Below are 72,089 nucleotides of genomic sequence, written 5' to 3'. Positions count from 1 at the left end.
ATGCCATAAAATATTCTAATGTAGATACACTACTGGCCATTGAAATTGCTACACCACGAACATGACGTGCTACAGAAGCGAAATTTAACACACAGGAAGAAGATGCTGTGATATGCAAATGATTAGCTTTTCAGAACATTCACACAAGGTTGGCGCCGGTGGCGACACCTACAACGTGCTGACATGAGGAAAGTTTCCAACCGATTTCTTATACACAAACAGCAGTTGACCGGCGTTGCCTGGTGAATCGTTGTTGTGATGTCTCGTGTAAGGAGGAGAAATGCGTACCATCACGTTTCCGACTTTGATAAAGGTCGGATTGTACCCAACGCGATTGCGGTTTATCGTATGGTGACATTGCCGCTCTCGTTGTTCGAGATCCAATGACTGTTAGCAGAATATGCAATCGGTGGGTTCAGGAGGGTAATACGGAACGCCGTGCTGGATCCCAAAGGCCTCGTATCACTAGCAGTCGAGATGACAGGCATCTTATCCGCATGGCTGTAACGGATCGTGCACCCACGTCTCGATGTCTGAGTCAACAGATGGGGGCGTTTGAAAAACAACAACCATCTGCACGAAAAGCTCGACGACGACTGCAGCAGCATGGACTATCAGCTCGGAGACCATGCCTGCGGTTACCCTTGACGCTGCAACACAGACAGGAGAGCCTGCGGTGGTGTACTCAACGATGAACCTGGGTGCAAGAGTGACAAAACGTCATTATTCCGGATGCATTTAGGTTCGGTTTACAGCATCATGATGGTCGCATCCGTGTTTGGTGACATCGCGGTGAACGCACATTGGAAGCGTGTATTCGTCATCGCCATACTGGTGTATCACCCGGGGTGATGTTATGGTTACACGTCTCGGTCACCTCTTGATCGCGTTGACGGCACTTTCAACAGTGGACGTTACTTTTCAGATGTGTTACGACCCATGGCTCTACCCTTCATTCGATCCTTTCGAAATCCTAAGATTCAGCAGGATAATGCACGACCGCATGTTGCAGTTCTGTACGGGCCTTTCTGGATACAAAAAATGTTCGACTGCTGCCGTGGCCAGCACATTCCCCAGATATCTCACCAACTGAAAACGTCTGATGAATGTTGGCCGAACAACTGGCTCGTCCCAATACGCCAGTCACTACTCTTGGTGAACTGTGGTATCGTGTTGAAGCTGCATGTGCAGCTGTACCTGTACGCGCCATCGAAGCTCTGTTTGACTCAATGTCCAGGCGTATCAAGGCCGTTATCACGGCCAGAGGTGGTTGTTCTGGGTACTGATTTCTCAGGATCTATGCACTTAAATTGCGTGAAAATGTAATCACATGTCAGTTCTAGTAAAATATATTTGTCGAATGAATACCCGTTTATCATCTGCATTTCTTCTTGATGTAGCATTTTTAATGGCCAGTAGTGTATCTGAACACGTTGAAATGAAGCCTCATCCATGAACAGTGCATTTTTACTAAATCGAGGGTTGAAATACTGTTGAATGAACTGTTCGCATACGTGTGTATCTGTGCTGGAAAATCTGCTGCTGCTAGTACCTGCGCATGTTGCAGATTGTACGGATACAGCAGGTTCTCATGTAGCACTCTTCAGAGAATTATGCGGTCAGCTTGTCTTGTTGCAGTTAATTCCCATACGCTCACACTGAGGATGTCGTCAACTGCATGAAGAAGTTCTTCCTCCAGTTGAGATTTCCTCCTCCTTCTCGACCCTCCCCCTCCCCCTCCCCCCACTCGCGAGCAGTAGGTCTACACAAGTTATGCTCCATAAGATGACGATCAGTTGTTTCAGACGTGCTCCTGTCTATCCCGATGCGAGCGTTGAGCTGCCAATGCACATTGCAAATGGTCATCGCCGACTCCGCATTTAAGTATACTTTCACTACACTGTACCGGAAGCCAAGTGCGTGATGAACGCTAAAGAGCTGACCCTGCGTGCTTAATGCTAGTACAGCAATTATGTTAGTCGCATGTGAATAAGACAAATGAAGTGAGTCACCTCACGTAAGTTCGTCGTCATCTACAGCATGTGATTTGGAATAAAACAAAAAAAAAAAAAAATTGAGATACTCCTGCCAACATTACCTACGCCAACAAACACAACAAACACTGGAACATACGAATTACAAGTTTCTGTACATTCTAAGCAAAAGTTAGCAAGGGCAGCTTGGAATGTTTGACGTAAGAAAACGTTTCATTCTTAGAAACGAAGTCCTGACCTTACAAACGGAGGGCTGAACCGCTGTACGTGACTTGAGGTGCGTATGTGGAATGATCTATCCCGCCGAATTTTTTGGGCGAGTGTTTCCACTGGTTTCTGGAAGTTCGAGGAAGAAGTTACGATTTCTTTCTAGAAAATTTGTCAGTTAAAACGGACGACCAAGGCATCCGTAGTGAATGTTTTTTGATGCGAGCCGGTCGGGCGTTTGTGTTGCGCCCGGAAGCTTGGCCGGAAAGGGCGCGAAAAAAAAGCATTCTCTCGTGCATCAGAGGAGCGAACGGTGTGTACTTGGAGAAGGCAAGCTGCCGTCTGGACACACTGGAGGTGCTGTAGGGTGCTGGGGACACGCTGTGCAACTGTACCACGAGGCAATGAGCTGTTGACAACCTCATAGTTTGTTAGTAGTCCCCGGTCATCGTACAAAACTCTTTCCGAATCGCTGGAATCTTTGCAACGAGTATCATAAGATAGATTCTTTAAACCACTCTGTTTTACTTTATTTTACAGGTCCGTCTTGATCACACAAACTTTTACACTTCACTATTACCGGTTTCGACTACTGCCATCTTCAGATCTATTACAAACAAAAACAGTGGTGTACCAACTGCTAAACCTATGACAGACCTGGTGATACAGAAGAAAATTAAAAATTATTTACATGATTAACGACCATGCATATCAGCCATACATGTCATAAAATATTCTAATGTAGATACACTACTGGCCATTTAAATTGCTACACCACGAACATGACGTGCTACAGACGCTAAATTTAACAGGCAGGAAGAAAATGCTGTGATATGCAAATGATTAGTTTTTCAGAACATTCACACAAGGTTGGCGCCGGTGGCGAAACCTACAACGTGCTCACATGAGGAAAGTTTCCAACCGATTTCTCATACACAAACAGCAGTTGACCGGCGTTGCCTGGTGAATCATTGTTGTGATGTCTCGTGTAAGGAGGAGAAATGCGTACCATCACGTTTCCGACTTTGATAAAGGTCGGATTGTACCCAACGCGATTGCGGTTTATCGTATGGTGACATTGTCGCTCTCGTTGTTCGAGATCCAATGACTGTTAGCAGAGTATGGAATCAGTAGGTTCAGGAGGGTAATACGGAACGCCGTGCTGGATCCCAAATGCCTCGTATCACTAGCAGTCGAGATTACAGGCATCTTATCCGCATGGCTGTAACGGATTGTGCACACACGTCTCGACCTCTGAGTCAACAGATGGGGGCGTTTGAAAAACAACAACCATCTGCACGAAAAGCTCGACGACGACTGCAGCAGCATGGACTATCAGGTCGGAGACCATGGCTGCGGTTACCCTTGACGCTGCAACACAGACACGAGCGCCTGCGATGGTGTACTCAACGACGAACCTGGGTGCAAGAGTGACAAAACGTCATTATTCCGGATGAATTCAGGTTCGGTTTACAGCATCATGATGGTCGCATCCGTGTTTGGTGACATCGCGTTGAACGCACATTGGAAGCGTGTATTCGTCATCGCGATACTGGTGTATCACCCGGCGTGATGGTATGAGGGGCGCCACTGGTTACACGTCTCGGTCACCTCTTGTTCGCGTTGACGGCACTTTGAACAGTGTACGTTACTTTTCAGATGTGTTACGACCCGTGGCTCTACCCTTCATTCGATCCTTTCGAAATCCTAAGATTCAGCGGGATAATGCACGACCGCATGTTGCAGGTCCTGTACGGGCCTTTCTGGATACAAAAAAAGGTTCGACTGCTGCCCTGGCCAGCACATTCCCCAGATATCTCACCAACTGAAAACGTCTGATGAATGGTGCCCGAGCAACTGGCTCGTCACAATACGCCAGTCACTACTCTTGATGAACTGTGGTATCGTGTTGATGCTGCATGTGCAGCTGTACCTGTACGCGCCATCGAAGCTCTGTTTGACTCAATGCCCAGGCGTATCAAGGCCGTTATCACGGCCAGAGGTGCTTGTTCTGGGTACTGATTTCTCAGGATCTATGCACTCAAATTGCGTGAAAATGTAATCGCATGTCAGTTCTAGTAAAATATATTTGTCGAATGAATACCCGTTTATCATCTGCATTTCTTCTTGGTGTAGCAATTTTAATGGCCAGTAGTGTATCTGAACACGTGGAAATGACGCCTCATCCATGAACAGTGCATTTGTACTAAATCGAGGGATGACATACTGTTGAATGAACTGTTCGCATACGTGTGTATCTGTGCTGGAAAATCAGCTGCTGCTAGTACCTGCGCATGTTGCAGATTGTGCGGATACAGCAGGTTCTCATGTAGCGCTCTCCAGAGAATTATGCGGTCAGCTTGTCTTGTTGCAGTTAATTCCCTTACGCTCACACTGATAATGTCGTCAACAGCATGAAGAAGTTCTTCCTCCAGTTGAGATTTCCTCCTCCTTCTCGCCCCTCACCCCCCCCCCCCTCCCCCCAGTCGCGATCAGTAGGCTTACACAAGTTATGCTCCATAAGATGACGATCAGTTGTTTCAGACGTGCTCCTGTCTATCCCGATGCGAACGTTGAGCTGCCAATGCACATTGCAAATGGTCATCCGCCAACTCCGCATTTATGTATACTTTCACTACACTGTACCGGAAGCCAAGTGCGTGATGAACGCTAAACAGCTGACCCTGCGTGCTTAATGCTAGTACAGCAATTATGTTAGTCGCTTGTGAATAAGACAAATGAAGTGAGTCACCTCACGTAAGTTCGTCGTCATCTACAGCATGTGATTTGGAATAAAACAAAAAAACAAAAAAATTTAGAAACTCATGCCAACATTACCTACGCCAACAAACACAACAAACACTGGAACATACGAATTAAAAGTTTCTGTACATTCTAAGCAAAAGTTAGCAAGGGCAGTTTGGAATGTTTGACGTAGGAGAACGTTTCATTCTTAGAAACGAAGTCCTGACCTTACAAACGGAGGGCTGAACCGCTGTTCGTGATTTGAGGTGCGTATGTGGAATGATCTATCCCGCCGAATTTTTTGGACGACTGTTTCCACAGGTTTCTGGAAGTTCGAGGATGAAGTTACGATTTCTCTCTAGAAAATTTGTCGGTAAAAACGGACGAACAAGGCATCCGTAGGGAATGTTTTTTGACGCGAGCCGGTCGGGCGTTTGTGTTGCGCCCGGAAACTTGGCCGGAATGCGCGCGAAGAAAGTGCATCCTATCGCGGATGTAGAGGAGCGAACGGTGTGTACTTGGAGAAGGCAAGGTACCGGCGGGACACACTGGAGGTGCTGTGGGCTGCTGGGGACACGCTGTGCAACTGTACCACGAGGCAATGACAGCGCAGCAGGCTGTTGGCATACCGTTAGATGACAAACTGCCTGTTGGCTTCTGTCTCGGGTTCTTAGGCCGACGTTCATCTAATGATTTTTCTGACGTTTCGCCAGCACGAGTGGCTGGCATTGTCAAAGCTTCACCCTCCGTTGCCGGTGGTGAACTGGAGCCGAGCTCGCGGCAGCAGCCTATATGTACCTGGCGCGCCAACGTCCGAGGGCTTCTCCGCGGTCATTTCCGGTGCGGTTCTCCTCTTGCTACCTGCGACGGTCGTTCGCTGCAGTACGGGAAGCCAGGACCCGTTTACCTTAAGGCTTTCCTCTTTCTTGTTGAAACTGTTCGCGTGTTTTTGTATTTCTACAGCTTCTCTGAACAAGCGCGTGTGATAGTGCTTCTCTACAGCTAGAACTTCCGTGTCGGCGAATTTTATTACGTGGTCGGTCTCATTCAGTGCGAGCTCTGCCACGGCCGATTTCTCCACCTGCCCCAACCTGCAATGTCACTTATGCTCTTTGATCCTGGTGTTAATTGATCGTCCAGTCATTCCGACATAAACTTTTCCGCATGTGCATGGTATACGGTATAGTCCCGACGTTGCAAGTGGGTCTCTTTTCTCCTTCGCCGATCTGAGACACTCTTTGATCTTCCTTGTCGGTTTGAAAATCGTCTTCACGCCATGTTTGCGCAATATACGGCCGATTCTGTCCGTCACTCTGGGAATGTATGGCAGAAAGACCGTACCCGACATTTCTTTTTCTGGTTCCTTACTTCGCCGAGTGTTTGGCTCTGTTACACTTCTAATGTAATTTGTAGAGTACCCACTGCTCCTCAGAACAGTTTCCAGGTGTTGCATTTCCCGTTTGAGATGTTGCGGCTCACATATTCGTGCTGCTCTCGTTACGAGCGTACTAATCATGTCTCTTTTCTGGCTCGGGTGGTGGTTTGACAGTTTGTTAAGGTATTGGTCCGTGTGTGTCGGTTTTCGATACACGCTGTGTCCCAGGTTTTCGCCTTCCCTTGTGACCAGCACATCTAGAAATGGCAGTTTCTTGTCCTCTTCTACTTCCATGGTAAATGTTATGTTGGCATGGAGGCTATTCAAGTGTCTTAGGAAGTCACTGAGCTGTTCTTCACCATGGCTCCACATCACGAAAGTATCATCGACGTACCTGTACCACACCTTAGGTTTGCAAGTCGCCGAGTCCAGTGCCTGTGCTTCGAATTGTTCCATGAAGTAGTTGGCCACCACTGGACTGAGAGGACTACCCATGGCGACGCCTTCCAGTTGTTCGTAGAAATCGCGCAAACATGGCGTGAAGACGACTTTCAAAGCGACAAGGAAGATCAAAGGATGTCTTAGATCGGCGCAGGAGAAAAGATACCCACTTGCAACGTCGGGAATATACCGTATACCATGCACATGCGGAAAAGTTTATGTCGGAATGACTGGACGATCAATTAACACCAGGATCAAAGAGCATAAGCGACATTGGAGGTTGGGGCAGGTGGAGAAATCGGCCGTGGCAGAGCACGCACTGAATGAGACCGACCACGTAATAAAATTCGCCAACACGGAAGTTCTAGCTGTAGAGAAGCACTATCACACGCGCTTGTTCAGAGAAGCTGTAGAAATACAAAAACATGCGAACAGTTTCAACAAGAAAGAGGAAAGCCTTAAGGTAAACGGGTCCTGGCTTCCCGTACTGCAGCGAACGACCGTCGCAGGTAGCAAGAGGAGAACCGCACCGGAAATGACCGCGGAGAAGCCCTCGGACGTTGGCGCGCCAGGTACATATAGGCTGCGGCCGCGAGCTCGGCTCCAGTTCACCACCGGCAATGGAGGGTGAAGCTTTGACAATGCCAGCCACTCGTGCTGGCGAAACGTCAGAAAAATCATTAGATGAACGTCGGCCTAAGAACCCGAGACAGAAGCCAACAGGCAGTTTGTCAACAAGTGGCCACGAAAGCCTCAACAATTTTGTATACCGTTAGTTCATTTGTGATCGGAGTTGGTTACTTGTCCCCATTCTTCGTACCTTACTCTTTCCGAATCGCTGAAACCTTCGCCACGTGTATCGTAACCTAATTCTTTAAACCGCTCTGTTTTACTTTATTTTACAGGTCCTTCTTGACCACACAAACCTTTACACTTCACTATTACGGGTTTCGGTTACTGCCACCTTTAGATCTATTACAAACATAAACAGTGGTGTAACCAACTAAGTTCACTTAGCTGAAGCTACGCCTATGACTGGTGATCACAAGAAAATTAAAGATTATTTACATGATTAACGACCATGCATATCAGCCATACATACCATAATATGTTCTGCGGTAGATACTAACATCAGTTTATACACATGGTAAGTGCTGGTGATAACCTAGATGCGCCTGATATTTACACAATTAACTGAGGCCAGCATAGGGCACCATAACTAGGGTATATGAGCAACCAGTATCGCAAATTTAATAGTTAAAACGCAGTATGAGTAGTAATTAATTAAAATTACTTCACGTGGCAAAATTAGTGTCTGGCAGTGAAACATATACTGACATACAATACATGGAATTATATCCATACTTAAGATCCACATAAAAAGTGCAAATGATAATAATAGTAAACTTCTACCCTGTCAAAGTAATACACACAATTGCGTAAAAGCCCCTTGTAGCAGCCCTTTTTCTGTTTTGGCTTTTCCGTCTAATAGGTGAAAGTTTGATTTTATTTTTTACACATTGACTGTCATTGAAGGGTTTTACTTTTATTTAATATTGTCCCGGCTAAGTATCAGTTTGATTACTTTTAAACCCCAATGTTAAACGTGGGTCAGTTGACGTATAGTCTTCCCAACTCTGAAAGAAAAATCCTTATTAGCTTCACAACTAATGTTTACAGACGACGTTACTTTAACCTTTCGTTCAATTGTTTTAGTTACGAATGGATAGTTTGTTCTTGGCATAGATCACGTAACATTAACGTTTATTAATCTAAGTTAAATTAATGTCCAAGACTTGTATTATGTTTCAAATTAACAACGTCAGTTTATTGACAAGGATTATTAATAAATAGGTTCACTCATACGATCTCACTCAAAGAAGTTCTTTAATTAGATGTCTAAGTAGGATTCCCGTTAGCATCAGAGATGTTAGATAATATCCTGTCACTTTCGGTAAATAAGTTATTTCCATTTAATATCCGCAAACTGTCATTAACAATGATCACTAGTCGCGTGAATTTAAAGTTTCCCACTATCATAATTCAAAGTCCGAATCCGGTTAAAATTCTCCATTCAGTAAAGCGTTTAAATATTCACACGAATTGACATTAAAGCCAAAGAGATTACAATTCACCTTTCCGTTTATCTAATCTGATAAAAAGTCTTGAATTGACAATCCTCAAAAACAATCTCGTCACGATCTATTCTTGATCCCCGTTTCATAAAGTCCCAATTGTCTAAATCTGTACGTCCTAAATAACTTCCCAACTAGAACAGACTAGACACTGGAGTATCGTAATTACAACGTATGGCTATTTATACTTTAATAAGCACTACCTTTGGTGTCCCAGACCTACGTTCTATGACTATAATATTGATTTTCTTACGTAGTGGAATAACTAATATTTTAATATTTTCTACTGTTTTTCTCCTTCCCATGTTCCTAAAATTTATAGTAAAATTTTCCTTTTCTTTTCTTTTGCTTTCTATACTAGATATTTCCCTCTATTAGTTTTTTATTTATTTTTTGTAATTACTACTTGTGGAGGGACTTGGGTCATTTTGTGAATTGATATTTTAAGGACATGGGAAATAATTTGGGAGCTATTTTTGTTTTTTCAGCACCGAGAGTCGCTGTAGGTATTACACCCTGTAAAAAGTTTAAAAATAAAACAACATCTGTAGATCTACGATAGATAAAACAACATCTATAGATGTCATTTTTTTAAAACTTTTTATACTAGGTTTTACGCCATTATCTTTTAGTTTGTCAGGCTTGGAGCTTACCGTTATTACTATTAGCACTTCTTACGAGAATTTTAGGTATCGATCTAATTTCGCATATTATGCGCCAGTACATGTTTGATTGTCAGAGCTAATTTTGCCTAGTGAAGTAATTTTAATTAATGACTTCTCATACTGTATTTTCGCTATTAAACTTGCAATGCTGGTTACTTATGTACCCTATCTATGGTTCCCTCAGCTGGCGTCAGTTAATTGTATAAATACCAGGTGCATCTAGGTCGTCACTAGCACTTTCTATGTGCCAACTCGTAAAGTTTGACGTTAATATTTACAGCAGAATACTTTATGGTACAGTATGTGTGGCTGGTATGCATGGATATTGATCACGTAAATATTTTTTTTATTTTTCTTATGTGTCAGCGGGCCTGTCATAGATTTACCTTCAGCTAATCAAACATGGTTACACTACTGTTTTTGTCTGTAATAGATCTGAGATGGCCGTAGTCGAAACCGGTAATAGTGAAGTGTAAAAGTTTGTGTGACCAAGACGGACCTGTAAAATAAAGTGCCACAATATGATTACGAGCTCATTTTCAGACTTCGTGTCTTATACTGACACATTATGTTTTAGGTTGACCAGTATGTTCGTTCTCTTGCTTCAATAACTATAACCCATATCCATTTTTCTCTCGCTCTGCTATTGTCCTGTGCATATCCGTTAACGAAATTGTAAATTTATCAGTTCTGCGAATCTCTGTGAATGAGTAACAGCAACTTTCACTTCTGTTCTTCGCCCCCAGCAACGCTTATCTCTGTTGCAGCATGTTCGACCACGCGCAAGCTTATAATATCCTTTCCCTGTCCCCCCCCCCCCCCCCAGACTGATAATTTTGTCTGCTAATATATTGTCAAGTCTTCATTTCGTAAGGGATAGTAGCATTTAAGAACATTGCCTTTTACGCAGCTAAAAGTTCCTTCATGTAAAAGTAACTGTTAAAAACTCAAAGGTTTGAATTCAGTCTTTTACTTCGAGCCTCCGGGTCATTTTCTGTTCCATCAGGCATTAACGTAAGAAATACTTTACATGGGGTGCGACTAAATATTTTATTTGTCTCCATAAGGGCGTACTGTGCTGCTTTTTTCCGTTGCCTATGGTTATAGAAATTGTTTCACTGCATGTTTTAAGGGCTTCAATTAACGACAGAGTGGTCATTGCAGTTATGTGCCGCGATAGACGGCCGCTGTGGCCGAGCGGTTCTAGGCGCTTAAGACCGGAACCGCGTGACTGCTACGCACGCAGGTTCGAATCCTGCCACGGGCATGGATGCCTGTGATGTCTTTAGGTAAGTTAGGTTTAAGTAGTTCTAAGCTCTAGGGGACTGATGACCTCAAATGTTAAGTCCGATAGTGCTCGAGCAATTTTTTGTGGCGCGATAACATTAGCCTTCGATGTGTTAAAAGAACAATAGGAATCTGTGATTAAGGGGTTCCCCTGTCACATTTTTGCCCACTTTCAGCCATAAATACAGACTATGATCACTGGTTTACCATCAGATTGCTTCATGCTACCAAACACTACAGTTACAGCCGGCAAGTTATACATGGATATCCCCTATGTGAATTAAGGCAGCAACTTGTTGCGAATGTAAATAGAGGGGATAAGAGTATAAATGTTGCAAAAATGAACAAGACTTCAAGAGCTATATTACTGGAAGGAATAGCATCGTTTTTACTTGTTTTTTCATTTGTCATACTGTCATACATTAATTACCCTCCAGCAGACACCTCATTGTACCTTACGGAGTATAGATGTAGACGTAAAATACTTACGTGACCGGGGACTGAATTGTTCTACCCTTGGTCAGCGTAAATAAGGAAATGAAATGCGAACACTAATGCGCGCGTACGTTGTAATCCCTGCAAAGCCCCTCGTGGAAATGTAGGTAGTGTAAGTTTGTTACTTTAATTTGCTATGATGAAAGCGGTACTGATGGACAATGAAAGCGGTTTAAAAGCTGTGAGGTGTCTGGGGAAGTTAACCTTGCATTACTGCGCAACTGTTTCAGCAGGTATCCAGTCTAGCTTACCAAATTCCCAACGAGACTAACATTAATTATAATCTTTTAATAGTCCTACGACAACCGGTGATATATATATAAAAAAGTGAATTTCAATAAAAAGAATTAAATCAGTTTATATTTGGAAATTTATTTTAACATTGATCATTGAAATTTCAGCATATTAAACGTGAGTTATATCTGAGCTGGTGCCTTATTTAGGACTGTGAAAATGTGAGTTTGCAATCTTACGGAACAGATCAAATATGGAGGCAAGATCGGGAGACTGCATACGACACTGCATTCATAAAACAACACACAAAGAACGTTGAAACGTATGCAAGAGAAAGTTAACCACTACCAACAGATTCAAATTTTCACCCAAAGAAGATACGTTCGTAGCACAATCCTGTCCGTCATGTAATTACCACACACTGGTATACTAAATTCATATTAACTCTGTGAAATCTTCGCGAAAAGAATAGCTGAGGGCTACTTTGATGATTACACCACTTGCTTCACGTAGTCAATGGCTCTGAGCACTATGGGACTCAACTGCAGAGGTCATTAGTCCCCTAGAACTTAGAACTAGTTAAACCTAACTAACCTAAGGACATCACAAACATCCATGCCCGAGGCAGGATTCGAACCTGCGACCGTAGCGGTCTTGCGGTTCCAGACTGCAGCGCCTTTAACCGCACGGCCACTTCGGCCGGCTTCACGTAGTCAACTTGGTTTATACAAGGAGTGTAACTCCACAATAATTTTGATAATTAAAATAAATTAGATCGAAAAGCAATTTACAAAAGAAGAACCTCGAACTGGTTACTAACGTCTTACTGTTAACCTGACGGGTCAAACAGTTATATAAGCACGTGGTACTGGTCTCGCAAAGTACACCCCACGTGGGTTGAACATAAAGAAAAGTTGCTATATTGAAAGATATTGTCAAGACGAGACGTTATAATCACACAAGCATTCGCATTTAAGATTGATCTTAGTTAGAGTTACGGATCAACACGTGGTTCCACTTTACTCACAAAGTAGTGACAAAGCAACTACCGGAAAATAATCTTCACACGAGAATTACACTGCGCTGCAATTTAAGATAACATTAGATATTTTAGAGCTAAACCTGAAATAAAGGTGATTAAATTTTCAGTTAGGCTGAACTTAAGAAATCCATTGTCCTACGGACTTAGCAGACACGCGCTTAGCCGGAGATCTTACCACTTCAGACGCTCGCCCCGGACCGACTGACCTGCGCTCCTACCAAGCGTGCTTCCCAAATACAAACGGAAGTGACCAGAGGGGCAGCTTCCTATACCAACATGACAACGGACGGACAGGACCATACTAAGGATAGAAACCTCTTTGCTTTTAGAAAGCGTAGCTACCTGTTCCGACGTTGGTCCTACTGTTCTCTAGCAGACAGGCTTGTCTGCTACCCTCAAGCATGCAACTACAAATACATTTGCTCATTCATCCTCTCACACAGAAGGGAAGGGGGATGGCAGTATCTTATCATACACAGTGTATAAAAGAAAGCGGATGTAGGTTCCGTATGAGACTGTGTGACATGAATTACATATAAACTGTGTTTTAAAGTGTAGTAGTGTGACAGATCGTTCTTGTTTATGTGTAAAAGTAACACTTCCACTACTCAGTCTCCTCCCAGATAGTCAGAAACGCCACAGTATATTTAGAAGAGGAATTTATTCCATAAATGACAACAGATTTAAGAAATCAAACATGAAAGGAATCCAACAGAGACCTTTCAGTAGGTGTTGCGATAACGAAAGAATACACTTGAAGGAGGGACGTGTTAGGGAGTCATTCTAGCGACGATACGAGCCGCAAATGGAGATAGCCACCAACATCAGCGGCTTTGACAAAGGGCAGTTTGTTACGCGGGACGAGCATCTCGTGAAGGCTCAAGCTGGCGACCGTTTGTGTGCTACTGTCGTGAGCACGTTTGTAAAGTGAACGACGTCGAAACCACGAGTAGGTGACGAGGTGTTGGACGTCCACGTTTCACCACAGGACGTGAGGTTCGGACGCTCGCCCACTCTCTAAAGCACGACTGATTGGGAGCAGATCTGACGATGGAATACAGTGTTGGTGCAGGCACATCTGTTCCTGAACACAGAACTCAGCAAACATTACTGAACGTCTTCCCATGTTACGGCAACGGCATCGTCATTCACGATTACAGTGGACACGAAATCATCGTGACTGGAGCGTGGATCAATAGAAACGTGCCGCCTGATCGGATGAACCATGTTTCTTGTGTACCTTGTCAATGACCGTGTCCAGATACACCATTATTCAGGTGGACAACTGCTCGACACATGTTCGACGCCACGGACGCAGATTGAAGGAGGCTGTTATATGCTGTGGGGGATTCTTGCTGGTAATGGAATGGCATCTTTACAACCAGTGTTCGCCGCGCGGGATTAGCCGAGCGGTCTGGGGCGCTGCAGTCATGCACTGTGCGGCTGGTCCCGGTGGAGGTTCGAGTCCTCCCTCGGGCATGGGTGTGTGTGTTTGTCCTGAGGATAATTTAGGTTAAGTAGTATGTAAGCTTAGGGACTGATGACCTTAGCAGTTAAGTCCCATAAGATTTCACACACATTTTAACATTTTGAACAACCAGTGTTCCCAACTCTCCAAAACGAAATTAGATAAATGAGTAAAAAATAAATAAATAAATAAATAAAAGAATCTGAGATAAAACATGATGTATTTTTGTGCACTTCTATTTTTGTGTATTTCATTGTGTTTGCTATTTAATGGGTGTGTGCTGGGGAGGGGGGAGACGGAAGTATACGAAAAAGCAGAAAGGTAAACATTGTTCGATAACTCCAACTGCATGAAGACCAATTTCATCAAATATACACAGACAAGGCTAAATGTAATCTACGATGATATTGTTTTGATGGAATATATATATGTATATATATACCGGGTGTTCAAAAAGATAGTATAAATTTGAAAACTGAATAAATCACGGAATAATGTTTCTTTTTTTCTGGTCCTAATAAAACCCCATCTCAGTCCAAGCATGTGTGTCAATTTGTACCTCTCTATCTACATAGTTCCGTGATTTATTCAGTTTTCAAATTTATATTGACTTTTTGATCACCCAGTATATATATACTATTGGTGTTTTGCCCTTAAATAGCGCATTTGTACTAAACTACATGGCCAGTTCCTTTTGCTGCCTTCCTTGCTGCCCAATACAGGGTGTTACAAAAAGGTACGGCCAAACTTTCAGGAAACATTCCTCACACACAAATAAAGAAAAGATGTTATGTGGACATGTGTCGGGAAACGCTTAATTTCCATGTTAGAGCTCATTTTAGTTTCGTCAGTATGTTCTTCCACCTACGCTCAATGGTGCAAGTTATCATGAATTCACACGGGATACTCTACCTGTGCTGCTAGAACATGTGCCTTTAGAAGTACGACACAACATGTGGTTCATGCACGATGGAGCTCCTGCACATTTCAGTCGAAGTGTTCGTACGCTTCTCAACAAAAGATTCGGTGACCGATGGATTGGTAGAGGTGGACCAATTCCGCGGCCTCCACGCTCTCCTGACCTCAATCCTCTTGACTTTCATTTACGGGGACATTTGAAAGCTCTTGCCTACGTAACCCCGGTACCAAATGTAGAGACTCTTCGTGCTCGTATTGAGGACGGCTGTGATACAATACGCCATTCTCCAGGGCTGCATCAGCGCATCAGGGATTCCATGCGACGGAGGGTGGATGCATGTATCCTCGCTAACGGAGGACATTTTGAACATTTCCTGTAACAAAGTGTTTGAAGTCACGCTGGTACGTTCTGTTGCTGTGTGTTTCCATTCCATGATTAATGTGATTTGAAGAGAAGTAATAAAATGAGCTCTAACATGGAAAGTAAGCGTTTCCGGACACATGTCCACAACACTTATATTCTTTCTTTGTGTGTGAGGAATGTTTCCCGAAAGTTTGGCTGTACCTTTTTGTAACACCCTATATATATATATATATATAATGATTTCTGGATGTACCTGTACTTCAAATGCAGATATAATAATTTAAGGTTTTATTTCCACGATTGGCATGAAAAGTGACAGCCCATATTTAAAATATCGATATTTTAACGCAAAAGCGCTTTTAAATAGACATCTTCATGTCAGTTTTTATCACACCACTTTGTTTTTCTCACAATAACAATATAAACTCTATTTGTAGTACGTTCTTTCAGGACTAACTTCACAATATCTACACTGTAATATAATTACATTATTTCTTTCACTGTCCACCTAGACTGCTGAGTGGTCAGCGCGACAGAATGTCCGTCCTAAGGGCCCGGATTCGATTTCCGGCTAGGTCCGCTCAGGGACTGGGTGTTGTGTTGTCCTAATCATCATCATTTCATCCCCATCGACGAAGTGGCGTCAAATCGAAAGACTCGCACCCCGCGAACGGTCTACCAGACGGGAGGCCCTAGTCACACGACATTTTTTTTTTTTTGGCGCGACGGAATGCCATGCTAAGAGTCCGGGTTCGATTCCCCGATGGGTCAGAGATTTATCTCCGCTCAGGTACTGGGTGTTGTGTTGTCTTCATCATCACCATCTCATCCTTCTGGACACGCAAGTCGCCGAAGTTGGGTAAACTCAAAAGACTTGCATCAGGCGACCGGTCTACCCGACGGGAGGCCCTAGCCACACATTTCATTTTCATTTCTTTCACTTAGCAAATTAATGCACTGAGTAGAAGTTCGCTGTACCTCTCCCCAGTTCAGTCGCTGCCACATTGTTTGTTGCAGCTATGAAGCCTATGACTTCTGAATCATGCTGGATAAATCGAAGTCTGCTTTGCTTAGAGCAGCTTCCTTCATTATTGTTCATGTCACCTATGCAGCCACAACGTTTCCAGTAACGCTCTCAACTGTTTTTTTCCTCTTATCTATCAGCGTGCTGACATAGACACATCACACACCTATACACCATTATTTTGCTTTGTAGTGCTTTTTAATTCAATCCAATAGTACATTTTCATCAGGTATTGGGCCTGTTTTGAAATAATAGTTCAGTGAAAATAATTTTTTTTTAATCAATATGGATTTTGATGCTTTCCTACAGTGAAGAAAAAAGCTAGAAGAGAAGACAAATGTCTATGAAAAAAGCCAAACTTACGGACCCCAGCAAAGTCAGTCATATGTTGGGTACATGATTTTAAAAAGAAGTGGAAGTTAGCTCCGAGAAAGCTGATTTGCTAAAACTAGTTACAACTCCAGACAACATCAGCATTATTGTGAACCACCTGTATCCCTCCTTACTTGATACCTTCCCTAATACCGATGGTATCTTCCAGCACGATAACAGTGTCTTTCTCACACGGCCGGAACCGTGCCACAGTAAATTGACCAACATGACAATGAACTCACGGTGGTGTGTTGCCCACCACATTTGGCTGGTGTGAACCCAGTGGAAGACCTGTCTCACACTATCGGACGCTAGCTTTGGTTCCCACGAAACACTGACCCACTGTTACGGGAACTGTCTGATCTCTGCGTGGACATTCAGTGCCAGGTACCTACGAAGGACTTGTTGAATCTATGCCAAGCTGAATCGTTGCTGTGTTCTAAAGCTGGACCAGCTCGTTTTTGGGCAGGTTGTCATAAAGATTAGGCTCTTCAGCGTAAATATTTGAAGTTACATGCTGGCAATTGTCTTCTCCCTTCAAGAACAATACACTGCATCAAATAGACCTTCTTCATCTCATGGCCGGATCACAATGAAAACTGTCAAGCCTCATCGAATAAGACAGATTCGAAAAATATGGCTCTGAGTACTATTCGACATAACATCTGAGGTCATTAGTCTCCTAGAACTTAGAGCTACTTAAACCTAACTAACCTAAGGACATCACACACATCTATGCCCGAGGTAGGATTCGAACCTGCGATCATAGCGGGCGCGCGGTTCCAGACTGAAATCGAGGACAGATCTAAAGCACTAACAGTACACACATTCGTCTCCAAGTATGCGTAATTTCACGGTACGGGAGGTTCTTATTTTATTAACATATTAATTCGCAGTATAGTTTACAATTTTAAGGTGAAATGATAATTTAGCAACAGTACCATTTAGCCAGCCGGGGTGTCCGAGCGGTTCTAGGCGCTACAGTCTGAAACCGCGCGACTGCTACGGTCGCTGGTTCGAATCCTGCCTCGGGCATGGATGTGTGTGATGTCCTTAGGTTAATTAGTTTCAAGTAGTTCTAAGTTCTAGGGGACTGATGACCTCAGAAGTTAAGTACCATAGTGCTCAGAGCCATTTGAACCATTTTAAGACCATCTTACATACTTTAAAGGATCATGTAGGTGTGCATAAGGGGTTTGGTCAATGTGAACCATATCTCGGGAAGTTATGGTATTTCGTGCATCGGTCAGACCATCTGCACCGTGGAGATGCTGTATATAGCGCATTCGCGTCACACACGCTTAACCAGCCGAGAAAATCTACAGCTGCGGAACATTGGCTTGGGAATGGTCATCCGATGGGATCCAATTACACTGACCTACAATTTGTACAGAAACCAGATGGCAGTTATAAGAGTCGAGGGACATGAAAGGGAAGCAGTGGTTGGGAAGGGAGTAAGACAGGGTTGTAGCCTCTCCCCGATGTTATTCAATCTGTATATTGAGCAAGCAGTGAAGGAAACAAAAGAAATATTCGGAGTAGGTATTAAAATCCATGGAGAAGAAATAAAAACATTGAGGTTCGCCGATGACATAGTAATTCTGTCAGAGACAGCAAAGGACTTGGAAGAGCAGTTGAACGGAATGGATGGTGTCTTGAAGGGAGGATATAAGATGAACATCAACAAAAGCAAAACGAGGATAATGGAATGTAATCGAATTACGTCGGGTGATGTTGAGGGTATTAGATTAGGAAATGAGACACTTGAAGTAGTAAAGGAGTTTTGCTATTTGGGAAGCAAAATAACTGATGATGGTCGAAGTAGAGAGGATATAAAATGTAGACTGGCAACGGCAAGGAAAGCGTTTCTGAAGAAGAGGAATTTGTTAACATCGAGTATAGATTTAAGTGTAAGGAAGTCATTTCTGAAAGTATTTGTATGGAGTGTAGCCATGTATGGAAGTGAAACATGGACGGTAAATAGTTTGGACAAGAAGAGAATAGAAGCTTTCGAAATGTGGTGCTACAGAAGAATGCTGAAGATTAGATGGGTAGATCACATAACTAATGAGGAAGTATTGAATAGGATTGGGGAGAAGAGAAGTTTGTGGCACAACTTGACCAGAAGAAGGGATCGGTTGGTAGGACATGTTCTGAGGCATCAAGGGATCACCAATTTAGTATTGGAGGGCAGTGTGGAGGGTAAAAATCGTAGGGGGAGGCCAAGAGATGAATACATTAAGCAGATTCAGAAGGATGTAGGTTGCAGTAGGTACTGGGAGATGAAGAAGCTTGCACGGAGAGCTGCATCAAACCAGTCTCGGGACTGAAGACCACAACAACAACAACATGCTTGCACTTCATGGGGCAGTGTTGTTAAGGAAGGTGCGCAGATTATAGACGGAGACTTATGTTTCTCCTTAAGTTTTTTGGAATACTGCTGTGTCCGTGGTCGTATAGGAAAGTTAGTGCTACTTATTTAGGCGTTGTTAATAAACATTTCACTACCGATAACGTCTTTCGTTGGTCATCTTCTATTCTGTGGTAGTGGTAGTTCCTTACAGAAAGCGTCGTCTTTCTTCGTACACCGTATTATGGTATGGAGCGCTACGTACAAAACATTTAGAGCGCCCGCATATCATTCGTGCATCTGCCACTACGTCGATGATTGTCGAGAACATCACCCGGCTGCATTCCCCTCAGTCTTTTGAACTGGGATAATTACATTTTCTTGAAATCTGAGACCGATGTATCGTGCATTATCTGATCAAAAACGGTCGGCTACTGTGGCCGAGCGGTTCTAGGCGCTTCAGTCTGGAACCGCGCTGCTGCTACGGTTGCAGGTTCGAATCCTGCCTCGGGCATGGATGTGTGTGATGACTTTAGGTTAGTTAGACTTAAGTATTTCTAAGTTCTCTGATGACCTCAGATGTTAAGTCCCATAGTACTTAGACCCATTTGACCTTTTTTTTGGATCAAAACTGTCCAGACACTCTTACAGTATGTAAGGCGGACTTGTCTAGTAGATATCATGAGAGGCGGACCTGCTACTATAAAAGGAGGGGGCGGATGTTGGGTTGTCAGTGGAGGAGCAATAACATCAGAAAGGGTGGGTCAGGAGAATTAAGATACTTCGAATGTAGACTAGTCATTCGGTATCACCTGAGTAACAAATCCGTAAGGGATATTTCAACCCTTCTGTGAAGTGAAAACGCAAAGTAACAACCATAGATAAACCAAGATCGTGCAGACCTCTAAGTAATGACGGAGAGGGTCGCCAGGCATTGTGGAGGGTGATTGCAAAACATCGCATGAAATCAGCGGAAGGAGTCGCTTCTGAGCTACAAAGTGCTGCGACAACGTCCGGGCACGGCGAGTTAAAAATAATGGGGTACAATGGCAGAGCAGCTGTTCATAAGCTAGACATTTCTGTAGTCAATGGCAACCGGCGTTTGAGGTGCATAAATTGCGACGCTACTGGACAGTGGTCTGATTTGGAGCGATGAAACTCGTTGTACATTGAGGCAATGCAGTGGAAGTGTTTGTGTTTGGTGAATGCCTCAAGAACCTTTCCTATCACTCATGACATCGTGTGTAGTGCCAACAGTAAAGAATGGAAGAGGTTGTGTTACGGTGTGGGGTAGTTTTTGTAGTTAGAGTTCGGTTCCCTTATTGCGCATAAGAAAACATATGCGGAAGGATATGAACTTATTTCGCAGCACTGTGCGCTGCATACGGTGGATGAACAGTTTGAGGACGATGACTGTTTGTATCAGCATGACAATGTATCAGTTCATAAAGTAGCATCGATGAAGCAAAAACATTCCTGAAATGGACAGACCTGCCAAGAACCCAAAACAGAGCTCGATGTAACACCTCAGGAATGTTCCTGCAATTCCGTCTTGTGTAATGTAATGGAACTGCAGCTGGTCGAGGATTTGAAGAAAATGGATATCAACTGCCGTAATTTTATTTAATAATTTTATTTAGTTACCAGTTTGTTTGCCTCATTGGAACCATCATCAGTCCCCTACACACGAAACGAGGTAAATCATCCAGTCGTTTGTGTTACTATAGTGTCCACTGTCACCAACCGCTTTCGATGGACTTGTTCTCGGCAGACGTGCACCCCTCCCATCTCTAACGACAGCTGTCAGCGCAAGACTTCCCCTTGTCGTGTACTGACAGTTGCTGTTAAAGGTGTGAATGATCCACATCTACCGAGACCAGTTGGATGTAGTGGTCCCTACAGTAACACAAACGGCTAGATTCTTCCATGGGCACCAGCGTCTGACATAACCACCTTTTCTGACTTCGGCTCTTCTACACCTACGTCTACATTTATACTCCGCAAGCCACCCAACGGTGTGTGGCGGAGGGCACTTTACGTGACACTATCATTGCCTCCCTTTCCTGTTCCAGTCGCGTATGGTTCGCGGGAAGAACGACTGCCGGAAAGCCTCTGTGCCCGCTCTGATCTCTCTAATTTTACATTCGTGATCTCCTCGGGAGGTATAAGTAGGGGGAAGCAATATATTCGATACCTCATCCAGAAACGCACCCTCTCGAAACCTGGCGAGCAACCTACACCGCGATGCAGAGCGCCTCTCTTGCAGAGTCTGCCACTTGAGTTTGTTAAACATCTCCGTAACGCTATCACGGTTACCAAATAACCCTGTGACGAAACGCGCCGCTCTTCTTTGGATCTTCTCTATCTCCTCCGTCAACCCGATCTGGTACGGATCCCACACTGATGAGCAATACTCAAGTATAGGTCGAACGAGTGTTTTGTAAGCCAACTCCTTTGTTGATGGACTACATTTTCTAAGGACTCTCCCAATGAATCTCATCCTGGTACCTGCCTTACCAACAATTAATTTTATATGATCATTCCACTTCAAATCGTTCCGCACGCATACTCCCAGATATTTTACAGAAGTAACTGCTACCAGTGTTTGTTCCGCTATCATATAATCATACAATGAAGGATCCTTCTTTCTATGTATTCGCAATACATTACATTTGTCTATGTTAAGGGTCAGTTGCCACTCCCTGCACCAAGTGCCTATCCGCTGCAGATCTTCCTGCATTTCGCTACAATTTTCTAATGCTGCAACTTCTCTGTATACTACAGCATCATTCGCGAAAAGCCGCATGGAACTTCCGACACTATCTACTAGGTCATTTATATATATTGTGAAAAGCAATGGTCCCATAACACTCCCTGTGGCACGCCAGAGGTTACTTTAACGTCTGTAGACGTCTCTCCGTTGATAACAACATGCTGTGTTCTGTTTGCTAAAAACTCTTCAATCCAGCCACACAGCTGGTCTGATATTCCGTAGGCTCTTACTTTGTTTATCAGGCGACAGTGCGGAACTGTATCGAACGCCTTCCGGAAGTCAAGGAAAATAGCATCTACCTGGGAGCCTGTATCTAATATTTTCTGGGTCTCATGAACAAATAAAGCGAGTTGGGTCTCACACGATCGCTGTTTCCGGAATCCATGTTGATTCCTACATAGTAGATTCTGAGTTTCCAAAATCGATACTCGAGCAAAAAAACATGTTCTAAAATTCCACAACATATCGACGTCAGAGATATAGGTCTATAGTTTTGGGCATCTGCAGCTGGTCGAGAATTTGAAGGAAATGGATATCAACTGCCGTAATTTTATTTAATAATTTTATTTAGTTACCAGTTTGTTTGCCTCATTGGAACCATCATCAGGCCCCTACACACGAAACGAGGTAAATCATCCACGAAAGATGGCCCACCATTTCTGCATACACTTTCAGATTCCTTATTGAAAGTATCCGTAGCAGAGTTCAAGCCGTCATAAAGAGGAAGGATGGATAAACCCAACGTTAGTGCTACTTTTTTTTGGTCAGGTGGTGTATGTTCTTGCAGCGGAAACCTCTTAAGTTAGGCTGTTTGTGAGGTCTTAAAGTTGCTCCTTGGTGTCTCAGGAGTAGCATAACGATTCGTGATCTACAGTGATGTTAGCGCTGCTGATAGCGTTGTGCAAACTTCACGTAGCGACTGCTGTGTGGAACAGGTGGGTGTGTGCGCCAAGCCCTCGCCATACAGCAGCCGCCCGGCCGGGATAAGCGGCGAGTTACGGCTCTGCAGAGTCTTGTAGCGCACCGAGGAGGAAACGCCCACTGACCCTCCGGGACACTCCAGCCGCCTGTTCTCTGCTGTCTGCATCTCGCGGATGCCTTTGGCCTTGCGTCACCGCTACGGCTGCTGTCTAGCGATAACTTTCCCCTTAGCGAAGCTGAAGACGTAGTTACGATTTTATGCTCGGTAATTTAGTTCATTTTCAAATAACTTAAGTCAATATAGCTGGATGACGTCGTCGACAACCGCCGATATTTCGACAGGTGCGTACTTGGTCGTTTTCACGATAAACTGAAGCGAGAATGCGCTGGGCGAGTGAATTTAAAACATCGGATTGTGGAGCACTTCTGGAAAGATGAAACGCACTGTAAACATGACATCGCCATACAATGAAAGATGACCGACTTCAGAAATTATCGACAGTGAAAATTACTAAACAATGGGTGTGGTACCATTAACTCTGTTCTTTGTTTTCTGACAAGGGAGATAGCAAACTGAGGTTTTTATTTCACTTTACAGGCTGCAGTTTTCCCTTGAAAATGTCACGGTGAGCACCTGTCGTAACACCGGAGGCTTTCGGCGACCTCATTCCGCTGCATTCCTGTAAGATTGTATATACAAAGGTCGTTCAAGAAGTTTTGCACAGTACTCTTTTTATTTTTATTTATTTACTTATTTATTTTATTTTATTTTATTTTTATTTTTTTTTTTTGCAGCAGGAGAATGAAATTTTTTGTGAACATACTTAGAACATTTAGCTATTAGTTGGTATATAAAAGTGCCGGCCGCGGTGGCCGAGCGGTTGTAGGCTCTTCAGTCCGGAACCGCGCGACCACTACGGTCGCAGGTTCGAATCCTGCCTCGGGCATGGATGTGTGTGATGTCCTTAGGTTAGTTAGGTTTAAGTAGTTATAAGTTCTAGTGGACTGATGACCTCAGATGTTAAGTCCCATAGTGCTCAGAGCCATTTGACCCATTTTTATATAAAAAGTATTTCCTTTGACTTACGGGTGAGCCATAATTGACAGTGAAGTAGATGTCAGGTTGCAACAACGGTCAGCGATGTAGTCCCTCTTCAAGACCGGCGATGACTCTACCACATCGATTCACAGGACGTTGCTCCCTGTTTATGGGGAGGACACATTGGATTGCAGCAGTACCCAGCTGAGGTTTGAAGAAGGTGACTTCTCTCTAGTGGACGGTCCGCGATGCGGCAGACCATCGATCAGTGTGGTGTAATTTCCACTAACATTTTTGAACCTGGCTCCACAATTAACCGGTACCATTAGTGTTTGTCATTGGACAAGCTGCGACGTGCCATCAAGACCCACAGACCATAGATTCAGGGTCAGCTCACCAGACTACACCATGACGATTCCAAACCCCATACAGCCCTTATGACGCTGGAGAAAATTCTGAAATGGGTTGGAAAATTGTTCCTCATCCTCCCTACAGTCTGGACTTGGCTCTGTCTGATTTTTACCTCTTTGGTCGGCTGAAGGCCCACCTGCGCAGTAAAACATTTGATAGTGAGAAAGACTTTATTTCCTGTGTCAAGCGATGGTGTAAAAGTCAATCCGCAGAATGTTACCAAAGAGCATTTACATCATGGAAAGAACGTTGAGCCAGATGCGTCACAGCTGGTGAAGGCTACATTGAGTAGTCTCAATGTATAGCTAAATGTTCCAAGTATGTTCACAAAAAATTTCATTCTCCTCCTTAAATAAATAAAAAAACTAGTCATGACAGAGCAAAACTTATTGAAAGTCCAGAATGAGATTTTCACTCTGCAGCGGAGTGTGCGCTGATATGAAACTTCCTGGCAGATTAAAACTGTGTGCCCGGCCGAGACTCGAACTCGGGCACACAGTTTTCATCTACCAGGAAGTTTCATATCAGCGCACACTCCGCTGCAGAGTGAAAATCTCATTCTGGAAACATCCCCCAGGCTGTGGCTAAGCCATGTCTCCGCTATATCCTTTCTTTCAGGAGTGCTAGTTCCGCAAGGTTCGCAGGAGAGCTTCTGTAAAGTTTGGAAGGTAGGAGACGAGATACTGGCAGAAGTAAAAGCTGTGAGTACCGGGCGTGAGTCGTGCTTCGGTAGCTCAGTTGGTAGAGCACTTGCCCGTGAAAGGCAAAGGTCCCGAGTTCGAGTCTCGGTCGGGCACACAGTTTTAATCTGCCAGGAAGTTTCATATCAGCACACCCTCCGCTGCAGAGTGAAAATCTCATTCTGGAAACATCCCCCAGGCTGTGGCTAAGCCATGTCTCCGCAGTATCCTTTCTTTCAGGAGTGCTAGTTCTGCAAGGTTCGCAGGAGAGCTTCTGTTAAGTTTGGAAGGTAGGAGACGAGATACTGGCAGAAGTAAAGCTGTGAGTACCGGGCGTGAGTCGTGCTTCGGTAGATCAGATGGTAGAGCACTTGCCCGCGAAAGGCAAAGGTCCCGAGTTCGAATCTCGGTCGGACACACAGTTTCAATCTGCCAGGAAGTTTCATATCCGCGGACACTCCGCTGCAGAGTGAAAATCTCATTCTGGAAACATCCCCCAGGCTGTGGCTAAGCCATGTCTCCGCTATATCCTTTCTTTCAGGAGTGCTAGTTCTGCAAGGTTCGCAGGAGAGCTTCTGTAGAGTTTGGAAGGTAGGAGACGAGATATTGGCAGAAGTAAAGCTGTGAGTACCGGGCGTGAGTCGTGCTTCGGTAGCTCAGATGGTAGAACACTTGCCCGCGAAAGGCAAAGGTCCCGAGTTCGAGTCTCGGTTTTTGAAAGTCCTTTGTATATAAAAAAAGCACTCTGTCTTCAGGCCAAGAGTGGCCTACCGGGACCATCCGACCGCCGTGTCATCGGAGGGGCGTGGGGTCAACACACCGCTCTCCCGGTCGCTATTGTAGTATTCTTGACCGAAGCCGCTACTATTCGGTCGAGTAGCTCCTGAATTGGCATCACGAGGCTGAGTGCACCCCGAAAAATGGCAACAGCCCATGGCTGCCGGGATGGTCACCCATCCAAGTGCCGACCACGCCCGACAGCGCTTAATTTCGGGGATCTCACGGGAACCGGTGTATCCACTGCGGCATGGCCGTTGCCACGCTCTTTGTCTATACAGTGTGTAAATACCTTACAGGAACGCATCGTGGTGACATCGCCGAAAACCGCCGGTATTTCGACAGGTGCACTTCGTGACATTTTCAAGAGAAAACTGCAGCCTATAAAGTGAAATAAAACCTCAGTTTGCTATCTCCCTTGTCAGAGACACTAGACAACTATTTGCCACAAATATCCACGTTTCTACCCAGATACACATTATTTTAAGCTCATAATGAGTTCATATTATACATGTACAACTACATCTGCATCTACGTAGATACTCCGCAAGCCACCGTAAAGTGCGTGGCGGAGGGTACACTGTACCACTACTACTCATTAACTTTCTTGTTCCACTAGGAAACAAAGCGAGGGAAAAACGACTGTCTATATTACCTAATTTCTCGTATCGTATCTTCGTGGTACTTACGCGCAATGAATGCTGGCGGCAGTAGAATCGTTTGACAGTCAGTTTCAAATGCCGGTTCTGTAAATTTTGTCAATAAATTCGCCTTTCCTTCATGGATTCCCATCTGAGTTTCTGAAGCATCACAGTAACACTTAAGTGTTGCTCGAACCTACCGCTAACAAATCTAGCAGCCCGCCTCGGAATTTCTTCGGTGTCTTCCCTCAAGCCAACCTGGAACAGATCATAAAAACTCGAGGAATACCCAGCGTCCTATAAGCGGTCTCCTTTACAGAGACTGTATACTTCTTAAGCATGGTAGTGGCATATAACTAAGCATCAGTAGCTAGTGCGGGTTTGTGGAATGAGTACAGCCTGTGATGAGGCGCATTGCTTGATTGAGCTATGTGTCAATTATTTATTGTGAGTACTGTTTATCTATGTGGAACAGCAGTAATCTGCGATTGAGTATGAAAGAGCTAGAGCCGCTGATGTGAGGACCGTTGCAGTGACACCCCAGGCGGCTCCTGTTAATTTCCGGAGTATATTGTTCCGAGTTTTCATTTTGGCTGTCACGTATCAGACATCCCCCCCATGAACCATGGACCTTGCCGTTGGTGGGGAGGCTTGCGTGCCTCAGCGATACAGATGGCCGTACCGTAGGTGCAACCACAACGGAGGGGTATCTGTTGAGAGGCCAGACAAACATGTGGTTCCTGAAGAGGGGCAGCAGCCTTTTCAGTAGTTGCAGAGGCAACAGTCTGGATGATTGACTCATCTGGCCTTGTAACATTAACCAAAACGGCCTTGCTGTGCTGGTACTGCGAACGGCTGAAAGCAAGGGGAAACTACGGCCGTAATTTTTCCCGAGGACATGCAGCTCTACTGTATGATTAAATGATGATAGCGTCCTCTTGGGTAAACTATTCCGGAGGTAAAATAGTCCCCCATTCGGATCTCCGGGCGGGGACTACTCAGGAGGACGTCGTTATCAGGAGAAAGAAAACTGGCGTTCTACGGATCGGAGCGTGGAATGTCAGATCCCTTAATCGGGCAGGTAGGTTAGAAAATTTAAAAAGGGAAATGGATAGGTTAAAGTTAGATATAGTGGGAATTAGTGAAGTTCGGTGGCAGGAGGAACAAGACTTTTGGTCAGGTGATTACAGGGTTATAAATACAAAATCAAATAGGGGTAATGCAGGAGTAGGTTTAATAATGAATAAAAAAATAGGAGTGCGGGTTAGCTACTACAAACAGCATAGTGAACGCATTATGGTGGCCAAGATAGACACAAAGCCCATGCCTACGACAGTAGTACAAGTTTATATGCCAACTACCTCTGCAGACGATGAAGAAATAGATGAAATGTATGACGAGATAAAAGAAATTATTCAGGTAGTGAAGGGAGACGAAAATTTAATAGTCATGGGTGACTGGAATTCGTCAGTAGGAAAAGGGAGAGAAGGAAACATAGTAGGTGAATATGGATTGGGGGGAAGGAATGAAAGAGGAAGCCGCCTTGTAGAATTTTGCACAGAGCATAACTTAATCATAGCCAACACTTGGTTCAAGAATCATAAAAGAAGGTTGTATACCTGGAAGAATCCTGGAGATACTAAAAGGTATCAGATAGATTATATAATGGTAAGACAGAGATTTAGGAACCAGGTTTTAAATTGTAAGACATTTCCTGGGACGGATGTGGATTCTGACCACAATCTATTGGTTATGAACTGCAGATTGAAACTGAAGAAACTGCAAAAAGGTGGGAATTTAAGGAGATGGGACCTGGACAAACTGAAAGAACCAGAGGTTGTAGAGAGTTTCAGGGAGAGCATAAGGGAACAATTGACAGGAATGGGGGAAAGAAATACAATAGAAGAAGAATGGGTAGCTCTGAGGGATGAAGTAGTGAAGGCAGCAGAGGATCAAGTAGGTAAAAAGACGAGGGCTAATAGAAATCCTTGGGTAACAGAAGAAATATTGAATTTAATTGATGAAAGGAGAAAATATAAAAATGCTGTAAGTGAAGCAGGCAAAAAGGAATACAAACGTCTCAGAAATGATATCGACAGGAAGTGCAAAATGGCTAAGCAGGGATGGCTAGAGGACAAATGCAAGGATGTAGAGGTTTATCTCACTAGGGGTAAGATAGATACTGCCTACAGGAAAATAAAAGAGACCTTTGGAGAGAAGAGAACCACTTGTATGAATATCAAGAGCTCAGATGGCAACCCAGTTCTAAGCAAAGAAGGGAAGGCAGAAAGGTGGAAGGAGTATATAGAGGGTTTATACAAGGGCGATGTACTTGAGGACAATATTATGGAAATGGAAGAGGATGTAGATGAAGACGAAATGGGAGATAAGATACTGCGTGAAGAGTTTGACAGAGCACTGAAAGACCTGAGTCGAAACAAGGCCCCGGGAGTAGACAACATTCCATTTGAACTACTGATGGCCTCGGGAGAGCCAGTCATGAAAAAACTCTACCATCTGGTGAGCACGATGTATGAGACAGGCGAAATACCCTCAGACTTCAAGAAGAATATAATAATTCCAATCCCAAAGAAAGCAGGTGTTGACAGATGTGAAAATTACCGAACTATCAGTTTAATAAGTCACAGCTGCAAAATACTTACGCGAATTCTTTACAGACGAATGGAAAAACTGGTAGAAGCCGACCTCGGGGAAGATCAGTTTGGATTCCGTAGAAATGTTGGAACACGTGAGGCAATACTGACCTTACGACTTATCTTAGAAGAAAGATTAAGAAAAGGCAAACCTACGTTTCTAGCATTTGTAGACTTAGAGAAAGCTTTTGACAATGTTAACTGGAATAATCTCTTTCAAATTCTGAAGGTGGCAGGGGTAAAATACAGGGAGCGAAAGGCTATTTACAGTTTGTACAGAAACCAGATGGCAGTTATAAGAGTCGAGGGACATGAAAGGGAAGCAGTGGTTGGGAAGGGAGTAAGACAGGGTTGTAGCCTCTCCCCGATGTTATTTAATGTGTATATTGAGCAAGCAGTAAAGGAAACAAAAGAAAAATTCGGAGTAGGTATTAAAATCCATGGAGAAGAAATAAAAACTTTGAGGTTCGCCGATGACATTGTAATTCTGTCAGAGACAGCAAAGGACTTGGAAGAGCAGTTGAACGGAATGGACAGTGTCTTGAAAGGAGGATATAAGATGAACATCAACAAAAGCAAAACGAGGATAATGGAATGTAGTCAAATTAAGTCGGGTGATGCTGAGGGAATTAGATTAGGAAATGAGACACTTAAAGTAGTAAAGGAGTTTTGCTATTTAGGGAGTAAAATAACCGATGATGGTCGAAGTAGAGAGGATATAAAATGTAGACTGGCAATGGCAAGGAAATCGTTTCTCAAGAAGAGGAATTTGTTAACATCGAGCATAGATTTAGGTGTCAGGAAGTCGTTTCTGAAAGTATTTGTATGGAGTGTAGCCATGTATGGAAGTGAAACATGGACGATAACTAGTTTGGACAAGAAGAGAATAGAAGCTTTCGAAATGTGGTGCTACAGAAGAATGCTGAAGATAAGGTGGGTAGATCACGTAACTAATGAGGAGGTATTGAATAGGATTGGGGAGAAGAGAAGTTTGTGGCACAACTTGACTAGAAGAAGGGATCGGTTGGTAGGACATGTTTTGAGGCATCAAGGGATCGCAAATTTAGCATTGGAGGGCAGTGTGGAGGGTAAAAATCGTAGAGGGTGACCAAGAGATGAATACACTAAGCAGATTCAGAAGGATGTAGGTTGCAGTAGATACTGGGAGATGAAGAAGCTTGCACAGGATAGAGTAGCATGGAGAGCTGCATCAAACCAGTCTCAGGACTGAAGACCACAACAACAACAACAACAACATATCAGACATTGATCTTGTATGTCAAAGATCTGTCTAGGGTCACAATCTGGAATTTTGCGGTGTTACGGCATTGGTGAGTCTAATCTCTAAATCCGAGTTTAGGTTTGTAATTTGCTTGTTTATTTCGTAGGTTTGACAGTTGACACAAAGGTCTTTTGAGGATTCGGTCGGGGGGAGGTATATTTGAAGTACTCATCTGTAATCTTCAAGTTTCCAAAAACTTTTGGTCCTTTGCTAGCAGAGTAATATCATCAGCATATATAAATTTCCCGGGCTTTGTTTCTGGGAAAATGGCATTGGCGAATTGAACAGGAGTCTGTCGCACCAAACGGTATAATAGGCTGCAGTTATATCTAAGAAGACGCTCACATTTGTCTTCTGCTCCTCAAAGCCATTTTCCATACGATTTGCTACTGGTAGAATCTGTTCCTCACATCCGCTTCTCACTTAAACCCAGCCTCCTCTACAGGAACGTAGTTGTTGGTGGCTGAGCTGATTCTGTTATAAATGACCCTCTCCAGCAGCTCCACCGTGGCGCTAAGGGAATCAATGGCGCGATATTTTCCAACTTTTGAGGGTTTTTGTATAGCACTAATCTTAGTTATCTTGAAGAGTGTTGACAGATGACCTGACTCTAAGATGTTTGAAACGAAGTTGTTCAGCATTTTACTGTAGCACGACCATAGTGTAACAGAAATTCAGGTCGGATTCCATCAACACCTGTTCCGTTTCCAGGCTTCGTGTTCTTTGTAGTTTCTATGTTCTCATCCAATTGGAATGGAAAACTCAGATGTTTGTGAAGCCGATCGTTTCTCTACTTTGAAGAGATGTCTACCTTCACTAATTGACTTGAGATCATATCAATTTATATTACTTTTTGTGTCGGGTGATGGTGTTTTCTGTACCCAATTTTCTGATCAAAGACCAGGCCTTCCTGCTGGAGTTATTGTGGGTTTACAGTGAAAGCAATGCTTCATTAAAATAGAAACGCTCTCGTAGAATTTTTTCTTCCAAGAAATGCATTCGCCAATGGAAAGTGGTATAAGATGCTTCAAACCGTCGGAAATATAGGAATCCACTACGGAGACAGGTAATCAATGTATTTTATCTGTACCATGAGAACAGGAAAACTCACAATGCACCGCGCAATCATTTCAACAGCTCATGTATCCAAGTTAGTGACAAGAAGAATGAAAGTAACTGTTATACGAGGGTCAGTTTGATTTTAGAAAAGGGAAAGGTGCCTGAGAAAGATTTCTGACGTTGCGCTTGGTAACGGAACCAAGACAAGAACAATCAAGACACATTCATACGGTTCGTCGACCTAGAGAAAGCGTTCGACAACATAAAATGATGCAAAGAGAAAATAGGCGTAAGTTGTATGGGAAATCAGTGCTGATATAAAATATCTACATTAAGAAATAGTGAGAAATAAGAATGGAAGCCCAAAAGAAAAGAACTCGAATTAAACACTCTGAAAGGCAGAGATGTAGCCTTTCTCCTTTACTTTTCAAGTTGTATTTACGGAAGGAACAGTGAAACTAATAAAAGTAATTCTCATGGTCGGGATTCACAGTCATATAATATTTCTTAAAAGACATCATAGTCACCGTTGACTGTATAATTTATTATTACGATTGCAATTTCGGCCTTAGGGCCATTTTCAAGTAACACTGCAAAAGTTACCTAAACACAAAAAATACAAAAGTGAAGCAGAGTGTGTATATACATAATTAAGGAAACATTTCATTAAAATAGTAGCGTAGTTATAAAAATTGGTGAAAAATGTATATAACTTACATTCTGTCAGAAAATAAAACTGCCACGAGTACATGTCGTCGTCAGAACGCAGCCTTTTCACTGCGAGAGTCCCACAAGATCCGATGAGTGCGACACATTACATCGTAAAATGTTGTTAAATAAGTAATAAAATTAGGATCGCAAGAGGTATTAAATCTAAGGATGAATGAATATCAATCATGAAATTCACTGATGAGGTATCTTCAGTGCAAGTGAAGATCATATGGACCTGTCGGACGGGAAAAACCAGTCTACGCAGCACACAATATGGACTCAGAGTAAATCGAATAAACGGGAAAATACTGAGAAAATTAAGAAATAATAAATACTGAAAATTCTGCTGTAATGGAACCAATGTAGCAACGAAAGAATCAAGGTGATACAATAAGTAGAGTAGAAGATACAAAAAGAGTGATTCTTGCCAAAAAGACAATTACAGCGTTAAACGCAGACTACAGTTGCAGAGAGAGACTTGTGAGCACAGTGCTATACAATAATCTACTGTAGATCTGGAAAAACTCCTCCTCCCGGATGATGCCCTCTCTCCCTCCATTTATCCCTCCTATCAACTCTGATCCTCACTCCCCCTCCTTTCCTCTGTCCTTTTCCCGGGCTCCCTCTCCCCCCCTTCCATCCTCTTTCTTCCCCACCTCCCCTCTCATTGCCCCCTTTTCTCCTCCGCGGCCTTTTACATTTCCCTCCTCTGCCTCCTCTCATTCCCTCTGGCGTCTGCCCTTCTCCCCCTTTATTAGTCCTCTCCCTCCTTGGTTCCCCCCCCCCTTTTTCGTTTTTTCCTCTCCTCTCTCCTTGTTTTTCCCCCTACTCCAGGTCCCCCCCCCCAATCTGCCTTGGGTCGGGAGTGCCATCTTTGTGCCGCCTTTTTCGTGCAGTGTTTTACAGTGTGTTTTTCCAGTGCGTGCTCCGTGTTGTGTCTTTTGGGAAGTGTAGCGAACAGCCATCATACTGTCGCTGGGTGTGCTTTTTATTACTTGCGAACAGAAACCACACTGTCACCATGTATTTTTAATTGTGTGTCTACTGTGTTACTTGTCGGATTCCTGTGTCTTTTATCTACACTGCCAAACCCCTTTGCTTTTTGTTTTAACTTTCCGCAATTTTACGCCATTTTTCTCTTTAAATCGCCATTTTATCTCCTGTTTTTCCTTGTTTCTTTCTTCTTCCTTTATTTATAAAAAGTTTGCAGGCTGTAGAGCAGCGTAGTAAGCTGCTACCGGCCCGCCCCCTTCGGGGGGAATTGAAAATCAATAAAGAAGAAAAAAAACTGGAAAAACAGAGAATCGAAGCGTTTGAGGTACCTCGCTCTGACAATTAAGTTCTCACGCATAATCACAGAGGAAAGGACTATGTGAAATACAATAAATAAGGTTTATGAAGTACTGCGTTGAAGGTAAACGTGTTGTACACTCAGACACGAAATCCTACTTCTCTCGCTTCCGACGTAAAGTGGCCTCGTTACAGATATCTCTACCGGAGACATTTGGAACGCCCCTCTGGTCGCTGACATTCAGCGGCGCGACACGGACCAAGCGATTGTAACGAGAATGGGACCGGTCCCATAAATTGTGTTAGTAGAAATGCTAATCGCTGTGCATACGGCGAATCGAGTTAAGCGTGGCGGCCGGGCAATAGGAGCATTACCTAGGCTGGCCTGTCTGGCAGCGGCCTGGCGGTCTCTGCATCCGGGAAGGTTCGGTTCCAGTCGATGCACTCGGATTTCAGGTACGAGTCTCCTGCTTGAATAGAACCGAGTCCTTAGTAACAGTTTATAAGTCAAAGACGAAACAGAAAGAAAGGGAGCAAAACTAAACTTTACCTAGAACAAGGCGACCATTGATCAAATTTCTGCACTCGTGTACAAATGCCATAAAATAATGCAAGATTTGTGGCAATTTAAAATATGAGCTGTTCTAAATATTACAAACCATGCAGAAAGAAACCATCCAGTTCATGACAGGATACAGCAACCAGTGATCAATGTAAATATAAAATAATAAAGCCTGTGTAAAACAGGCTTTATTCAAGCCAAGACTGTTTATCCCTTCAAAAAGTGTTCATTGGTTTTACCGTCACTTCTTGGTAGAGAAACTAGATGTATGTACGTATGTATATGTGTATGTATGTTTCACATCTCCTCCTAAGCCACTTGAGTGATTTCAACCAATGTCATTTACTGTCTTTCTATTGGGGTTAGAACCATCCACATACCAAAGAGGTAGGGGTGGGGGTGAAAAAGCGGTGTAACCCAAGATGCGAGAATATCCATACTTTAGACGTCCAGTATTTGAGAACGAGAGACTTGCAACAAACTTTACACATAATTTCAAACTGTTACGAAACTTTTTCTCGCCGACGACTCCTATAAAATGATGAAATTTGTAAATAGTCTTTGTACAATATGCAGCCAATTCAATCCGTCACTCTGGGAATGAATGACTATCTACAAACCGACAAAGAAGAGCAAAAAGCGTCTCAGATCGGCAAAGGAGAAAATGGATCCACATACACTGTCAGGTATACACCGCAAACCACGTGCATGTGGAATAGTCGACGTTGAACTGACTGGACGATCAATCAGTACCAGGATCACCGAACATAAGCGGCATTGCAGGTTGGGTCAGGTGGAGACATGGGCTGTGGCGGAGCATGCGTTGTGTGACAGCGCCCACATAGTAAAATTCGCGACACGGAATTTATAACTTGTTTTGGAAGCTATTGAAATACACAAACATGACAACAGCTTCAACAAGAAAGGACAACGGCTCAGTCTGAACGGATCCTGGACCCCGTGAATGGATATTGCAGGTAACAAGGGGAGACCCGCAGTGGTAATGACCATGTGAAAACGGGTGGACGTTCGCACACCAGATACATATACTGAAGTGCCAAAGAAACTGGTATAGGCATGCGTATTCAAATACAGAGATATGTAAAGAGGCAGAATACGGTGAAACGTCCCCTTAGAAAAATTTTAGAATTACTGTGCTGATAAACCTCTTACATTATTTGCTTTTCAAACAGCTGAGCAAAACTGAACGTACTCAAACATTCACTAAAGTGACACACAATATATTTAGCGCAACTCAATCTGACTTTCAAAAATCCCTACAAAAGAATGGCCCTGACTAACATTAACCTATACCTTTCACAAATCAATTACCTCACCAAAAATCTTCGTTACTCGAACTACTGCAATACAGCGAGCGCCACTACTGCCAGCTAAATAAAACATTCCAACTACTGAAGGCACTAACTACTGATAGGCATAGTTAGCAAGTGAAAGATTTTAATAGAGAACAAACAATGTATTTACCTTAATAGTCATGAAAAATCATAATATACATAGCAGTTCATGACATCCAGTCTTACAAATTTCAAAACTCGGCCATCTCTCCCCCCACATCCACCACTGCTGGCGGCTCACCTCCAACTGCGCAACGCTACGCGCTGTTCACATCCAGCTGCCGCTGCCCAACACTACAATGGCAGACAACAATGCAAACTAGCCACAGACTGCACACAGCACAGCCAGTGATTTTCATGACTATTAAGGTAAATACATTGTTTGTTCTCTATTAAAATCTTTCATTTGCTAACTATGCCTATCAGTAGTTAGTGCCTTCAGTAGTTGGAATGTTTTATTGGCGCTCGCTGTATTGCAGTAGTTTGAGTAACGAAGATTTTTGGTGAGGTAAGTGATTTGTGAAAGGTATAGGTTAATGTTAGTCAGGGCCATTCTTTTGTAGGGATTTTTGAAAGTCAGATTGCGTTGCGCTAAAAATATTGTGAGTCAGTTTAAGCACAGTCATGTATAATTTTTCTAAGGGGACGTTTCAACGGCACTGCGGTCGGCAAAGCCTATATAAGACAAGAAGTGTCTGGCGCAGTTGTTAGATCGGTTACTGCTGCTACAATGGCGAGTTATCAAGATTTCATGAGTTTGGACGTGGTGTTATAGTCGGCGTGCAAGCAACGGGACACAGCATCTCTGAGGTGGCGATGAAGTGTGGATTATCCCGTACGACCATTTTACGAGTCTACCGTGAATATCAGGAACCTGGTAAAACATCAAATCTCCGACATCGCTGCTGCCGAAAAGAGACCCGACTGAAGAGAATCGTTCAACGTGACAGAAGTGCAACCTTCCCGCATATTGCTGCAGATTTCAATGCTGAGCCATCGACAAGTGTCGGCGTGTGAACCATTCGACCAAACATCATCGATATGGGCTTTCGGAGCCGAGGGCCTACTTGTGTACCCTTGATGACTGCGCGACACATAGCTTTACGCCTCGCCTGGCGCAACAAAACCGACTGTTGATGACTGGATACATGTTGCCTGGTCGGACGCGTCTCGATTCTAATTGTAACGAGCCGATGGACGTGTGCCGGTATGGAGACAGTCTCATGAATCCATAGACCCTGCATGTCAGCAGGGGACTGTTCAAGCTGGTTGAGCTGGTCGAGTCTCTTTAATGGCGTGCGCAGTTGGAGTGATATGGGACCACTGATACGTCTAGATACGACTCTGATAGGCGACACGTACGTAAGCATACTGCATCCATGCGTGTCCATTGTGCATTCCGAGGACTGGGGCAACTCCAGCAGAATGGGACGCCCCACACGTCCAGAATTGCTACAGAGTGGCTCCAGGAACACGCTTCTGAGTTTAAACATTTCTGTTGGCCACCAAACTTCCAAGACATGAGACTGTTCAGAAGAGATTTTCACCCCATTGTACTCTTACGATTTTGTGGACAGCCCTGCGGGGTCCATGGTGTCAGTTCCCACCAGCACTACATCGTACTTTAGTCGAGTCCATGCCAAGCCGTCTTGCACTGCTACGTTCTCGCGGGGGCTCTACACGCTATTAGGCATGTGTACCGGTTTCTTGGGCTCTTCAGTGTATAACCGGCTCGACTCCAATTACCCACCAGCAGTGGAGAGTGAAGCTTCCACAATGTCTGCTACTCGTGTTGGCGAAACGTCGAAAAAATCATCCTACAAACGTCGGCCGCAGAACCCGACGGAAGATAATGGACAATATGTCGACAAGTAACCACGAAAGCCTTAAATACACTCCTGGAAATGGAAAAAAGAACACATTGACACCGGTGTGTCAGACCCACCATACTTGCTCCGGACACTGCGAGAGGGCTGTACAAGCAATGATCACACGCATGGCACAGCGGACACACCAGGAACCGCGGTGTTGGCCGTCGAATGGCGCTAGCTGCGCAGCATTTGTGCACCGCCGCCGTCAGTGTCAGCCAGTTTGCCGTGGCATACGGAGCTCCATCGCAGTCTTTAACACTGGTAGCATGCCGCGACAGCGTGGACGTGAACCGTATGTGCAGTTGACGGACTTTGAGCGAGGGCGTATAGTGGGCATGCGGGAGGCCGGCTGGACGTACCGCCGAATTGCTCAACACGTGGGGCGTGAGGTCTCCACAGTACATCGATGTTGTCGCCAGTGGTCGGCGGAAGGTGCACGTGCCCGTCGACCTGGGACCGGACCGCAGCGACGCACGGATGCACGCCAAGACCGTAGGATCCTACGCAGTGCCGTAGGGGACCGCACCGCCACTTCCCAGCAAATTAGGGACACTGTTGCTCCTGGGATATCGGCGAGGACCATTCGCAACCGTCTCCATGAAGCTGGGCTACGGTCCCGCACACCGTTAGGCCGTCTTCCGCTCACGCCCCAACATCGTGCAGCCAGCCTCCAGTGGTGTCGCGACAGGCGTGAATGGAGGGACGAATGGAGACGTGTCGTCTTCAGCGATGAGAGTCGCTTCTGCCTTGGTGCCAATGATGGTCGTATGCGTGTTTGGCGCCGTGCAGGTGAGCGCCACAATCAGGACTGCATACGACCGAGGCACACAGGGCCAACATCCGGCATCATGGTGTGGGGAGCGATCTCCTACACTGGCCGTACACCACTGGTGATCGTCGAGGGGACACTGAATAGTGCACGGTACATCCAAACCGTCATCGAACCCATCGTTCTACCATTCCTAGACCGGCAAGGCAACTTGCTGTTCCAACAGGACAATGCACGTCCGCATGTATCCCGTGCCACCCAACGTGCTCTAGAAGGTGTAAGTCAACTACCCTGGCCAGCAAGATCTCCGGATCTGTCCCCCATTGAGCATGTTTGGGACTGGATGAAGCGTCGTCTCACGCGGTCTGCACGTCCAGCACGAACGCTGGTCCAACTGAGGCGCCAGGTGGAAATGGCATGGCAAGCCGTTCCACAGGACTACATCCAGCATCTTTACGATCGTCTCCATGGGAGAATAGCAGCCTGCATGGCTGCGAAAGGTGGATATACACTGTACTAGTGCCGACATTGTGCATGCTCTGTTGCCTGTGTCTATGTGCCTGTGGTTCTGTCAGTGTGATCAAGTGATGTATCTGACCCCAGGAATGTGTCAATAAAGTTTCCCCTTCCTGGGACAATGAATTCACGGTGTTCTTATTTCAATTTCCAGGAGTGTAGTTTAGTCATGTACTTAGGAATAAACATTCGTATTGAATTTTAAAATCAGTTGAGAACAACTTGTCCGTTCTGTTTTTAATAGTTTCTCTTTTACATGTTTACCTTATTACATTCCAGTTATCAGTAAGTGAAATCAAATTTGTAAAAAAATATTACCAAAAACCAGTTACATGTTAAATATACCGTGAAACAGAAGTTACGCATTCTAAAACGAATTTCCATTTTCAATAGAAGTATAGTTGTTAAGACATTAAAGAAAGTCAGTTGATTGGCAAGTACCACATGTTTCATGGTAAAAGACCTTCTACTGTTACAAGGGCATTGATGAAGGATTGCATATTATGCAAAGTTCAGTATCTGTGATAATGCCGCGAACCGTCACTGTCGATACGAATGTGAACTATACGAGGCAACAAACAGTAGCTCGACAACACCGGGAGCTGAATCCTGGAAGAGGGATTTAAACTCAACGTGCGAATGAATCAATGGGGGAGCAGAGAGTCCAAACGCTGCCCAGTGAAGGACCACGGAGGAAAACCCAAGATGCGACCAGTCGGAGTGACTGACAACTGAGCACAGGGAAACACAGTGGGCGGGGCTGGTTGGTCTCTCATTATCCACTAAACAATCAGGGTAGGTTTCAGGTTGTCTGCCCCTTCACTTTGCGATGCTGGATACTGGTGTAGCCGACAAAGCGGCGTTGACGAAAATTCGGTAAAATATCTACCACGCAAAGGCCACATAACTCCAGTCCAAAAGCTGAAAGTTACACTATCGAGCGTTCGGGATTCCTGCATGACTCGTTTGAAAAAAATGTCTAAAACTTGCTGTAAGTCAGTGGTATAGGGGTAGCAACTTTGATTCATAATCAAAACGTCTTCGGTCCCGGGTTCGATCCCCGCCACTGCCTAAATTTTGATAAACATTCAGCATTGGCGGCTGAAGACTTCCGGCATAAGAAGTCAGCCTCTTTCTGCCGACGGCCTTGTCAAAGAGGGCGGAGGAGCAGGTAGAGGTTCAGGACACTCTCTTGTCCTAGGGGTGCGAAATCGCCCCTAAAGGCGGAAGAATCAGCACTGATCAACGACATGAGGATGCAGAAGGCAACGGAAACGACTGCATTAAAGACACGTAACGTGTATCCACAGGACATGTGGCATGTAATTGAAGAAGTGTCATGATGATCTCTCCATTGGCAAAAGATTCCGGAATAGTCCCCCATTCGGATATCCGGGACTGCCAAGGGGGAGGTTACCATGAGAAAAAGATTGAATAATCTACGAAAGGATAACGTTCTACGAGTCGGGGCGTGGAATGTCAGAAGCTTGAACGTGGTAGGGAAACTAGAAAATCCGAAAAGGTAAATGCAAAGGCTCAATCAAGATATAGTAGGGGTCAGTGAAGTGAAGTGGAAGGAAGACAAGGATTTCTAGTCAGATGCGAATCGGGTAATATCAACACCGACAACGATAGTTCAGGTATACATGCCGACGTCGCAAGCTGAAGATGAACAGATAGAGAAAGTGTATGAGGATATTGATAGGGTAATGCAGTATGTAAAGCGGGACGAAAATCTAATAGTCATGGGCGACTGGAATGCAGTTGTAGGGGAAGGAGTAGAAGAAAAGGTTACAGGAGAATTTGGGCTTGGGACAAAGAATGAAAGAGGAGAAAGACTAATTGAGTTCTGTAACAAGTTTCAGCTAGTAATAGCGAATACCCTGTTCACGAATCACAAGAGGAGGACGTATACTTGGAAAAGGCCGGGAGATACGGGAAGATTTCAATTACATTACATCATAGTCACACAGAGATTCCGAAATCAGATACTGGATTGTAAGGCGTACCCAGGAGCAGATATAGACTCAGACCACAATATAGTAGTGATGAAGATAGGCTGAAGTTCAAGACATTAGTCAGGAAGAATCAATACGCAAAGAAGTGGGATACGGAAGTACTAAGAAATGACGAGATACGTTGGAAGTTCTCTAACGCTGTAGATACAGCAATAAGGAATAGCGCAGTAGGCAGTACAGTTGAAGAGGAATGGACATCTTTAAAAAGGGCCATCACAAAAGTTCAGAAGGAAAACATAGGTACAAAGAGGGTAGCTGCGAAGAAACCATGGGTAACAGAAGAAATACTTCAGTTGGTTGATGAAAGGAGGAAGTACAAACATGTTCCGGAAAAATCGGGAATACAGACATACAAGTCGCTGAGGAATGAAATAAATAGGAAGTGCAGGGAAGCTAAGACGAAATGACTGCAGGAAAAATGTGAAGACATTGATTGTCGGAAGGACAGACACAGCATACAGGAAAGTCAAAAGAACCTTTGGTGACATTAAAAGCAACGGTGGTAACATTCAGAGTGCAACGGGAATTCCACTGTTAAATGCAGAGGAGATAGCAGATAGGTGGAAAGAATACATTGAAAGCCTCTATGAGGGTGAAGATTTGTCTGATGTGATAGAAGAAGAAACAGGAGTCGATTTAGAAGAGATGGGGGATCCAGTATTAGAATCGGAATTTAAAAGAGCTTTGGAGGACAGGCAGAAGGGATAGATAAAATTCCATCAGAATTTCTAAAATTATTTGGGGAAGTGGCAACAAAACGACTATTCACGTTTGTGTGTAGAATATATGAGCCTGACGACATACCATCTGACTTTCGGAAAAGCATCATCCACACAATTCCGAAGACGGCAAGAGCTGACAAGTGCGAGAATTATCGCACAATCAGCTTAACAGCTCATGCATCGAAGCTGCTTACAAGAATAATATACAGAAGAATGGAAAAGAAAGTTGAGAATGCGCTAGGTGACGATCAGTTTGGCTTTAGAAAAAGTAAAGGGACGAGAGAGGCAATTCTGACGTTACGGCTAATAATGGAAGCAAGGCTAAAGAAAAATCAAGACACTTTCATAGGATTTGTCGACCTGGAAAAAGCGTTCCACAATAAAAAATGGTGCAAGCTGTTCGAGATTGTGAAAAAAGTAGCGGTAAGCTATAGGGAGAGACGGGTCATATACAATATGTACAACAACCAAAAGGGAATAATAAGAGTGGACGATCAAGAACGAAGTGCTCGTATTAAGAAGGGTGTAAGACAAGGCTGTAGACTTTCGCCCCTACTCTTCAATCTGTAGATCGAGGAAGCAATGATGGAAATAAAAGAAAGGTTCAGGAGTGGAATTAAAATACAAGGTGAAAGGATATCAATGATACGATTCGCTGATGACATTGCTATCCTGAGTGAAAGTGAAGAAGAATTAAATGATCTGCTGAACGGAATGAACAGTCTAATGAGTACACAGTATGGTTTGAGAGTAAATCGGAGAAAGACGAAGGTAATGAGAAGTAGTAGAAATGAGAACAGCGAGAAACTTAACATCAGGATTGATGGTCATGAAGTCAATGAAGTTAAGGAATTCTGCTACCTAGGCAGTGAAATAACCAATGACGGACGGAGCAAGGTGGACATCAAAAGCAAACTCGCTATGGCAAAAAAAGGCATTTCTGGCCAAGAGAAGTCTACTAATATCAAATACCGGCCTTAATTTGAGGAAGAAATTTCTGAGGATGTACGTCTGGAGTACAGCATTGTAATGGTAGTGAAACATGGACTGTGGGAAAACCGGAACAGAAGAGAATCGAAGCATTTGAGATGTGGTGTTATAGACGAATGTTGAAAATTAGGTGGACTGATAAGGTAAGGAATGAGGAGGTTCTACGCAGAATCGGAGAGGAAAAGAATATGTGGAAAACACTCACAAGGAGAAGGGACAGGATGATAGGACATCTGCTAAGACATGAGTGAATGAGTTGCATGGTACTGGAGGGAGCTGTAGAGGGCAAAAACTGTAGAGGAAGACAGAGATTGGAATACGTCAAGCAAACAATTGAGGACGTAGGTTGCAAATGCTACTCTGAGATGAAGAGGTTAGCACAGGAAAGGAATTCGTGGCGGGCCGCATCAAACCAGTCAGTAAACTGATGACAAAAAAGAAATCATTTTATTGCCTTTAAAAACGAAGAAAATGGCTATCAAGTCCATATTCGATATCCCGACATCAATTATCCAACGTTACTGACTGTCTCTTTAGCAGTTCACACCCGACAGCAGCCAGAAGATATTTTACTAGACCCGATATTTTGACCCCACTAAACCGTCAATGACCCACGACTGCTTGCGAGTTAACACGTTCAGTCGTTCAGTACGCTTCATGTAAAGAAGTGCTCGCAATTATACCTCGTAAGCTGCACGAAACATACCACGAGGAGTTTATGTACGACATGAAATGTTCACACGCGATAATCTCCTAAAATCAACCACTCACAACGCTAAAACATTCATAAAATATTCAACATTGTAGTACATTTTCGTCAACGACACGAGAACCAATCAAAATGCGCGAATTTCTTCATTTTGGTACAAACTTGGTAAGAGCGGTTTAACATTGGTGTCTACTAGAAGATGGCTCCCGGGCGACTCTATTGGCACATAGATCTGAGGCAGTAGGACTTACTGAAACGTGCGGTAAATGCTGAATTCCTATTAATTAGTATTTTAAGCAGGCAATCAGATCATCTCGAGCGCTTCTGTACTTGCAGTATTTCTAATGTCAGTCAATCAGATAACGACAAGTAGTTCTTTCTTTCTTTGACTTGGACCTTCAGTTATCCCGAGGTTGCGCAGGCTTTGGTACGGATTTGGCAATGTTACTGTTAAGGGCTGGGTGGATGCCCTTCCTGGCTCCACCCCGTACCCCCTGCGACAGAATTAGTGTACCCCAGCTGTCTGCGTCTAATGTAAACCATGGAAGACTGTGAACGGGTTCAGATGTCTGGAAGTTGTGTAACTGGGGCGGGCGGTGGGGAACAGCGCGCTATTCACCTAGTGGGACGATGAAATCCGCCTGAAAACCACATCCAGGCTGGCCGGCACACCGGCTCTCGTCGTTACTCTGCCGGGCGGATTCGATGCGGGGCCGGCGCGCCTACTCGAAGCAGCCCTTAACACTGTTGGCTAACCTGTAGGGTCTGATTACGACAAGTAGTATAGACTAGAAATGTCGTGTTTCCGAAACGGATAAAATTCAGTGAAAACAAAATACGATTCCCTTCTATAAAATAAATCACTAATCAAAATAATACTCAAGGCCCTTTCTGGCTGCTTTTGACAAAATCAGGCTCACTCGACGATACGCCACTAATTACCCTATTGCACAAAAACTTTCTCGAAGATACATTCACATAGTTTTAGTAAAATATCTCATTCTCACTTTAGGTATGTCGTACATTCACTGAGCCGGCCCGTGTGGCCGAGCGGTTCTAGGCGCTTCGTCTGGAACCGCGCGACTGCTGCGGTCGCAGGTTCGAATCCTGCGTTAGGCATGGATGTGTGTGGTGTCCTTAGATTAGTTAGGTTTAAGTAGTTCTAAGTCCTAGGGGACTGCTGACTTCAGAAGTTAAGTCCTAAAAAAAAAGCTACATTCACTAAGTGCCTCCAAAACACTCACGCAACCAACAAATGATGATATAATGAAACAATAATTTTCAATGTACTTTTAATTACGTCAGAAATCTGTGGTAATAAAACTAAAGAAAATTCCAGAAAATTAGATTATATGAATCTATCCTCTTGGTTGTAGTTTCAATTGATACTATAGATGAATGCATTACAGTCCCTAACTCAGTTTCACAATGCCAGGACGGTTATTATGTGTTGTAGGTAAAAATTTATATCTCCGAAAGTGTTGAAGTTATTGATTTGAAATTTTAACAGCATCGTTCTGTTGCCCATAGAATTTTGTGCAAGAAGAATGAAAAAGATCGATTATTATTTAATGGTACTTCCTCAGATTCATAGAGAGTATGTGTAAGGCATTGCACGCAGCGTTAAGCGAACATGCGGGTCGCTCTCCCCGGTGGGCAGCGTCAGGTGTGCCAACGTGAGAACCAAATTCAGCTCTCCACCAGGCTCCATGGCAAGCTACACATTGCAAGGTGACAGCGTGGAATAATTTGCTATATGACAACAGCGCTGCGGGATGCTAACACACGGTCCACGGGCGTTTAAGCTGCCGGGGAACGCCTGCTATCGTTGACATGTGAACACCAGGACTAGTAGCCTTCCCCGTGGCAGCGTTCCTTAGTAATCCGCTTCAATAATCACGCCAGCTCCTCTACGTCCATCTCAGTGTCCGCCGTCCGGCTTACTAAACAGATAGTTCTAAAAATACGTAGCACTGTTCTCATCATTCTGCACTTGAAGAATTAACAATATATTCAAAACAGCTTTCATAAACTATACACATTGAAATATGTAGAACGCGAAATATTTACGAATGTTGAAAAAAAGACAAGCTCATTTATGCCAGCAACACATCTGTAGAAAATGGCGGAAACCTATTACGTGCTCGGATTCTTTCATGTGATTCTAAAATCAGTCGCTAGACTGAATAACCGACCAAAAAACGTCTTGTGTTCATATGTACACTACCCTCTAGTTACAGCACTTTTAACATTTTTTTTAAAATGTTAAGGATAATAAGTTGACGTCTCTTCATGTAAGAATAGATGATGAATGCAGCTAGCCGCTAACTTTGTGTAATGTCTTGTCTGTATAGACGTGTATCTGTTGCCTTTAAGATCCCTTCACCTTCACACATAAATCTATACAGTAAAGTAAGGGCCTCCCCTTTTGTCGGCTGATCCGTGATAAGACAGGCGAAAAGTTAAACTAATGGAGGATTATTAGTATTTTCTCTATTTTCGTTCGCTCTCTCTCTCTCTCTCTCTCCTTTATCTATGTACAGTTTTTAATATAATATTTCATTACGTGAAATCAGCCAAATAGAATCTTTGGTGGAGTCCTTCGTCTTGGTATTCAGCGGCTGGCTTGCTGTAAGAGATCTTTACATTTATTATTACTGTTAAGCACTGCATTCAGTCGGGAGAATCAATCGTGTGTACAATTTGTTCCTTTTACGAAAGATTGCGAATTCCAGATGTGTACGAAGCCTTTTTGGACGATTTAACACAGACTCAGTGATTGCAGGCTCTCTTCGACACAACTGAAACTTCCCCACTAATTACAGGGCCAACGTGATTATCAAATGATTCAGAAAAAAACTCATTCGTTCATTCCCTCCAGAACAAAAAAGTCACAAACCTTATTTATGAAGGAAATTGTGTATTCAATCCATCTCCATTACATGTCCAGATCTCCGGTGATTCCAAGTCTTAATTATTTTCCGTTTACAGTCTCTTTCTCTTCAAACAAACCGCTAGCGGCACAAATGTTAATGGCTCGCTTTAGCGAGAAGAAAAGCAAAATATGTATCTCTCAGAAACACGTCAATCCCTCAACAGATACTACAGAAGCTGTCCTAGTTACCACTCTAACAACCATGGAGAATACATATATGCATCTCTGTTATTCCATAGAATAAACGCACTAGAAAATACTTTGGCGTCGTCGAGCTGTCGCCGCATATGTTACGACAAAATCAGATCAGATACTTTTCCAAAGTGAATGAATGTGGATGGTTTGATTGACAATGATTAATTGGTGCGTGGTAGAGGGTATTTTCTGTGGGGACATTACACACTGGCTCCTACGTCACTCCCAGGCCCAGGTCTAGTGGCGGAGTGGGCGGGGGGGGGGGGGGGGGGGGGGGGAGGGGCAAACCGTGGTATCTTCCCCGGGCGGCAATTTCAGGGGCGGCAAATTCATATTCTTGAAGAAAAAAAAAATCTAGTTTCACAAAGCGCCTATCATCCAGCATACGTTGGTCTATGGAGTCTTCATATCGTTTTGAAACGCATCCCTCTTGGTTTTCGAACATTTTTGAACACATTCTAAGTTGATTTCTGAACGAATCATAGTTTTGAGTGCGTGCATAGTGTGTGTGATGTCACTGACAGGGGAATAGCCGTCGCATCTAGAAATAAAAATGAGTGAACTCGAACGGGTGAATGCCAACCGGTCTTTGTTTATGCGGTCGATAGGGTGTGCGAATGATACGCGTTGTTATATTTATCAGTGAAATCTATAGATTTAGACTACCAGAGCGGAAATAAACGATTAACGGGAATAACTGGTAAGAAATTATCTTCTCGGTGTATCCAAGAAAATGAAATTGTGACAGAAAACTTCGTCATATCTCTACACTACTAAGGGCAAGTTGTACAGTCCCCGGTTAGTAACGGCTTAATTCTATTCTCTGAATAGTGCGGAAAACTCGTTTACGAACACGTAATAACGCCTAACCGGAGAATAAACGCGGGATAACCAAACCGGTGATTCCGGCAGGGTTAGTGAAGTTAACCAGAGAATAAGTTTTGACAAAAGCAGGAACAGTTACTGAATGAATAATGACAGGATTGTTTGTTAAAACGAGGAAGGAGAAGAAACAGGGACATCACACAAATTATAATCAAAGAATATAACAATTCCAAATTTATATAAAAATCTCGTATTTTTGCTACCTTTCGATCTTATGTTTGTGGGACTGTTTCCTAACATAAAACTTTCTGCTTGTAGTAGGTCTGCTTGTACTAGGCCTAATAGTAATTTGATATTCTGTCGTGTTATTTATGTAAATGAGGTAGATAAAAAAGACTATTTGTGTCAAAACAGTCTTGCTTATTTTCCGTGTGTTGCAATTGCTGCAATATTAGAAAAGTCTATTTCGTTTTATCTAGCAATGACAAATCAGACGTAATCAAACTGAGAAACCACACCGTCCTTGGGTACTATTCCTATTAACAGCTTTTTCAGTATCAGACAACGACATTTTGATTTTTCAGGCAGCAAAACGTTTGACGAACTTTGATGAGGGGCTCGTCTTTACTGTTTTTATGTTTCCTATATTTAATTTTATGTCACAGAAAAGAGAACTTCCTTAGCTGATAGGCAACAAGAAGTGCTTAATTTCCCAGTCACAAATAATGCGACTCAGCATTAACTGTGAGTTTTTTTGAAGGGGTTTAGGGTGTCAAACCGGCCGTCTGGGAGCAAGAGGGGGGAGGGGAGGGGGGGCACCACAGGACATTTTAATTTCAACTGTCCTGAATATGTGTTTCATGACTTCCAGTAAAAAATATACAAGTTGAGTTCCACAGAGCGAAATACACTGCCGCGCGATTTAACAGTGCTATGTGAAGAGGTGTGGCACTGCACTTTGGCACACTTAAGACCAAATAACATGTCTTACACTTCCTCAAACATATATGTTTCATATTTCAAACTCCTCAGACTCAGAAAGACCTACCTTACAAAATGAACACATCTTTTTTTTTTTTTTTTTTTGAGACGGTCTCTCTCAAACGCTCGAGGTAGAGAGGGGTGGGGGGGCACTAGCCAGCTTTTGCGACGGTTCGGAAACACCGTAGATCCGGGCTGCTCACTCCTACATGAGAACATGTAGTAGCAGTAAAATGCTCTGATCATGTGCATCTTTTATACCAGACGTGGACCCACGAAATAATATATAACGCTATCGGACCACGGATTCATAAACATATTCAAATTTAAGGTATTTGATTGCTCATGATTCTTCGTATTCACTCTCGAATTTGCATTTAACTTACGCCGAACTTTATTGCGAAAGTTGCCTTCTGCAGAAATATTAATCAGTGTGAAGCTGAACTGCAGACAGTGGAAGCATTTTTCATTTTCGTGCACACCTTTACGGCTTAGAAGGTAAATAATGCCGCAGACACTCTGAAACGACTTACTGTTCTCCAAATTATGTTCCACGTGTGTTTTATGTTTCATGTTCTTGTGTGAAAAGATTTTAGGCCATCAGATGAGGCTCACATTCTGTGGTCTACCTACAAGGAAGATCGGTTAAATATTCACCGAATCAAGTCCTAAATCTTCGAGAAGTATGCACTGCGCAACGCGTAGAAATGGAGGCTTGGATGGACATCTGAATGAATTTAGGATCACAATTTCTTCTCGAAGATTCATGAGCTATTTCGATGAACATATAACCGGTCTTCTTTGTGGGTAGACCAAGTGCTATGAGGATGTGAGCAAGTAATTTGAAAGTCTCTGTGGCACTACTTACCTTCTGAGCCTTAAGAGTGTGCATAAAAATGAAAAAGGCTTCTGCTGATTGCAGTCTTGCTTCGCTTTGATTAACTTCTATGCTAAAGGTAGTTTTCACAATAAAGTTTGCGCTCGCATTAAATCAGATTTCAGAGTGACTACCAAAATCCAGTGCAGTCGGGTTTTTAGCCTAGGTTGCATTAAGTTACTGGGGAAGGAAGAGATTTTACACTCCTGGAAATTGAAATAAGAACACCGTGAATTCATTGTCCCAGGAAGGGGAAACTTTATTGACACATTCCTGGGGTCAGATACATCACATGATCACACTGACAGAACCACAGGCACATAGACACAGGCAACAGAGCATGCACAATGTCGGCACTAGTACAGTGTATATCCACCTTTCGCAGCAATGCAGGCTGCTATTCTCCCATGGAGACGATCGTAGAGATGCTGGATGTAGTCCTGTGGAACGGCTTGTCATGCCATTTTCACCTGGCGCCTCAGTTGGACCAGCGTTCGTACTGGACGTGCAGACCGTGTGAGACGACGCTTCATCCAGTCCCAAACATGCTCAATGGGGGACAGATCCGGAGATCTTGCTGGCCAGGGTAGTTGACTTACACCTTCTAGAGCACGTTGGGTGGCACGGGATTCATGCGGACGTGCATTGTCCTGTTGGAACAGCAAGTCCCCTTGCCGGTCTAGGAATGGTAGAACGATGGGTTCGATGACGGTTTGGATGTACCGTGCACTATTCAGTGTCCCCTCGACGATCACCAGTGGTGTACGGCCAGTGTAGGAGATCGCTCCCCACACCATGATGCCGGGTGTTGGCCCTGTGTGCCTCGGTCGTATGCAGTCCTGATTGTGGCGCTCACCTGCACGGCGCCAAACACGCATACGACCATCATTGGCACCAAGGCAGAAGCGACTCTCATCACTGAAGACGACACGTCTCCATTCGTCCCTCCATTCACGCCTGTCGCGACACCACTGGAGGCGGGCTGCACGATGTTGGGGCGTGAGCGGAAGACGGCCTAACGGTGTGCGGGACCGTAGCCCAATTCATGGAGACGGTTGCGAATGGTCCTCGCCGATACCCCAGGAGCAACAGTGTCCCTAATTTGCTGGGAAGTGGCGGTGCGGTCCCCTACGGCACTGCGTAGGATCCTACGGTCTTGGCGTGCATCCGTGCGTCGCTGCGGTCCGGTCCCAGGTCGACGGGCACGTGCACCTTCCGCCGAGCACTGGCGACAACATCGATGTACTGTGGAGACCTCACGCCCCACGTGTTGAGCAATTCGGCGGTACGTCCACCCGGCCTCCCGCATGCCCACTATACGCCCTCGCTCCAAGTCCGTCAACTGCACATACGGTTCACGTCCACGCTGTCGCGGCATGCTACCAGTGTTAAAGACTGCGATGGAGCTCCGTATGCCACGGCAAACTGGCTGACACTGACGGCGGCGGTGCACAAATGCTGCGCAACTAGCGCCATTCGACGGCCAACACCGCGGTTCCTGGTGTGTCCGCTGTGCCGTGCGTGTGATCATTGCTTGTACAGCCCTCTCGCAGTGTCCGGAGCAAGTATGGTGGGTCTGACACACCGGTGTCAATGTTTTCTTTTTTCCATTTCCAGGAGTGTAGTTAAATACCTGATTCTTGAAACTCGTTTCAAAAGTAATAACAAATGAAAGATTACGCTTGTTCTGTGATAAACTATATAGTATACAACGTCACGTTGTATGGAAAACGGAGCAAGGAAAAATTTTAGACCCATCAGCAAATCCTGAACACAATGACATTAAAGGAAATGTGATGTAGCCAGTACGCCTACCGTTTGGGTGAACGAGTCGAAAACCGACACTGTATCACGTACATGGGTCAGTATCTTCCTTTTTGAACAACGGAAGTTACGTCTGAACAAGAGTTAAGTCATCTTTTAAGTCTTGAAAATGCTATATACAAAATATCATGCCCAGCTACAAGTGTGCGCCACCAACTGGCAGTAATTCTCGTAGCTCACTGCACGAAAATAGCTATTAGCAGGTAACCTGTATTACATACCCACACATACCCAATATCCGTAAGCAAGCTGTCACACCATTCGTCAGTAGTAAAAGTGAAAGCGGTGGGAAGGGCCGAAAGCCAAGAACAGAATCAGAGGTCGACTCAGAATGTTTCGTCCACCGTTTGTTGGTAGCTATGAAGACCTAACATTGTCCGCATTCACCAACGATTGGTCCGCACACTCTTCCTCCAAAGTAGTGGCTGTAGACAAGCCTTCACTCGAATAATCAAACATCAGGATTTATCAAGCAATCGGTAACCTGGTCCGGAATGTCTCTACAACAGTCTAGTAACTCAGGGTTGGTGTAAGAGTGAATAACTTGGCAGTTAGTATTTTAAAGAACGACTTTCATTGTAGGTTATACTCAAACACACAACTGCACGCAGAATATTTGGTCTGTGTTAGCATTTAGGTAACAGGAAATACACTGTAAGGTGGTTTTTGTACGTTATCAAAGTGCACGTCAGAGAGAGATTAAGTTACGTAACTGTTAAACAATCTTTGGTCTTGTCGTGGCACAGTCTTTGCCTCTGCGCAGTCTGATACATTCTCTGTTGAAGTGTGGTAGGTGATGGACGTATTCTGTAGTGTTGTGTCGACTCGTGATTGTATGCGTTTGATGCAGAAAGACTGACTAAAGGACAGCAAGGATGTATATATTGGAAGGCGAAAAGGATATAAATTTTGGATAATGCTGTTAGTTTTGAAGAGAAAGTGTTTGAGGTAAGGTCAGCGCAGCTAGTAAGGATTATTGTCAGCTAGTTAACTCGCTCAGAGCTGAGAGAAAGCTCACCCCACTGCCCTGAGTCACGCATTAACGTATTAACGATTGAGCTGCCTGATTTTTTATAGAAATTCTCCGTTAATATTGTACCCATTTTAAATCATTGTTCACTTCGTTAAGCATAGTATAGTTCAGCCAATGTTATGTGTGAAGATAACTCCAAGCTTTGGTTTGTTTTTTGAATACATACTTCATGCTAAATTCGTTGTCTTGGGATATAATTTTATAGGAATAGTTACTCTCCCCAATCCACTGTTTATCATTACCCATTACCACATACAACAGTTTGAATATGTATTTCGAAACAGCTTAGCCGCTGCCTGCTTACTGTTTGCTGTTGTGCTTTCGAGAAACATGCATCAGTGCTGTCAAGACGCGAGCTAAGCGGAGATTTTGATAAGGGTCTGATAATTTTTTTTTATTTCAGTTGAACATTTAATTTATGGTGAGTTGCATTCTGATCATTTACAGTTCACTTCAAATTAGGTTCTGTTTGGTCAAAAGTTAACACTCGAGTTTAAGATGGATAACAGTTTGTGGGTACATAGACACACTTTGAAGCGTCATAGAAACTTTATTTCCCATTTTACAATGTTAAATTTCAGGAAATGGAAAGCTTAAAGTCCAATTGGAGAAACAAATTTACTTCGCAAATGTGATTAATGTTCAAACTGGTTGGCCTTCAGCATCAATTCCTATTTGTGAGTACGAGTCACCACTGATTCCGTACATCGTACCAAAGTGTCCAATGAGATTTCTGCGCACACCGCCTGAATCTCATTCCAAAGTGTGTCCAGGTTACCTGGTTTACGTTTGTACACATCTTTTACTGTGCCCCATAAGAAAAAATCCAGCGGCGTGAGGTGTGGAGAGCGTGCAGGAAACTCGATTGGTCCCCTGCGTCCTATCCACTGGCCTGGCACATTGTGATCCAGGTATGCTCGTACGTCCCTATGATAGTGCGGCGGGGCGCCATCTTGTTGGAAATAAAACTCATTATTGCCGTATAATGCACGCATGGCAGGGAATATGGAGTCAGCAAGCATTGTTAGGTACGTTTCTCCAGTAACAGTACCTTCAAAGCGGAAAGGCCCAATGAGTCCCCTTGCAGACAAACCACACCACACATTTATTTACACCAGGCAAATTCACAGCCTTTTCAACTGTAATGTGAGGATTATCTTCAGCCCAGTACACACAATTGTGACTATTGACAGTTCCATTGAGTTTGAATTGGGCTTCATCCGACCAAATTATGCAATCCGTAAATCCTGGTTAACGTCTCACCATCTCCTGAACCCATTCACAAAATTCTAACCTTCGATCTGGATCGTCGTCACTTAGCTGTTGCACCAGCCTTGGAATGTACACACGAAACTTGCCTTTCTTCAGAATGCGTAGGACACTACTAGCACTTACATTACTCTCACGTGCCGCTTGCCTTGAAGATTTTTGAGGCGAACGCTGAAAACAGTTCCAAGACGGCAGTTGTGGAATCATCACCTGTAGCTGTACGAGGTCGCCCTGATCGACCTTTATGCACATCACACACTGTTCCATGAATTTCGAATTTGTCTCGCAGACGTGTAACTGTTAACCTCGAAGGTGGTTCTGTAACATACTCACTTCTCCACTGTCTTCGAACCGCAGCTACATTTTCAAACATCCAGTACCACTTAATTATCTGCTTCCGCGCTTCAAACCTCAAACGCACGACCCGCCATGTTGCAATTACTTCCTTGCCACTGCTGCCACCTGTTGAACAAACATAACATTACTTTCTCACAGATATTTAACCTTGTAGAACGGGAAATAAATTGTCTGTGACAGTTTAAAGTGTGTATACATTTTTTGACGCACACTGTATATAGACTTGGGCTAAATTTGGTATAGAAACAAATATAGTGAGGAGGTTACAACACAATTATCAAAAGGGTACAAATATCAAAGCGGTAGGTGGATGAAAACAAAATGTCCAGACACTCTGTGACCAAAATGGTACTGAAACAGAGGATGACAGACTAAAGGCCGAAATACTACATGTCTTTTTCCAAAGTTGTTTCACAGAGGAAGATTGCACTGCAGTTCCTTCTCTGGATTGTCGCACAGATGACAAAATGGTAGATATCGAAATAGACGACAGAGGGATAGAGAAACAATTAAAATCGCTCAAAAGAGGAAAGGCCTCTTGACCTGATGGGATACCAGCTCAATTTTACACAGAGTACGCGAAGGAACTTGCCCCCCTTCTTGCAGCGGTGTACCGTAGGTCTCTAGAAGAGCGTAGCGTTCCAAAGGATTGGAAAAGGGCGCAGGTCATCCCCGTTTTCAAGAAGGGACGTCGAACAGATGTGCAGAACTATAGACCTATATCTCTAACGTCGATCAGTTGTACGATTTTGGAACACGTACTGTGTTCGAGTATAATGACTTTTCTGGAGACTAGAAATCAAATCTGTAGGAATCAGCATGGGTTTCGAAAAAGACGGTCATGTGAAACCCAGCTGACGCTATTCGTCCACGAGGTTCAGAGGGCCATAGACACGGGTTCACAGGTAGATGCCGTGTTTCTTGACTTCCGCAAGGCGTTCGATACAGTTCCCCACAGTCGTTTAATGAACAAAGTAAGAGCATATGGACTATCAGACCAATTGTGTGATTGGATTGAGGAGTTCCTAGATAACAGAACGCAGCATGTTATTCTCAATGGAGAGAAGTCTTCCGCAGGGGAGTGTCATAGGACCGTTGCTATTCACAATATACATAAATGACCTGGTGGATAACATCGGAAGTTCACTGAGGCTTTTTGCAGATGATGCTGGGGTGTATAGAGAGGTTATAACAATGGAAAATTGTACTGAAATGCAGGAGGATCTGCAGCTAATTGACGCATGGTGCAGCGAATGGCAATTGAATCTCAATGTAGACAAGTGTAATGTGCTGCGAATACACAGAAAGATAGATCCTTTATCATTTAGCTTCAAAATAGCAGGTCAGCAACTGGAAGCAGTTAATACCATAAATTATCTGGGAGTACGCATTAGGAGTGATTTAAAATGGAATGATCATATAATGTTGATCGTCGGTAAAGCAGATGCCAGACTGAGATTCATTGGAAGAATCCTAAGGAAATGCAATCCGAAAACAAAGGAAGTAGGTTACAGTACGCTTGTTCGCCCACTGCTTGAATACTGCTCAGCAGTGTGGGATCCGTACCAGATAGGGTTGATAGAAGAGATAGAGAAGATCCAACGGAGAGCAGCGCGCTTCGTTACAGGATCATTTAGTAATCGCGAAAGCGTTACGGAGATGATAGATAAACTCCAGTGGAAGACTCTGCAGGAGAGACGCTCAGTAGCTCGCTACGGGCTTTTGTCAAAGTTTCGAGAACATACCTTCACCGAAGAGTCAAGCAGTATATTGCTCCCTCCTACGTATATCTCGCGAAGAGACCATGAGGATAAAATCAGAGAGAGATTAGAGCCCACACAGAGGTATACCGACAATCCTTCTTTCCACGAACAATACGAGACTGGAATAGAAGGGAGAACCGATAGAGGTACTGAAGGTACCCTCCGCCACACACCGTCAGGTGGCTTGCGGAGTATGGATGTAGATGTAGATGTAGATTTAATTATCTAGGAATGTAGTGCTTTAATTGAGACTAAAATTAGGTATTATAAAAGATCTAAAAATAATTTTTTTTTCTCCCCAGAAATAGACGAGAAGAAGCACGTCCTTTCAGCGGATCTGGATTTGGAGTCCTAGACGAATGAGCCACAGTAAAGGTTGCGTTTCGTTTAAGTGTCTCGATAAAGATCCAGTTCGCAGCAGGACTGAAAAAGGAAGGAAGAAAGTTTAGAGCTTTAACGTGTCGTCGAAAGCGCAGTCATTGGAGGCGGAGCACAAGCTTACGATAGGTTGGGGAAGGAAATTAGCCGTGTATTTTCAAGGGTATCACCCCAGCATTTGGCTGGAGCGAGTTAAGGAAATAGCGGAAAACCTAAACGTGGATGGCCGGACGGTGACTTGAAGAGTCATTCCCCGGAATGCGAGTCCAGTGAGCTAATCATGGCGCCCCTTCCCTCGATCGGGAAGGACGAAGTGAACATCCGTTTCAGATGTGCAGCCGGATACGGGGCAATCGTTTCCCCGATACCAGAGCGCAACGAGCCAACTGACCGTTAAGCGTACTATTCTCGTTCTCGTCTTCCCTGTAATCAAAGAAACTTAGCCAGTCCTTTATCTACTTAACGTATTGCAAGACGAAATACGTAAGTAGTCTGTAGAACTACACTGAAGCTGCTGCGCTCTCACTTTAAGAAGCACTTCATTTGTCTCTGCTCTTTAATACATTACAAAATGCTGGAAATGGAACAACCCTCATTTGTTTATTTATAATTAAAACATCTTTGAATCTGGTTCAAAAAATGGTTCTGAGCACTATGGGACTTAACATCTGAGGTTATCAGTCCCCTGTAACTTATAACTACTAAAACCTAACTAACTTAGGGATATCATGCACATCAGTGCCCGAGGCAGGATTCGAGCCTGCGACCGTAGCGATCGCGCGGTTCCAAACTGAAGCGCCTAAAACCGCTCGGTCACACCGGCCGGCCTCTTTGAATCTGGGACTAACATTTCTTCCTGGTGGCTAATAAGGAGAACGAACTATCCAATTAAAAGAAAATAGCACTCGGTCACTAATTTTTAACGAATTAACCGGGTTTCAACACTGCTAGGAATGTCTTCCACAGATTTTAAACCAATGGATGGTATATATCATGGTCACAAAATTATGACTAAAAACGTATGATACAAATTATAAGTACGGAATTATAATTTGTATCATACGTTTTTAGTCATAATTCTGTGACCATGATATAGACCATCCTTTGGTTTAAATGCTGAGGAAGACAATCCTACCAGTGTTGAAACCCGGTTAATTCGTTAAATATTAGTGACCGAGGGCTATTTTCTTTTAATTGTAACTATTCACGGTCTGTGAACGTGCAGCCATGTACAAAATTTTGAGAACGAACTATATTTCATTCGACAGCGAAGAGCTGGCCGCTGTGGCCTAGCGGTTCGAGGCCGGAGCCGCGCTGCTGCTACGGTCGCAGGTTCGAATCCTGACTCGGGCATGGATGTGTGTGATGTCGTTCTGTTAGTTAGGTTTAAGCAGTTCTAAGTCTAGGGGACTGATGACCTCAGATGTTAAGTCCCATAGTGCGTAGAGCTATTTGAACCAGTTCATAGTGAAATGGTTCAAATGGCTCTGAGCACTATGGGACTCAACTTCTAAGGTCATTAGTCCCCTAGAACTAAGAACTAGTTAAACCTAACTAACCTAAGGACATCACACACATCCATGCCCGAGGCAGGATTCGAACCCGCGACCGTAGCGGTCTCGCGGTTCCAGAATGCAGCGCCTAGAGTCGCACGGCCACTTCGGCCGGCAGTTGATAGTGAAGACATAAAACGTGGACAGTATGAAGTGGTATAGTTTGACGGATGTTGTTCACATGAATATCGTAAAATCTGTTGAAATCATATTACACCTATGCCAGAAGTTTTATATCTTTGTAAGAGCGTCTTCAGTGATTGTCGACAACATGTCACTGTGACATTTCAAAATTTTGGCCAGGTTTGAAGCGCTGAATTTCAGTGGTGGTAAAGTTGCAAAGATTAGCAAGATGCTTGAAAATTTTTAAAAACTGATTCTCTGATTTTCAGGAATTCGTCTAACATTTTTCGAATATGATGACCCTTGCGATTCTTGAAATTTTCCGAGCGTACTGATTATCCTATGAGGTTTCAGGATTGCAGCCGGATCATGTTGACTTCTTGCCACAATATTTCGGCTCGCAACCGTCCAGCCATCTTCAGGCGAATGGCGGACACTCACCTGAATATGGCTGGACAGTTACCAGGCCGAAATATTGTGGCAAGAAGTCAACATACTCCGGCTGCAATCCTGATATCTCAGATAATAGCGATGATCCTTCTTTGAAAATAACTTAAACCACGTTCTTTGCAGGGATTCGGATCTTCTCAGTAAAGTGGCTTTATGCTGAAAACAGATTGCAGCTTTATCATTGAACCTTAGAACGGCTCATCAACAGTTCGTTTTCCTCATGAGCAAAGTCTTCTACATTTTGTGTGCTTTTTATAGAGCTCTAAATCCGCAAATGATAACTTCTAAATGACCAAAATTACACTTTTGTAAGACATCATCACATACTGATTCCATTAGAAGTTGAAAGCCACAATACCAAAGTCACCTGTAAAATTAAAATTTAATACTTGTTTACTAGATTATTTTTTCCTGTGGAAGACTTAGAGGAATAGAAGAATTATACAATAAGCCACATGTAACAGTGTTGACTCAAGACAAAGTGAAGTTTTGCTTACTTCTGCTCTCCAATAAATAGTGTTGTGTTACCACGTCAGTTCAAACGGTTTGAGACTGGATTACTAAAAAATAGACAACATTTAATTTTTTTTAAAATTTGTGGTAAGGTTTTGTGTGACCAAACTGCTGAGATCATCGGTCCATAGGCTTACACGCTAATTAACCTAACTTAAACTAACTTGCGCTTAGGACAACACACACACCTACGCTCGAGGAAGGACTAGAACTTCCTACGGGGCGAACCGCGCGAACGGTGGCAAGGCACCTCGTACCGCTCGGCTACCCTGCGCGGAACAACATTTAAGATGGTGGCTGTAATGCGACAGGTGTTTTACTTAGTACCCGCCCCGCCTGTCCCCCCCCCCCCCTCCCCCGCCCTTCTTGAGAACAACAAACAGAACACTCATACAACCCTGTGAAACTGTCGGAAGAGTCCTTTTTGGGGATGTTGCTCAACTTGCACATCACACTGTCTTCAATGTCGGTTGTGTTGTCAGAACGCTGACTCTCCTTGCGAACTTCCGCAGTTTGTTGTTTCGTGGAAGGATCGTACTGACAAGACCAAGTCTCCTCGTTTACATAAAAGAACTGTCCGCGTTTGTTAACTCATCAACCAAATTGCGGCAGCCGTCCAATGAGTCGTTTTTGTTCCGACTCAGACTTCCACACACTTTTCTCTTCTTCAAAAGATTATAGAGAATGTCTTGAACACTCGACTTAGAAATGTGGCTTTATTGCGCTTTGGAACACAACATCGTTGACGCATTACAGCCGCATGTCCACTGCTTAACACAGCCTGCACGCAACTGCCTTGTCGAATGTACATCCGTTGTCTACAGTTATTAAGTTCGAGCTGCTACCATTGTTACTATGTTAACGTCGCTTATTGGCCAGCAATAAAAGCGGTCTAGAATTTTTTTTGGACGGAAATTGTAGAAAATAATACCACGACATGGCGATTTGTATGGGAAGAGTTGCTAGGCAGTTGTAAGATTTCAGAAAAAAAATGCAGCAGCAGAAATTTGGTACTTTGTAATTAGAAGAACGGCGATGCAGTTGATAAAATGCAGTAGCAGAAATTTGGCACTTTGTAACTAAAAGAATGACCATGCAGTTGATGGTTGCCACAAGTATGGACTAAGCGTCCGTTTTGAGATACAGGGATTTGAAACTCACTAATGTCTGCAATAAGTTTCTTCGGCCTTTTCTACCACATATGCTCGTATCCAGAGACAGCCAGAAGTAATAAACTTCTCAGACAACAATTTCGGAAATCAATTTCGCTGAAGAGATGGAAGCACTTAAAATTAATAGAAATTTTGTCGTGACGAAATTTACTAAAGATTCTGAAGGCAGCTTGGAGTAAAAATAGTGAATGAAATGAAATAAAACTTACAGAAAGTGCACAACGATAACTGTTGAACAACTGTTTTGCAGCTTTACCGCAAGGATACTGAAATGCAGCCCTTTCAACTTGGCGGAAAGTTTTAAAGTGTTTCCGCAATATCAGATCATTGCTTCTAGTTTGCGTATCTTTCTAGAATAGTTTAACTAAATATTCACACAAAAATTGAACGAAGCGTGCCCCCTACATCAACTGACGTAATCATGCAATGGTAAAGCAGTGTGGGGATTAATTAAACGCTAGCCAGTAGTCTCAGTGATAAAATGAGACACTGATATGCAGCTGTGCAGACGCAAGAGAAAACAGAGTAGGTGTAATGTGAATCGAACCTCGCTCTTTGCCTCCACATGTCCTACGTGCTATGCGTTAGTGTTCTGGGAGAAGGTAAAGATCTAACGGATACTAACTGCGCATCGGACATTGAGGGCACCAGTAAATGAATTCCGCAATTCTGGCGGAGTTTAGTACTTAAACAAGAAAGTATAAATACATACGTCGCAAGCTACTATAAAATGTATGGCGGAGAATACTTTGCACCAATGGTACTTGTAACACGTCCGTATTTTATGTTCCCCCTCGATCGGGATCTGAATAGCAGCCCAAATAAATTATTAATTAATGTGACCGTGTACCTAATGGGGCTGGCAATCGGAATGGACTGCTACGGAGTTGTTACATTCCATTTTGTCCTTCTCAAATGCAGTAATAATGAAATGCCTGGTGACAAGAATAACGCCAACACAGCTTCACTAATCAAGACCTATATTCGTCTCAAAAACGCAATAAAAAGGAGACAGCCACTGCCTTCGTCATACACTTTTAATAACGGCTAATCTCAGCACAGGCTTCTTCGTTATTCATATTCGTCACACGCTGATACAATCACTGCAATCCAACACTGCAATCCAACACTGCAAATCCAAAATAATGCCGGCGCGGTAGACGCGAAATCAAAATAACGGCACAGAAATATCACTGATCATTCCCGTAATTATATTTTATCACTTTCCCGTATTATTCTAACACAAAGGGGTTAAACCGCGGCGATGGCCACTCCCTTTGTCGGTAAATCTCGCATTACTATAACTGCTGGCTTCCACACAGCTCGGCCCGCCACACGGGACCTACTGACTCTACTCCCCACTCGCTCTCGCAACACGACACACTAATCGATAGTTTGCCCTGTCGACCTGTGCCGAGTGCAAACTTATAGTAAGGGCCTACGGACCCCTTACATACTCCTCCATTTCCTGTTCTACCCGCAAATGAGGCGAGCGAAAATGGTTAACTGTTACCCTGTGTAGAAATCTCCCTTATTTCGTTCTCTGCGCCCTCAGGCGAGATGATCGCCTGAGGCTGTAGAAGCGTTCTGCGGTCTGTCGCTAATGTCGCTTCCCTAAAGTTTTCAATGTTTCACAAAACGATCGTCTTCACCCCTCCTTCTCATTTGAGCTCATGGAGGATTTTCGTAACAATGCGCGCTGGTCTCTCGCTGATGGAGCCCTGGTTATTCTCCACACTGTCCATGTTTCGTAAGTTACGTCATCAAGACACTGTCTGGCAAGCATGAAATCTGAAGCTAGTCAGTTTCGTAAGTTCGCAGTTGTACTCATAGCCGTTATTACAATAAAATGTCCAATATGAACAGTGTAATTCTGAATTATTCATCAATGGCTTCTATGAAAACTGTTCGGCAGTTTAAATAAGATTAAATCCTTGAGGTTTAAACATCATATATGAAAACTTACCGACCTTTATTAAGCATGCGCTGGTATTCACCGTAATTGGTTGACTCACTCTAATTGTAGTGGACTGACAAGACAGCCAGTCCACAGGGACGGGTAACCGAAAGGCACGCGTTTAATTCACGCAGGCTTGCTTAAGTCTGAAACAGGATACGTAATGAATGCTATAAAGAAAAGTACGTAGCTGCTGTAATACTTAACTTTAATCCCTCATTTGTATACAGCATTCTGGATGATACAAGTGAGACTCTCTCTAGAAATGGTTAATGGCGCCTTGCTAGGTCGTAGCCATGGACTTAGCTGAAGGCTGTTCTAACTGTCTCTCGGCAAATGAGAGAAAGGCTTCGTCAGTGTAGTCGCTAGCAAAGTCGTCGTACAACTGGGGCGAGTGCTAGTCAGTTTCTCTCAAGACCTGCCGTGTGGTGGCGCTCTGTCTGCGATCACTGACAGTGGCGACACGCGGGTCCGACATGTACTAATGGTCCGCGGCCGATTTAAAGCTACCACCTAGCAAGTGTGGTGTCTGGCGGTGACACCACACTAATAACTTTTTTATTTCTTAGTAACTCCGTATCACAATTTATTTATGCAGGGTATTTCCGTAAACCGTGCAAAACTTTGACAGGACATAGAGGATGCTCCACTGAACACTCTGATGTAGGGAACCAGGGGTCCGAGAGGCCAGCTTAAGGAGATGATAGGAACAAAATCACATTACTGTGTACTTTTTTATTTACATTATTTACAGTTAACTGCTAAGACCATCACTGACACAATGAACGTACCATTTGTATGTGCTGAAACTGACAGCAACCAAACTCAATGCAAGCATGACATCGGCGAAGAAGAGTCTGACGCACCTTAGCAAATATCCCTGTGTGTTTCGAATCACATTACAGGCAGCTACAATTCTGGCAAGTAATTCCATCTGCGTAGCCGCTGGGTTCTCATACACAAGTTACTTTAGAAATCCTCATAGGAAATAATCAAGGGGACTCAAATGCTTTTTATTCCAGTCTTTGATCACAATACCCATTCTTTTGACGATGACCGGTTTCAGTGAGTCTCTTGTACACCGTGTCTGAGGATGGTCATTACTGATTGAAACCGGTCATCGTCGAAATAATTGATATTGTGATCAGATACTGGAATAAAAGACATTTGACAGTGTTGGATCACTGTTCATATAAGCGACTACGTCGCAGCTGGTGAAACAAGGGAACTCAGAGTAGGTGATCTCGCAGGCCATGGAATAGAACCTCTCCTTCGAATCCAGCGGCAAGGAAATACAGGGCTGAGATGTCTGTGGGCATCCACACTGAAGCGAGGTGGTGCACCTTTATGTTGTATCCACATCCTCTCGCGAACAACCAAGGTTGCATTCTCCAACAACCCAGGTAGAACTGCTTGCACAAACCTCAAGTACAGGTGACCACTCACACGGCTACAAAGCCGGCCCAGATATTCACAGCCGGCCGAGCGGTTCTAGGCGCTACAGTCTGGAACCGCGCGACCGCTACGGTCGCAGGTTTGAATCCTTCCTCGGGCATGGATGTGTGTGATGTTCTTAGGTTGGTTAGGTTTAAGTAGTTCTAAGTTCTAGGGGACTGATGACCTTAGAAATTAAGTCCCATATTGCTCAGAGCCATTTGAACCAACCTGATATTCACAGCAGAATGTACTTGATGGTGTGACTCAACTACAGCATGAGTTGGCTGTTCCTGCTGTTCGAATACCATCACGATCAAATGAGACCTCGTCAGTAACCAGCACGACTTGGGGGAGATCTGGTCGATCAATTCGTTGCTGTAACAACCACTGATACAACGCGACCCTTGGTGCCAAGTCAGTCACAAGCACTGCTGGGACTCGTGAGGGTGTAACTGTTGTTCGTGGAGTACTCGCCGCACGCCAGTGTGTGCAGTACCCATTCACGAGCAGTACTACGAGTACTTATAGTGAGGTCCACAACAACAAGTTCCAGCACCTCCTCTTCAAAATCGGGTTTGCGAGTAACCCTCATATTGCCAGGTCCCTAATCTCTTCCTTCCAATGAACAAGTCTCCCGCATTCGTCCATCGAGAGAAATAAACACTCATCGTGACGGATGTACAGCCTTTCAACAGTGAGAGCATTGCAACGAACTTCCTCATACACAAGCTGCATGTCAGTGAGTTCTGCGAAACTACACCGGTACTATTCCACCGTTATATAGCGTACGTCTCTGAACATCACTGGGTAATGACCGGGTCGTTGATTCATCATGGTACAGTGTAAATACGATACAACACAGCCACCTTATGGACAAGTAAAGTAAGCAAAACGTACATCATGATTTCCTAGTAATCAGGCTCGTCCTCATTGTTTACTTGTAGGAAATAAAGAATGTACATGTAAATAAACAGCACAGTATATATAAACTTGTACGCAAGTTAGTTGTAAATAAGTTCGAAAACATTAATTGTAGACAAGCGGTAGACAAGTTTACTTCCTTATTCCTTAAGCTGGCTTCTCCGACCCCAGATTCCCTACCTAAAAATGGTTCAATGGAGCATTCTCTATGTCACATTACATTTTTGCACGCTCTTACGGAATCAGCTTGCATATCTGTTTTACCGAGCGACTAAAACGGTCAGTTAGTTTCACTTGCAGGTTGCGTATCTAACGGCTCCCTGGGGAAATATTCTCCGTATTGCAAATAATTATTGTCCCAGTTACAAGCATTAAAATGCTGTCACAATCTACTCGTTAAGAGGTATGATTCTGTATGAATAGAGTGAAGCAAAGGCTTTTCCTTCGAATTTCGAAGCTTAAGCTTCGGAAGTTATGAATAAAATGCCAAGCAAGAGATTCAGCTTGTGGGGAAAAACGGAGAGAAAAGCTTCTTCTTCTCCTTGAGCTCTGGCTACAGCTTTGGAAAAACTCTGTGAATAAATAGAATATCTGACTTCATTCTGGAAGCAATAGCTTCTAAAATGTGAAGGTTCGTCATTAGTAGAAGCACGTTTACAGAGTGCAGATGTGGTGCAATTAGCAGCATGTGCATGTCGTGAAAGAAATGTTACAAACCACGTCGATTTCCACATACAGAGAGCTACAAATCCTTAAATGGATTTCAAATCATTTTTTGCCAGGCACAAGGGGAAAAAAAAGGTGGAGCACTATGCCGGGATAGTTCCTTTGAAAGGGCACGGCCGATTTCCATCCCAATCCTTCCCTAAGCCGAGCTTGCGCTCCGTCTCTAATGACCTCGTTGTCGACTGGACGTTAAACACTAACCACCACGAGTATGACGAGTATGTGAATGGAAAGCTGTGCGCTAGTGTAAATGTGCAGGATACGTATTATGTAATACAGTATGTGTCAGAGCGCAGGATGGAGATTTTCCTTTGGTATGTAGCTGATCTAGGAGTCAGAGTCCGACATAGCGGCAGAAATTGGGATTCATCAAACTACAGTGAGTAAAACATTGAACAGAGTTTCTAAGACGATAATGGAAAAGGCTAATTTGCGAACCAATTTTCCGTCGTCACTAGATGATGTGACTGTGGCACAAAACGAGTGACCAGGAAAATGTAAATTTACGAATGCTGTACACATGAGCGTATTCTGAAAGCTATACAGTATGGCGACGAGTATGTGAATGGAAAGCTGTGCGCTAGTGTAAATGTGCAGGATACGTATAATGTAAACGAACATCTCACTAGCGTTCAGAGTAGCTGGCTCGGACCTGTACAAGACAGTCGAATATGAAGAAATGAAAATGTCGATGAAGTGGTAATTTGTACGACCGCTGAGTGAGTGAGATATGTCTCCTTGCCCGATATAGGTGTTCGTATGAATGTGAATGTGCTGACTCCCAAGGAAATGATGAAAGCATAATAGTTTCTCACATAAGCTGCAACAAATGAACACGAAAGTTTCTCAATCACACAGTTTCTCTGCGTGTTTTCAACGTTTTTGAATTTGCGTTTCGTTGTGGACGTCCTGACAGTTGAATTCCTTTGTTGTAGCGTGGCTCACAGTTGTTTAATTCTTATTTTCATTTCTGTTAGACGTCTATGTGGTATCTCGCCTGCTCTCACTATTCATTATATTTACTCGCGACAGTAGCGTATTCTTACCACATGACTCGTATTCTACAACCAAAGTATAGTACGATAGCTGCCAAAACTACACAAAAAATATTTCAATGACCGGAGGGACAGAACAAAATGTCTTCAAAAATAAATAAGTAACTGTTAGCCGGCCAGTGTGGTCAAGCGGTTAAAGGCGCTACAGTCTGGAACCGCGGGACCGCTACGGTCGCAGGTTCGAATCCTGCCTCGGTCATGGAAGTGTGTGATGTCCTTAGGTTAGTTAGGTTTAAGTAGTTCTTAAGTTCTAGGGGACTGATGACCTTAGACGTTAAGTTCCATAGTGCTCAGAGCCATTTGAACCATTAAGTAAATGTTAAATAAAAAGTAAGAACACGGTTGTTTTGCGTGATGAGAGCTGTGGGCTAGAGCCGTGGTTGACTACCCCTTATCGCAGTCCAACAGGGGAGAGTCACAAATCATTCAATAGGTCTTTAAAAAAAAGAGGGTCTTGATAGAGCATTGCTTTGGTCAGCTGAAGAGGCGGTTTCCTATTTTCTAGTCTATGTGTAGGGTTTCCTTATCAAATAAATGTTCCAACAATAACAGCATGCTGCTTTTTGTTGCGAAACGTCTACAGGATGGAGATTTTGAAGATACTGCACTGGATTTCCCTGACGATGGCGATAATGAATAGAAGCCGGTGACTGAGAAGGAAATTTTTAGGAAAGGACATGGAAAGCACAACAGATTGCAGCTCTCATACAAAATACAGGACGTAGAGTTATTTTAGCTATCGGGCCATGCAAAACTGCTTATCATCTACGACTAGCTATTGGTAACGTGGTCTAAAGAACAATATAAATACTAAAACTAATTTCATTTTCCTCCTCTTGAGCATTGTTTACGATGGTCAGCTTTGGATTATCATAGCTTCTGCATAAATGTCAAGTAAAATTGCTCCAGTGGCACCAGCCCATGTAATTCCGTAGTATATAACAAACTATCAGCCTCGATTGCGGTAATGAAACCAACCTTTACGTAGGTTTCAGCCCAAATAATTGAGCCTTCTTCAGGAGATATACCTGAACCTAAAATTTGTCTAAGAGGGCATGGTCTAGAAATAAAAGTAAAACAGCCTGAATAGCGCAGTCACATTTTAGAAATACGGTACGTAAGTACTACAATTTGAAACCTAGGTGAAGGTTGGTTTCATTACCGCAATCGAGGCTGATAGTTTCTTATACAGGGTTATTACAAATGATTTAAGCGATTTCACGGCTCTACAATAACTTTATTATTTGAGATATTTTCACAATGCTTTGCACACACAATGCTTTGCACACACAAAAACTCAAAAAGTTTTTTTAGGCATTCACAGATGTTCGATATGTGCCCCTTTAGTGATTCGGCAGACATCAAGCCGATAATCAAGTTCCACCCACACTCGGCGCAGCATGTCCCCATCAATGAGTTCGAAAGCATTGTCGATGCGAGCTCGCAGTTCTGGCACGTTTCTTGGTAGAGGAGGTTTAAACACTGAATCTTTCACATCACTGTGCGTGAAACTTGCCCGCACGCGTTCAACCGTTTCTTCGCTCACTGCAGGCCGACCCGTTGATTTCCCCCTACGGAGGCATCCAGAAGCTTTAAACTGCGCATACCATCGCCGAATGGAGTTAGCAGTTGGAGGATCTTTGTTGAACTTCGTCCTGAAGTGTCGTTGCACTGTTATGACTGACTGACGTGAGTGCATTTAAGCACGACATACGCTTTCTCGGCTCCTGTCGCCATTTTGTCTCACTGCGCTCTCGAGCGCTCTGGCGGCTTCAGCCGAACAAAACTTTGAGTTTTTCTGCGTATCTGTAGTGTGCCGTGACCATATGTCAATGAATGGAGCTACAGTGAATTTATGAAATCGCTTCAATCATTTGTAATAGCCCTGTATATTAGTTTATCACGATTGCTGACTGTGCTGAAATGTTGAAAGTACTATAATTCCGTAGTATTCACAAGGGAAACCCGCATCACACCCTCCTCAGATTTAGTGGTAAGACGGCCGAGTGGATAGCCCGTCGAAAACTGAAGAGAGGTCAAGTATGAAAATCGGAAGAAGGTGTACTGAACTGTGAAAAAAAAAAGCACAATAGAAAAAGTGCACGGTCCTGGTGCAAGAAGTGCAATAAAGTGCAGCTTGAAACAGCAACGACGTCGTGAGTAAGTAGTCATGGTGTTGCACTGCCAAGCAGCGAGACTTGTTCAAAACTCGCTCGTGCCATTTCATTATTTGTTTATTTTCACAACTGTTCGTCCGGTCATGGATATGTTTGTTCTCTTTCTCTATTCTTGGCAGTTGTCATGCTATACTTTGGTTGTGGAATATGAGTCAAGTGGTAAGAATATATTGCGTTCGCAAGTACGTTCGATGAATAGTGAGAGCAGAGAGATACCTCACAGACGTCTCATGTAATTCACTAAACGGATGTGAACTATGTTACAGCGATTTTGATTAATGGCACGTTGTAAGAGAATGTCGATTATTGATTCATTGACACACCACTCTGCAGGATCACCACTAAGGAGGTTAATTCTTTTTGTAATGTCTGACTCGACACTTAGTTTTTCGTGAAACTCGCAATCAGGAACAATTGGCTTTTCTTCATTTTTAACTGTTGTTTCGTCTGTATTTAATTCTTTTACAACAGATACAGTGACAGAAATATCATCCGTACTTACTTGAACTCCAAGTCGAACCAGCAACATTTTTTGCGAAAAATTTATCTACTCCGCCAAGCGTTTTTAGATCATTGGCTTCTCGTTCTCGCCTTTCCTTCGATAATTTCCGGAATGCCGCCCCACTTAATTTTGCACCTTTGCTTTTTTCACTGTTATTCATGTTAAGGCACTTACAAAATTGTCAACCAACAGTGAAAACAAAAGAAAAAAATTTGTAAAAGGAAAGAAAGGTAGCCACCACACGTGAGCACAAAGCTTTTTACTTTAAGCACGGCACACGACCACAAAAATTTTTTCCTTTAAACACGGAGCGATGAACTGACCAACTTGGATTACTCGACGTAACTGTGCTATGAAAGAACGACAATGCAGAATAATTTAATTTCATTCTCGCCTGTTTCTCTGTTGTCACTGAACGGTAGAAGCACACCTGCCGGCTTGAATTCGTCTCGTAAAGACAATGGGACAGTCCCTTTTTTGGCTTCAGTTTCCCACCTCGCCGGAATTTAGGCTGGGACGCAAATTTGTTCTGAATGTTCTTGACAGTGTCTTTCTAATTTAAAAAGTAAATAATTTTTGCAGTTTCTTGCAGTGAGGTGTGCTGGATCGACTCTTGTCCCACTTATAACATTTTAGCGGATTCTGTTGGCAGACAAGACCTACTACAAAGTAGTCTTGTTGGCAGATAATGTGGTGTGTTGTCATTTGTGTGAACGCTGCAGTTATGTCTACATGCAAATGAATGTTTTGTTCCAACATAAAATAAAAATAGCCTTTTCTCGAAAGGAAAAAAGCTTAGTTAGGAAGTTTAATATAAAGTTTGCAATACCAGGTTCTACTCGACTGCACAGAGTGGGAAATTTGATATCACGCAGGCGGCAGCACAATAAATGAGACAAACGGAAGTTGTTTTTTTCTTATTTTTCGCCAATAAAAGTAAGTAAATAAATAAATAAATAAAATTTTTAAAGTTTTGTGAAGTTTATTTAACACATTATTAGATATTCTGTTTATTAATAAAATTATAAACAGCCGACCAGTTGCAATGGATAAAGAAATCTTTACCTAGGTTTCAACAAAATTAATTTTGTCTTCTTCAGAAGGTTGCAATTTTACGTTAGTATGGACTAATGTATCGTCGTCAGTTTTACAAATATCTGCATAGATCCATTTGTCCAAATTAAAATATAGCCCTGAAAATAGGGTTTGTCATATAAATGTAAATTAGTACATGGATGTTGCAGAGCTCACAAGCTTTTCGTATAACATGTGTTTAAAAATGTAAAATATTCCCAGTATCAACATGGTTTGTTAATCGGGTATCATTAAATCAAGGCTCAGATATTGAAGACCACTGAGCTTTCGCATTAATTACAGTACTGCAGGGTTGACTTGATGCTTCCCTGTAATTTCTACAAGAAATTTAAGTAGAGTCGTGTTTTACACACTGAGGTCCACACATGTTACAGTATTTAAGAAACTGCTGACTAGTTAATCACAGCTTTTCAGCGGTCCAGGTATTTTCACGGGGAAATTATGGTAGGGTTAAATAGAAGCTTACAACATTCTCGGAATAATAACATTTCAAATACTGTTTTGTAGATTGCCGTCCTGATAGCTTACTTCTAAATATTTTGAACAATGATGACGATGATGCCAGACAGTAATCCAATGTTAAATTTGCATTAAGTTATCAAGTAAACTATGTATATTTCCAAGCTTGTATTGTCGAATTTCGTCCTTAAGGCTTATTTAAACTAGCAAGTTGATTAATAATATTAAAAATTTTTGTCGTTTGTAAGCACAGTTATTTCAAAACGTAAAAGGTTAAAATCAGTACAGAGCAAAGAAACGCCGCCCCCCTTAAGGTGCCACCCCTAGGCCCGTGCCCAATAGGCCTACATGTAAATCCGCCACTCAGAATATGTAAAGCGAAAGGAAGTCCTACACTCCTACGGCCTGCAAAACAGCTTGCACAACAAAGGTTGCCAACAGTGCAGACGGAGCAGATCACTAGAAGCTTTTACTTTGGTGTTCGAAGTAAAAAGTAGGAGGAAAAGATAAACGTTATTCATACAGAGCGACGAAAAGGCTTCATTTCTTTCTTTTCCTTCCAAATAAATGCTCTGACATGTACCTTTATCTTCCACGCTTGTGCTTTAGTTTTTTCTTACGTCCCAGTAACTTCATTATTGAAGTTCAGAAGTGTTTACGGTCGGTAATCTTTATAGCAACGTCCGTTTTAACGACGTGTTGCCTACAGCACAAAAATCCAACGGTCCCCTATAAATCCTTTGTAAACGTTCTATTGAAGAAACCGCTTAGTACGACATTGCTTATTGCGACTTGTCGTATAAAGCGACCTAGGCCGTCGAAAACCAGGCGTTTATCAAATTCCCGGTCAGAGCGAAAAATCATACATTCGGTAGACAGTCCGCTCTGTAGAAGAGAGGTGCCGCGAACGCAAGCGCCATACCGAATTACGCCAGGCCACTAAATCAGTCGTGGCTGACCATTGTAAAAGGACTGGCCATACTATGGACTATGAAAAAACAAAAATACTCTGTCAATCCTCCAACTTCTGGGACTGCGTTAGTAAAGAGGTCATCGAAATCCGACTACAGGACGATCTAATTAATAAAACAGTGGCCTTCAACTTAGTCAGGCTTCGAACCCTGCGCTCAGCTTGGAGAGAAAGATGCGCTTCCAGATATCGAGGACCACCCCCGACGGCGGCAGTAGGGGGACTGAAGACCCCAGTTCAGACCCGGGCGCCGCTTCCCCCACCACCTCCAGTAGCTGCCGCGCCTGCCACACCGAAGACACCAGGAGAGGAACGGTGGAGGGGGTAACGGCTACTATATATATGGCGCCGAGAGGAAAAGCACAGCATTCGTCAGGAACCACCTGAAGATGGCAGCGTGTATGTCTGTCGAAATATTGTGGAGAAATTATGACGCTACCCGGTCGGATACCCGAGAACTGTTCAAATTGGAAATACGCCGGGCAAACTTCAGATCGCCTTGCGTTCAGCCTCGTGCACCCAGAGGCAATAGATGACCCCGGGTTGGGCCACGAACTCAGGTTCGAGCTTTCAGACCTTGGCGTACTAGTGTGGTCATTCTATCATCACCCCCCCCCCCCCTTGCCATACATTTGTTCTCGGGTAGGTGGCAAGCCGGGTTGCGCTCTTTGGGATTCTGGAAGTTCCTTTTCATTATTGAGCTTCGAGTGGCCTTTGGAATTCGGGCATCTTACGAAACTTCGGTTGGTCCCTTCGTCGGTGCAGAGATGTCGGGTGGCCAATAGCCAGGTGTTGCCTCTGTATGGTTGGGTCCTGGGGAGTATATTGGTTGGCGATGTTTCCTGGTCTATGTCCTTAGCGATGGCTAAGGAACTGAACGTTTAATCCAATTTTGAGATGTGACCTCATCTATACAACCGGGTTGGTCTTGGATTGTTCCGGACACACCTTTTTCTTTAAGTTCGCTCCTGAAGAGATGTTTGGCCTTTGCGAATGCGCTAAACCTATTGTGCATCCAACTGTCGGGGCGTTGGCCCTTGAGGCCGTAGCTAACGACTTTAATCTGGCCCGTCTGTTGCCCCATCAGGCTTCTCAGTTACGCGATTTGTTGCATAGTTTTCCTCAGCTCCTTAGTGATAACCTGTGTCGTACTAGCGCTCTTGATTATCATAGGTGAAGTCACTCAAGTCTAAAATATCTCAGATGTTCCAACAAGGAGTGATTAGGTCTTCTACATCTGCTTATGCTTCCCTAATATTTCTTGTACCTAAAGATCAGGGGCGCCGGCCGGTGTGGCCGAGCGGTTCTAGGCGCTACAGCCGGGAACCGCACGACCGCTACGGTCGCAGGTTCGAATCCTGCCTCGGGCATGGATGTGTTTGATGTCCTTAGGTATAATTAGTTCTAAGCTCTAGGGGACTGATGACCTCAGCAGTTAAGTCCCATAGTGCTCAGAGCCATTTTTTGATCAGGGGCGTGATTTCAGACCTGTGGTTGACTACCGCCGTTTCAACGCTAAGGTTGTCCTTGAATCGGTACCCCTACCCGATCTGCATAATTCTTTTAGTTGGTTTGCCGGCGCTAATTGGTATACGGTCCTTGATTTAAGTCAGGACTATTATCAGATTCCATTGGTTGAAAAATGTAAACATGTTACCGCATTTTGTACTGATTGG

The 72,089-nt window shown here is 43.6% G+C and overlaps 1 non-coding gene and 1 pseudogene across 1 annotated transcript; one reads left to right on the top strand and one right to left on the bottom strand.

Moving 5' to 3' along the window:
- Positions 1-24,982: 24,982 nt before the first annotated feature.
- Trnas-uga (transfer RNA serine (anticodon UGA)) lies at positions 24,983-25,057 on the top strand. Its single transcript has one exon. It is a non-coding gene; the product is annotated as a tRNA-Ser (tRNA).
- An 804-nt stretch (positions 25,058-25,861) lies between these two features.
- Positions 25,862-25,979, bottom strand: LOC126099726 (5S ribosomal RNA; annotated as a pseudogene).
- Positions 25,980-72,089: the final 46,110 nt, after the last annotated feature.

The sequence above is a fragment of the Schistocerca cancellata genome, chromosome 1 (genome assembly GCF_023864275.1).
Source record: "Schistocerca cancellata isolate TAMUIC-IGC-003103 chromosome 1, iqSchCanc2.1, whole genome shotgun sequence".
In the NCBI taxonomy this organism is placed as follows: Eukaryota; Metazoa; Arthropoda; class Insecta; order Orthoptera; family Acrididae; genus Schistocerca; species Schistocerca cancellata.
This window is presented reverse-complemented; position numbering and strand designations above follow the sequence as displayed.